Source organism: Tenrec ecaudatus, chromosome 6, assembly GCF_050624435.1.
Source record: "Tenrec ecaudatus isolate mTenEca1 chromosome 6, mTenEca1.hap1, whole genome shotgun sequence".
Classification (NCBI taxonomy): domain Eukaryota; kingdom Metazoa; phylum Chordata; class Mammalia; order Afrosoricida; family Tenrecidae; genus Tenrec; species Tenrec ecaudatus.
In genome coordinates this window covers 93,694,916-93,767,004 of record NC_134535.1, presented here as the reverse complement: position 1 = coordinate 93,767,004, position 72,089 = coordinate 93,694,916, and the positions used below count along the sequence as shown (strand labels likewise).

The 72,089-nt window shown below is 42.0% G+C and overlaps 1 non-coding gene across 1 annotated transcript; it reads right to left on the bottom strand.

Annotated features, from left to right (window-relative positions):
- Positions 1 to 41,036: 41,036 nt before the first annotated feature.
- Positions 41,037 to 41,140, bottom strand: LOC142452070 (U6 spliceosomal RNA). The gene has a single exon (XR_012785133.1). It is a non-coding gene; the product is annotated as a U6 spliceosomal RNA (small nuclear RNA).
- Between the last annotated feature and the right edge of the window lie 30,949 nt (positions 41,141 to 72,089).

Below are 72,089 nucleotides of genomic sequence, written 5' to 3'. Positions count from 1 at the left end.
TAGATAGATAGATAGATAGATAGATAGATAATAGATAATTTTTAAGGCCCTTCTATTTTGCTAAGCATATTATCCTTTTCTAAGACTTGGTCTCTCCTGATAACAAGTCCAAGTACATGAGCCACTTGCTTCTAAGGAGCATCCTGGCTCTGCTTCTTCCAAGAGAGACTTGTTTGTCCCTCTGGTAGTCCATGGTACTTTTCACATTCTTTACCACCACCATAATTCAAATGCGTGGACCCCTCCTTGGTTTTCTTTATTCAGTGTTCAGCTTTCATATGCAAATGAGGGCCTTGAAAATACCATGAGTTGGGTCAGGGACACTAATCCTTAACATGACATCTTTGCTCTTCCACTCTGCTGTTTGATTTCTTGAGTGCTGCTCCCATGAGCACTGATTGTGAATCCAAACAATATTAAATATATAACGCCTTCAGTCTTTTCTCCCTGATGAAGATGTTCCCTGTTGGTCCAGATGGGAAGAGTTTGGTTTCCTTACATTTAGTCGTGATACATACTGAAGGCTACAGTTCTCAGTCTTCATTAAGAGCTTCAGTAAGCAAGGTTTTGTCTCTTGTATGCCACAGATTCTTCGCCCACCATCCCCGAGGCTGAAATCTTCTTTTTTTAAAATCATTTTATTGGGGGCTCATACAACTCTTATCACATTCCATACATATATCATTGTCTTAAGCACATTTGTACATTTGTTGCCATCATCATTTTCAAAGCATTTTCTTTCCACTTGAGCGCTTGGTATCAGCTCCTCATTTTTCCCCTCACTCCCCATCTCTCCTTCATGAGCCCTTAATAATTTATAAACTATCATTATTATTTTCATGTCTTGATAAACCTTTCTCCTATCATGATGCTGAGTTCTTCATGTAGCTCAGATTCCCAGATTATGTGTTCAGCATACAGATTGACTAAGGATACAACCGTTAAGGACACATTTCCTGATTTTAACCCATGCAGTCTTCCTATGGTCTCTTTCAATGACTGCTTCTTGGTCCATGTACACATTCTGGATAAACACAATGAACCAGTGCTCGAGGCAAATGTTTTCTTTAGTTCTTCTAGCAGCTAGAATCCAGCTTAATATATGCTGAACATATTCTTCCTTTTTAATTTTCTAGCTCCAAATTTTTGCCCATTTCATCATATTCCTTGACTTCATGTTCTCAAGCTGCCCTTTGAAATCTTCTGTTCAGTTATTTGACTTCATCATTTCTTTCATTTGCTTTAAATCTTTTTATATCAATGACTTGAGATGGATAACATCTTCCTAAAGATATTTCATGGAAATGAAAGAGCTGTGCTACCTTTCCTACTGTTTTGCTGATGGTTGTATTTTACAGCAATAATTTGAATCATGTGTTTTGGTTACTTGTATTTTAAAGCACTGGATTTTTCAAGCTGTTAACAAGAAGCTATTATGGAATGGAGCAGGAATCCTGGTGGCACAGTGGGTTACCCGTTGGGCTGATGACCTCAAGATCAACAGTTTAAAACCACCATAGGAGAAAGCTGAGACTTGGGTCACTCTGAATGAATCGGATGGCAGTGAGTTCGATTGTGGAGTGGAGTGGGAATGACTAGTGAAATAATATTACAACTCAACGTCTCCTCCCCAGTGCCCCAATGGCAAACAGTTTCCTTCCCATAGTGAATATTCCAGCATCCTATATTCCTGCCCTACGTGCTGTCATGGCTTCTCTTGACTCGCAAAGCTGAGCAAGTTCGGGAGGCTCGCCTTACCATTCTAGGATTCTTGTGTACCACAGGCTGCCGGAGAGACCATCACCACCAATGGATATTCCCTTGCCTTTTACATTTAAATGTTGTCTTGGAACACGGAAGTTGCTGGACATTTCAAACCTACCCAAGAGTTCTGATCTCTCCCCAGGAGCTGAGACCTATTTGGTCCCATCCCTGCCTGTGACGGTGCTGTTCAACCTGCTGTGGGCATGGCTGAGCTCTGATAACTACAGACGCCCCCGCTGCACTCCCCTTCTCACCAAAGCGCTGCTGCAGCTTTCTCTGACTTCCAGTGTGCATCTGTCCATAGGAAAACGTATTCCTAATAGGGATTTGCTCTCGGTACAAATGTAGTCGGTAGCTTATTATGTTGCCCTTCTCATCTATCTGTGCATGTTCCAAGAGGAGAAGCAGGAAGATTTAGAACTAAGCTGTTGGCGTGCTTCCACTGGAGCCAGAAATTCACAGTGTTTGCATTTTTAAATGTTTCCCCAAAGAAATGGCTTTATAATGGAATTTTAAGCACCAAGTTCCTTGGAAGAAGAGATATTTAAAGTCAGTGAGGAGGCAAAACCTTTATAAAAATGATATCAAGCAACTCATTATTTAATTTTAAAATGCAAGCAGAGTCATCTAGCCGGTAGACACTGAGTGCCTATGATGTAAGAGTTATGTATGCATCAGTGGTTAAAAAAACAACAAAGATCTCTGTCCTTGTGCAAGTTACTTTCTAAATCCATGTGTGTATGTACATATATAATGTATATGTATATACACACATAAGATCTTAAAGGGCAACATATACACAAGTAGTAGAAATAGGCCTGCACCTGTAGATGTTTACATTCTACAGAATAGGTGACATGCACGCTCACATTCTTGTTGGGCACATGTTCAGGTGCCAAACACTTAATCAGGGACAGTGAAGTGACCCTAGCCATGAGCTGGAGAGAAGAGGCATTTGGAAGGACAGGTGTGGCGTCCTCAGGAAACGCCCGGCAGGCTGTGCAGGTATGCCAATGGTGTTCTGGGTGACTGAAACACCCACCTGCCCGGGAGTCCATTCCAACTTGCCGGGAGCCTGCAAGAGGCGGAGGAGCAGTGTCCTCCGTACGATGGGCAATGGCTACATTTTCAGTAGAGCATTAAACCTTTCCTCGGCGGTGCCTCTGGGCTAACTTGAACCTCTAAACTAGGAGTGGGAAGCGTCCCCCCAGAAACCACCAACACCAGCTAAGGTCACACACCTCACCAGCAAGGGCAGTCCTGGCCATCATGTTCGGGGTGAGTTCATATGTGACCAAATGCAGCGCAAAACCGAACTCACTGCCATCGCGCAAATGCTGACTCATGGCGACCTCCTGTTGGTTTCCGAGACGATAACTGTTTACGATCATAGAACCCCAGTCTTTTTATGCTCCGAGCTGCTAGTGGTTTCCAACAGCCGACCATGTGGATCTCAGCCCAGTGCGTATCTGCTACACCACCCCAGCAGGCTAATATTAAGTTGATAATGTTGTATGGCTCGCAAATGATGTTATAAAGCCCCAAATGGCCCCTGGCAGGAAAAGGTTCCCCCCACCCCTTGTTCTAAGCTTTCGGTCAGCAGCCAAACACTCTCAGGGATTCATCCCTGGATGAATAAAATAATTCGAATTTAATAGATACAGTCTCAGAAGAGTTGCCATGAAACAGCAGAAATGGTGTGGACAGGACTCGAGACACCAGGATTTGGGCCTTTCTTTTCCCTCGAGTGACACTGTTCCATCCCCTGATTCCCTAAGTGCCAGCCAGGAGAGTCTCTCTGGGCGAACAGACCTTGTAAGGCCTGCCATCCTCAGGGCTTTTCCTCCTGCTCCGCCTCTGCCCGAATGCGCTCCCTTGTGCCCTCTTTAAACAAGTAAGTTATGTCTCACGCTTTAGGGCGTAGCTGAAATTCTACTTTCCAGAGCACTTCTGTGGTGGCCCTACCTAAAACCAACCCTCGTATCCGATTGTCTTCCTTAGCATCGCTTGGTTTTTCTTCTCCTTACTGATGGAGAGCTGCCACTTTCAATTAGCGCATCTGCGGATCTCCTAGCTTCACCCTGTCTCCTCCTTTCGCACATAGGTTCCCCCCTGTAGCACATTCAGAATTGGATCCTCAGCCCAGGAGCTTACACATTCGAGTTTCTCCTCCCCCAAACATATATTTTTAAGAATGAAAACTTAAATCTTAAAATAGTCTGGATTTTTAGAAACATGCGTAGTGACACAGCAGCAAGACCAGGGTGTAGAAGGAGCGTCAACCAGGAGGAGGGAGATGGAAAGAAGGCAGAGGAGGAACGAGGGGAAGAGAAGGAAGCCTGATGGCAACTGAAGTCATTCAATTCAAATGAATGAGCATGGCACGTGTGCCCGCGCCGTGCCTTCGCGGAGACAGAGATGCGGACAGAAGCGACGCAGGAGCAGGAGATGTGGACAGAAGCAACGCAGGAGCAGGACATGCGGACAGAAGTGACGCTGGAGCAGGGTTGGTGGTACCTGCGCTCAGAAAGGAAAGCGGAAGGCAGTGGGTGCCGCCTGAGGCCGTGATGAGAACCTTGCCAGAGTGATTGCTGACGCTCAGAACTGGGCCCTGAGCAGGGAGGTGACTAACAAGCATCCAAGTATTCTCTGGAACTTTAAGAGGGTACCATTGGAGTTTCTTTCCCAGTATTAGGGCAGGGTCATGGGGTCGGCTGAGCAGGTGTGTGACACCCCATCTTTGGACACCAGGCAGGTTTGTGGTCAAGGGCAGGGTGGTGTATTGGTGGTGACTTCCCCTGGACCTCCACCAGATGCTCCTCTGGACAGACAGGGCTTTCTCCTCCCACACACAGTAGCAGTCTTGGAAACTCTACTGATAGCTCTACTCTGTCCTATAAGGTGGTTATGCATCTGAATCCACTCAATGGTAGTGAGCTTGGATTTTTTGGTGGAGCGGTGTAAAACACAAAATGCAGAGAGTATGAACGGCCAGAAGAAAAAGACATTTAAATCTCATTCAAGAATAAACTCCTTAGTCAGTATTTGTGCAGCTCCCTAAGTCATTAGTACGATGAAGCTCCTTCATAAAGCAGAGACTAATTTTTATGGTCGCTGTCACTGAAGTGCCAAAATTAATTTTGTTTAATCAGAAAATTAGGAAAACAGCAGCAACTTTGCTTTGAACAATTCATATTAACTTATTTTCTATTCTTATGCTAAGAGAATTTTAGGCACAATTTATAAATAACCATGAATAAGGCTTAAGTGAATATCTCCAAAAAGATTAACCTGTACCCCTGTGTAACTGCTGCCCAGTTCTAGAACAATGCAATACGATGCTTGCCGTGGCTTCAGGATGAGAAACAAAGCTGTGTGCTAAGTGCCATCCATTAGTGACGCTGCTCTGCCCGCTCCCTGCTTCCCCAGGCCTGGGGAGCCAGGTAATTACGGTGTGGATGAGTTAATGGTGAGAAGTGAAAAGCCATTTGCACGGAAAGATATCTTTACAATGTCAAAATCCCAAGGGATGCGTTCCATGTAGTTCTTATCTCAAAAGAGATGCCAGCCACGAGGGTGCATGAAGATGTTTTTGTGCTTCGTGGGGTCACATGTGGCTCTGGGTCTCTGAGTGAGATTTGCCCTGGCTAGTCTTTGCCTGGGAGGTACTAACCACCCCAACGGGGCTGCTTTACCCGGCGCCTCCAGCAAGACACATGTGCAGCCTTATCAGAAGTAAAATCAAAGGGAACAGAGCCTCCACGAAAAAAAAAAAAATCTGTTGCTCGGCCGCTTTCCTTCTGTGCGTTTCACCCTGGTGGGATGGACCGTGGTTTCCATGGCAATGGTGTCTGGCAACAGTGCTGGGCAGCTTTCCAGGAACTGGGGCTGGAAGCTGTGAGGCTCAAATATGTCTGTCAGAGGTAATGAAGAGTTCTTCGTGGAAACATGTCTGTCTGACTGCTCGGCTTGGCCGCCTGCACAGGTCCAGGGGTAATGAGTGCGACAGGGGACAGGCAATCAGGGTAGAGGGGGAGATGTCACCTAAGAGTCTCACACCACATTATCAGTGTCTGCTACATGTCTCATGATGGGGCCAAGACACCCTCTCATGATAAGGCTTATTGATCCAGGTAATCATTTAAAAGCCAATGTTGATTCCAATACCTAGTAGTCTTTGCTAAAGAATTGCAATGGTTCTCAGACTCAGCTTGACAAGTTGAAATCCCTTATATATGCATCCTTACTATCTCTCTCTAATAAGTTTTCTTTCCTGCTTTTCTATTTCTGTTCATGCTATCATCATTTTCCCAGCCACCCAAATGGCAAATCTTTAACATGCTCTTCCAATGGAGTCACAAATCCTATCAACTCTAAGCACACATCTATCCCTTTAGATCCATCAATTTCTTCCCTCATCCTTTTATTCAAAATATATTTATGAATGCTACCAGAGATTGAAGATGCACCAGAGAACAAATCAGGAAGAAGGGAAAAAGCTAAGGCTGTGGACTGGTTTAGAACATAGAACCAGATCATGATTGTATTGAGACAACTCAAGTCAGCTTTCTTTCCATTAGAAAATTCTCCAATAATGAAGAGTAAGTAATACTCTAGAAGGCTATCTCGCTATGATTAATTATAGCTATATGATCAATTAGCCACCACCAAAGGGCCTTGCAAGTCTAAATATTAGCATTAGCACTGCACTGTGTTTCTAGCTCTATTTGCTATTTCTGCTCTGCTGTCCTTCGTTTCTACAACCTGGTGGTGGTACTTGACCTCGGCCACTGCAAGATCCTTCCATCCCTATCACAGTGTCAGCTATCTGCGCCCGTCACCCCAAGGCTTCAGAAACAGCCCCACTGAGCTTTACAAGGATGGCGGGCTTCTGTTCACCAATTTACTTCTCGATTCCGTTATGAAGCAAGGGTATCATGGGATCACCAAAGGATGTCCACCGCAAGATGGGAAGGTTCTCGATATCCGGACAGTCATACTGACATTCTTTGGCAGACAGCCGTCATTGAAACTCTCTCTGGGTTCATCATGGCACAGATGAAAACGAGGAGCTGATGAAGTATTATTTAGCAAAGAAATCCGAGAACTGCATGGTACCAAGTCACTCCTACTGGAACTCTTCATCACGTGAAGTACCCAATTGTCCTTAGAATATATATTTACAGGCAGACCCCAAGAGACATTGCGAGTTCAGTACCAGACTACTACAGTAAACAAACACTGCAACAAAGCAACTACCACAGTAAAGAAAGACACACATTGTTTTTCTTTGCTAGTGCAAAGGAAACTTGTTTTTACTAAACTTTTGTTTATACTACACCGTAGTCCAGTAAGTGTGCAATCGCAGTATGTAAGAGTGTGAACTATTGCAAGGGTTATCAAAGACAGAGGAAGCACATGATGCTGGGAAAATAGTGTCCGTAGATTTGTTTGATATCAGGTGGTTATAGGCTTCAAATTTGTCTTTTAAAATGCAGTATCTGCACGGATAATTAAGTGATACCAAGCAAAGCAGGATAGCCTGTAGTAGAGTATGGATTTTCCTTCCCTATTAGTAAGACTATGCCCATACTCCTCTCCCTGGTCTTCGAGAATGCCTTATTTGGGTTACATCTAATCAAGGAACTTGTTCCATGGCAAAGAAACCATAGCAATACACCCACGTTCACAGACGGAATCCACTAATTTTACCATGTACCACATCGCCCAGAAGCAAGTGCTCGAATCGATGACGGAAGGGTCAATAAACAATTGAAAGTCAACTGAGAGACAAGACCCTGAGTAGCTAGGGTTCTATCCTAGAAGATAAAAAGTGTTTGAATCATTGCAATTACATGATGTAACTTACGGCCAGAATCAAAGGACATAATTGAAACTGGCCCTCCTTGAACAACACTAGTAACTCACGGAGATAATTTCTGCCTTCTCTTTCTACAACTATAGGCTGCACTGGTTTAGGGAACCTTAGTTTCCGTGATGGCTAGTTTTGTACATCAACTTTGCTAAGCGACAACACAGTTATTCAATTAAACACCAATCTCGGTGTCTCTATCAAGATGCCCTCTAGATCTGGTTAATTAATATGCATAGCCTTTTGTAAGACAGCTACTGACCAATTGACTAAACGAGATTCATATTTGTGCCCATTCCAAAGAAATGTGACACAACAGAATGCATAAATGATGAAATCATATCATTAATATCACACAAAATTAAAGTTTTGCTGAAGATAACTCAAAAACAGCTGCAGCAATACATTCCTAGGGAACTGCCCGAAATTCCAACTAGAACAGAACACAGAAGGAGAAATATGGCGATGTCAGGTGGATCTTCGCTGAAAGCAGAGAAATATATTGACCTGCGCTTTATTGATTATACAAAGACATCCAATTATATGACTTATACCAAAAAAAATTATTTGTGGTTTGGATAAAAGGTTACAGAAAATAATTAGAATTCCATTCAATAATCCACACACATTTTGCTTCATGTTTCAACTCCTTCATTGTCATAGCACTCTTCTTGCTAGATGAATATGCATAGCATTTAGAAAAATGGGAATTTCAAAATATTTTGTTGTATTAAAGTGGAACCTGTAGATACACAAAAAGTCATTTGAACAGAACAAGAGAGTACTGAGTGGTTTACCTGAGGAAAGGTGTGCAGAATGGTTGTATTCTTTTGCCATCCCATTCACTCTGTACTCTGAACAAATAATTCTTGATGTTAGACTACCCATGGCTTGTAATGTCTGCTCCCGTTCAACCTGCCCTACAGATTTCAGACTTGCTGTCCTATTCTACATATTGTCACATGCACGCACACACACATACATGTAAACACATAGCCTGCCAGTTTTATGGAAGGAGACGTAGTGGTGTGTTGGACTATGCACTGAGCGTCCAACCACACGGTCAGCAGTTCGCAGAGTACAGCAGTTTGAGAATACCTGCTCCTGTCAATATCTAAAACTCAGGAACCCAAAGGGCCATCCTCCTGTGTCCCGTACAATCAGTCTAAGTTAGACTCAACTCCGTGGCCAAGAGTTTGTTTTTCGAGTTTTGACATTATTAGAGAGTAAGTCAAAAAAGATTCCAGTTCATGCACAGATTTATTCCAAACAAAGCTTGTCTTGGCAATCAATGTATAGCTGCAGACAAGTTTTCTCAATAACTTAATTGTCTTAGTCTCATTAGATAAAGCTCAAGTCAATTCTGATTCCTAGTGATGTTATAGGGCAGTGTAGAATCCCCACCCCACGCCCCTGGATTTCCAAGACTGTTCCTGTTTGCGAGAGTAGCAAGCCTTATCTTTCTCTCAAGGCTCATGGTTTCCAAGAGCTGACCTTGAAGTTAGCCACCCAAACATGCAACCAACGTGCCACGAGGGCTCCATTTGAAAAAGGCTCTATCCAAACAAGAACTTCTCCGGAGCTTTGCAGGCCGCTCCAATGCCAGGAAGAGAGCTCAGCCCAGGAGGTTATCGTGGCTGTTGAGATTCTAAAGGGATCATCCGAATAGATTTTTCTTGAAGGACAGAAGGGAGCTTATAATGAAGGCATTTTAAGCAAAACTGAAAATGCATTGGTGAGGAAAAGGCTAGGAAATCTGTGCCAAGGAATTTTTCTAGGGATAACCAGAGCTATTCTGTGAGATTTTCATGGGAAGCCTTACTGCATCCCCTATATCATTGATCTTATCCCCTTCAAACTTCATTTTGCTTCCCAAACTCCAAAGACATTTAAGAGGAATATGATTTGAGTTCCTTGAGGATCTCAAACCTGCAGCTTGGATGTGGTGTAAATCGAAGAGCACAGAGTTCTTCAGGGTGAGCGGGGGGTAGGGGGGCTGTTAGAAAACAGAAGCACTGTCTTCCGAAGTCTAAAGCCTAGAAAGAGGATATGCTGAGTAAAGCAACTTTGCATTTTGATATTTTGTTTTAATAAAGGTTTCTTTGAAAAAAATTGAAATACCCTTTTACTTACCCTCATCCTATTTTCGTCAGTTATCTCTCTATATACATAGAAGAAGCCTGGGGGTGTTGTAGGTTATGCATTGGGCTTCCAACCACATTAACAGTTCGAAACCACAAGCTGCAGCACATGTAAAGATTTATAGTCATGTGAATGTACAGCAGCAGTTCAACTCTGTCCTTTAGTGTTGCTTTGAGTTGGATAGCAGTAAGTTTGAATTTTTGTTTATGTATGCATATATGTGTATGTGAATATAAATGTATAGGATATATCTATACATATAGGTCATTTCTCTGGTAGAAACCTGATGCAACTACACCAGGAAGAAAGTGTTCCAATCTAACTCATCTAACCATTTGTGATTTCTCATACTACTGAAACAAAAGGCTAAGAAACATTTTTTGTATATACACTAGCAGGCAAAATTAGGTTCTGCTATCCCAAAAGCCCTGAGCCCTGGTAGCACAGTGGATTACCAGTTGGGCTGCTAACCTCAAGGTCAGCAGTTAGAAACCACCAGCTGCTCAGCAGAAGAAAGAGGAGGCTTTCGACTTTCATAAAGCGTTTGAGTCTCAGAAGCCCGCAGGGGCAGTTCTACGCTGCCCTGTTGGATTGCTATGTGTCAGGATGGACTCAGAACAGTGAGTCCAAGTTGTTTGTTGTGTGTTTCTTTCTTTTCAATCCTAGAGGAAGAAAAGATCAAGCTTTCAACCAGTAGTTCCACAGTTCTTCTATGGATGTCTGTTTGCAACCATGTGCTGTAGTAAAATTTGTGGAAAACCACTTCAGCTTAATAAAGTCAAGGCCTCTGCGGCTCAGACCATTTCATAAATAAGGCTTGAGTTGAGCAGCAAGTAAGGCATATTTACCAGATGAGATTCAGGCTTAAACCCATGGGACCAACTGATCACAAGGATCAATCTAGAACCCCCTCCCAAGGGGACGAATAACAGAAAAGTGGCTGAGGGGTGACACAGCACAACGTAAGAGATGGAAATAATAATTAATAATTTATCAAGGTTTCCTGGGGGAGGGAGGGCCGGGGAGGACGGGGAAGAGATGGGGAGCTAATATCAGGGGCTCAACTGGGAATAGAATGCTTTGAAAACGATGATGGCGGCATATGTGCAAATGTGCTTCACACACTGAATGAATGTGTGGATTGTGATAAGAGATGCAAGAGCCCCTAATAAAAGTATTTTTTAAGAAAAAAGAACCATTGGTTTTCATAGAAAACTCACCCCCTTCCTTATCCACCTGTTGAACCTTTTTTTCTTTTTTAAGACTCAGCTCAAATATCCCTTCCTGTAGGCCATCCTTCTTTACTTACCTTCCCTGTGCCATGCACAGGCCCTGACCATAGCATCTATACCTCCTTTACCGTCTCCCCTCACCAGACTAGGAGTTCCTGCCTTAAGGAAGAGACTTTGCCCCGAACACTCCACACAGAGGCTCAACAGCTCACCCCTCGCCCTAAATCAGCAAACCCACTGCTGTCACTAAATTCCGGCTCGTAGCAACACTGTAGGGTTTCCAGGGCTGCGTAATCTTTACAGAAACAGATTGCCATGTTTTATCTCCTTTGGAAGAGCTGGTGGGTTCAAATTGTCAACCTGTCCGTGAATACCTGAACCCTTTAACACTTGCACCACCAGAGCCTACTAGAAGCTCTGCAAAGATGGCTATAAGGCACAGCCCTCTGTGGGGGTGTTGTTAACATCTCAGCACTAAGCACTGCCTACTCTGGGATGCTTTCCTCCGGACTGGCAAATGTGGTGACAATCTAGCTCTAGTCCTCAAGACATCTTTGTGAAATCTTCTGTTCTTTTCACAGGAGCCCAGGTGGCAAGGTTCAAATCTACCCATTACTCAGAGAGAGAGAGATGTGACCATCTGCTTCCATTAAAATGGCAGCTTTAGGGACTCTGTGGAGGAATTCTACTCCATCCTCCAGGGCCACTATGAATTAGAATCAATTCAACAGCAATGGGGTTTGCGTGATATTTTTTTAATAATAATAAGGTATTTTTTTCTTAAAATAACCCATAATCTCAACAGCCCAGAGGTAACCACTATTAACTTTTGGATCTATTTTCGACCCGTCTCCCCCACCCCATGAATGTGGGCTAGGAATTGTACTACAAGGGTCACAGTTCAAACCCGCTAGATGCTTCTTGGCAGAAAGATGAGGTTGTCTGCTCCTGTAAAGATCTGTAGGCTTGGGAACTCTAGAGTTGCTATGAGTCCAAATCAATTCAATCGATGGCAGTGGGTTTGGTTTGGGGATATTGAATATAATGGGAGAAGATATCTATTTTCTTCACTGTTTTATCCCCAGCACTTAGAATAAAGTCTAGCATATAGTTAATGCTTAATCATTTTTTAATTATTCCTGCACCCCAGTGGCATACTTAGGCTTTGGGCTGCTAACCACAGGGTCAGTAGTTTGGAATCGCCAGCCATTCTATGGGAGAAGGATGAGGTTTCCTCTTCCCGTAAAGAGTTAGTCTCAGAAAAGCCACAGGGGCAGTTCTACTCCGTCCGACAGGGTCACTGGGCAGCAGCATTGACTCAATGTCAGCGAGTATTCACTCAGACTACAGTGCTTAACCCCTGTGCCACTAGCACTCCTGTTCAGTTGGGTTTCACTGTGCCATCAAGGCGAGTCTGCGTGAGAGTGATCCCTAACTGGGGTTTCTAAAACTGTGCATCGCAGCCAGGGAGCTGGCAGCCTTTCGCCATCGGAGAGGCTGGTGGGTTTGAACTACAGCTTTGCAGTTAGCAGCCGAACACTTCGCCCACCGGGGCTCCTTTAAAGGTTGTCTATCATGTACATGCATTATGGGTTGGTGTTCTTTGGAAAAATAATAATGTGGGCCCACTGTTGAAAATGGACAAATACATTTCGTAAAAGTGTAAACTATCCAACAGTTCAACTTTAACAAATCAATCTACTTTCATTGTAATAAAACCATAAAATGGCATATGGTGTGGCCATCACAATCTAATGATGATGTGGGAAAATGCTTGGATTTTATTTTAAGAGAGAAAGGCAGGAAACAAAATTATATACAGTCTGAACTCAACCGTGTTACAAACAAAAACATCAAAGGAAGCCCAAGAGAACTAATCACAGTTCGCACTGGCGCACATTTCCTGCAAGTTTCATTCCCTGTCTCTTTAAGCTGTACTTTCTCTATTGACTCTTGATAGCTATCACCCCAAATCCAAAGAGCTATCACATTGGAGAAGCAACATGGACTGCAGGGTTCTATGGGGTGGAACTATAGAAAGCAGTCTACTAGCCCCCCAGGAATGGGTATGACCAACCTTGTAAAAAGAAAAGTACGTATTCATGTGTGATGAGTACATGAAGGGGAAGAAGTCACGCCATCTAAAACAGCAGTTCTCAACCTCTGGGTCGCGACCCTTTTGGGGGTTGAATGACCCTTTCACAGGGGTCACCTAAGACCATCAGAAAACACATATTTCCGATGGCCTTAGGAACCGAGACACCGCTCCTCTATCCCTCTCCAGGCAGGTCCGCCTACCTACGAGTACCCGGCGTAAAGACTGTTACCCATACTACACCATGCTGCACGACAACATTTCATTATTTGTCATGAGAAATAAATATTTCACAGTATATAATTACATATTGTTTTATGATTGATCATTATGCTTTGTGTTCAATTTGCAACAATGAAAATACATCCTGCATATCAGATATTTACATGATGATTCATAACAGTAACAAAATTACAGTTATGAAGTAGCAATGAAAATAATTTTTATGGTTGGAGGTCACCACAACATGAGGAACCGCATGAAAGGGTCGCGGCACGAGGACCACTGTTCTGGACTCTGCAATGCTTAGCCCAGATTTGCATACTACAGGCCCCCAATTGGCTTGACAGTTGGCATTCTATTAGGTCCTGCTGATGGGAGGCACAGAGGGATATTGGAAGGTGAAGCGTGAGAAGAAGGGACTCCCTTCCTGTTCCTAGCCCCTTTAGCAGTGCTCCTGCAATCACATGTGATTCTATCTCACCTCCAGTCTCTCCAGCCTTCTCTCCTTCTTCACAGAGACCTGTCACGGTTAAGTAAAGGACTCATGACAGCCGCTGCCCTAGCCAGGCCAACTTTCTCACTGGCCCTGGCCCATCCCTCTGTCTTCACCTGCCAGGACCCGCCCTAACCTTGGAACAGGTTTGACAGAACGCTGTAATGTGTCCTGATAAACAACTCAACCCTGAGCCTTTTCTCCATGACGTCACAACTGCTCAACTGCCTTTAGAACCCCTTTTATCATGAATGGTGTCTGTGAGTTCTGTGTCGCCTCTGCAGTGGATGTTAGAAGCCAGAGAGGTGAACTGGAGAACGCTAACTAAGGATTACAAGAGCCTCTACCGAGCTTTTGCAGGGAGACATCATTTGACCCATAATACATAGCCACACTGGCTCTCTCCTAATGCTGTGTGATTAGTTTCCAATAGTAAAACCATTTTGTTGCCTTAAATCTCTAAGTGTAGTTTCCATGTGCTGAACAGATCTTGCCTGAAATCTTATAGAGAAGAGTAGATTTGGAGGGGGAAATGAACATTATCCTTCCTTCGATGTTACTCTATTCATTGATGTATCCATTCAGTATCTATTAAGTGAATATTAGGTAGGAAGCTATACATAGGAACTAGGTATCGTTTATGACAGTTGCCACAGAATTCAGATTTTAGTGGGGGCGAGAAGGGTATGGCTGGCAATTAAACCAGTGATCACACGAAGTATAATATGTGGTGTGTGAGCACTTCCCTTAGTCCAGAGAATGGTGAGGGGGGTCAGGAAATGCTTCCAGTAGGTAATATCTGACACACAAACACAAAGTGTGAATATGGATTTATGATGTACAAAGTAGAGGTTGTGAATAAGACTGTACTAGGTAAAGAGAACACATGTAGGGGGGGGGAATGTCTTGGAAAATATGGCACATTCAATGCTTTAAAATAGATTCCATTTAAATTCAAGCGCTCGAGGTTGTGGAGGCTTAGTCAATGAAGTGAAAGGAAATAGGAGAACTGAGGCAGGAATCGTGGCAGGAGGCGAGCCTAATGGTGCCAATAAATTGTGCCATCTCCCTCTCTCTCTCTTGTTCCTTCCCTGCCGTACAGTGCTCAGTATTGCACACAAAGTGGCCTTCCTGCCTGTGGAAGGAGAATGGATTGTGATGAGAATCCCTTCCTCAACCGGAGGACCTCGTGGTAGTTTCAGAATCTCATGTCTACTTGAAGATAGTAAAAGAGTGGAGTCCAGCCTGTCAATCAGGTTACAGCCTGATGATGCCTCCTTGTGAGTGTGCCTTCTCCTGAGGATTCTGGGAACTTCCTCTCTCTGCTTCACCTTCCTGCTGAGGAGACACGCAAGAGCTGGAGAATCCAAGTGGAGATGTTTCCACCACCACTGGATCCACAAGACTTTCCACCCACTGGTCTGCGATCTTCCTGCACCATTGTATATGGTGCCTGACTCTGAGAGGATTTGATGGACTAGTATCGGGCGTATGCTCTAATATCAGATTTGTGGACTTGATCTGGACTGGGCTGAGATGTTTTCTCAGTGTACAATTGTTCTTTTATATAAAATTCTCTCTTACGCACATGTATGAGTATCTCTAGATTTGTTTCTCTAGTCATCCAGAACTAACACAGACCTCATTCCAAATGTTTCAATAACTTCTCCCTCATCTTCTCATCTTTGGTTATATAATTTCTTCTTAAACTTAGCTCTTCCTCCTAGTCTTCATCAGATTTTCCTTGTCTTCTCTGGACCCTTTTCTCTTTCAGTCTCTCTCCTTGCCAGTACAGAGGAATTTATTATTTCTCCGCTCTTGGAAACATGCATAATCACACTAATCACACTTACTCACCAACTACAAAAGTCGACCCAAAGTTGCAATTACATTATGTGTGTTGCATGCTGCCATGGTAAATGGAAAAAAATACTGATATCAAGAATTTCATTTTACTTGGACCAAAAATCAACACCCATGGAAGTAGCAGTTAAGAAATCAAGTGGCATTGGGAGGATATGCCACAAAAGACCTCTTTTAAGTTCTGAAAAGCAAAGACATTCGTGTTGATGAGTAAGGTGTGCCTGATCCAAACCAGATACACATGCAAACTCTGGACAATGAGAAAAGCAGACAGAAGAAGAATTGATACTTTTGAACTGTGGTGTTGGCAAAGAATATTGACTGGACTATAGATTCCCAGGAGTGCTGGTGGAGTAGTGAGTCACACATTGGACTGCTGACTACAAAGTCGCTGTTTTAAACCACAAGCTGCTCCAAAGGAGAAAGGTTAACATTTCTACTCCCCAAAAGATTTACAGTCCCAGAAACCCATGGGGAAGTTCTGTGGGGTCCTCTAGGGTCGCTGTGAGTCAGCATCAACTTGGCGGTAGGTAGTCTGATGGACTTCCAAAGGAGTGAATAAGTCTATCTCAGAACTAATAAAACTGGTGTACTACGTAGAAATGAGAATGGTCAAAATTTGTCTTGCTTCCTGTGGCCACATCACCAGGAAAGATCAACTCCTAAAACAGGACATCGTATTTGGCAACTTGGAAGATCAATTAAAATGAAGGGACTCCTCAGTGAGATGAATTGACACAGTGGCCCAGCAATGAATGCCAACGTCCCAAAGATCTTCAAGCTGGAACAGAATAAGATGTTTATTCTGGTTTATAGAGAGGCCAGCTCAATGGCAATTACAATATGTGTGACAGAGAATATTTTCTTGTTATAGAATGAGTACAGCAAATAACTTGGGTGAATGTTATAGTGAGGAGAATGAGAAAGAGTGTATTAGAAAAGTTTTGAGTTTGGGGGGTTTTCTTAAGGAATACTGTGTGTAATAGCTGCCTCTCCTTGCTGGGACCATGGTGAGGCTGCTGGTGAAAGGAGATGCTGTTAATGGCCTGGCAGGTACTTCAATCCCAGGAAGAGTGTGAACCCACCTAATTACTATTTAGTATAACTTATTCATCAACAAAACAAAACCTCAGTACCTTAAATGAGTTTTAAATCCATTTCTAATGCAGCTTTTGAAGTCAAAGGATCCTTTGACTTATGGGAAGGATGTGTTCCAGGTATAATTAATTTCATTAACAGAACACTGCCACCTCGGAACTGCCACATAGAAGCTACGTATTTATTCCCATTTGTTTGCACCTTGACATCATTGTTGGCACTGTGATCATACTATTAAAGTGTGCAACAATATCTGCCATTTTTAATCCAGAGCAGACACAGCAGCAGCATGCAACCACCCTCTCAATGTCACCAAAAACCATCATCAAATGAAAAATTATGTATGTAAAATATGTCTTTCTCTCTTTGCTTCTTTCTCTCTCTCTTTCTCTCCACCTCTCTCCCACCCCCAGACCCCTTCTTCATTTTATTCTTGGTCTCAATCAGTAAACTATTTGATCGAGTGTGATAGAATGGTGAATATATTTTCCAGTTTTCCTACAGTACAAATCTGTACCTTTGATAATTAGGTAATATCAGCTACTCAAACATCTGCAATAAGGAAACCATGTGGGGACCACCTCCAGCAACTTTGGAGGTAGGAATATCCAACTCCACAGTATTCCAAGATCGACTGCCACACGGCAGAGAAATTCACGCTTCCAACCTTTACTTTCTTTACCCTTGTCTCACACCAATTATTCCTCCCATAGCCCTCTCCTTTTCTGCTGGTTCGATAACCTCTTGACATGGTTACACAGAACCCACAGACAACTCTCATGATCATGGAGGCTTGTGAAGGAAGTTAACAGTCTACACGTCAGGATTTTAAAAAAACAAACAAACATGAAGGATAGAGTCTTTTGTCCACAGCAGCACTGCTTCTCAGCCATAGCTTCAGCTCCCTCTCTGGTCCTCAGCCTCTCAGCCTTGCTGTTGCTAGGCCTTTGCCTTGTGCTGCAGGCTAGGATGGCCATCGATCAGCCTCACACCCTCAGTGCTGCTCCTCAGCTCTGCCTCATGAGCTCAGGGATTTCAGCCTCTGTTACCTCCACCACTTCAGGAAGGGATCTCACCCCCACACCACTTGTGGCTCTTCTTTCTGGATGGTCATGCTTCTGAAATGTCTCTCTTAAACCCAAAGGAATGACAGAACTGACCAGTCCTCTTTACTGTGTTTCATACGCCCTGTTAGCACGATCCCTCCCAGTCATTTAGCGAGAGTTTAAAAGTCATTTCATTTCACCACACGAGGAATCCGGCAGAGAAATGGAATTAGCCTTTGTGATATATATTTGACCAAGGAATTGCGGAGGTCAAGGAAGAACTGGTGCATTTGAGACATAATGCTGAGAAGAAACACTGAACACAACATGAACTTCCCGAAGAACAAACAAATCTGTCTTGAAGAAAGTACAGCCACAGACATTTTTGGAGTTCACTGCGGCTTTCACTAAGCGAAACCAGTCCTTGGAGAAGGATGTCCAGCTTGGCAAAGTAGATCGATATAGTGGCTTCAGCAATGGGCTTGAACTTGACAACTGTTCTGAGTGTGGAACAGAGACAGGTAACTTGTTTTTGTTTTATGAAAGTAAATTTAAAAAGTATTGCTTCTAGTATTCTAGCTTATAAATGTTCGGATTTATTCCAAGTAACAAAGTGTTTAAGCATGTCTCTGGGATCAGAAACAATACTGGCCGTCGACTTGTTAGCGTGCTTTCACAAAGGAGGGCGTGTTGGAAGCCGATGCTAACATCCCACGTTTAACAACACTCTGTGAACATCTTTCCAAACTATTGAACCTTTGCAGCAAGTTTGCTGAAGTGTTGCCCACATAAAATAAATGTTTAGATGAATCGAGTATTATAAAGGTAGGAAAGACACCAAAAATGAAGAAACTAGGGTTAGGGAAAAAAAACATATTTCAAAAAGAAAAGAAAAAATGAAGAAACTGTGGTTGAACTCCAAAAACTTGAGGAAGAAGACCATGAAGTTACCACCGTGACAACAGCTACCAAAGTTGGAATCTCACATAATCTGACATTTTCCATTTTAGGAGAACATATGGACCTAAGCAATCTTCTAACCCCATGGGTTCCAAAAGCATGATGCAAAAGTCAGTTGCTTTCTATCAGCCTTTTAAGCAAGGTGAACTAATGATGACAACCGGATAGAAATCAGCGTAACTGGAGACAAGCCTTGGATTTCCCCACATTGTAGAAAGCAGGGGCTTCCCTAAGGACGCGCTGAGCTACTTGTATTCGAGGTGGAGAGGCTCCCTCTGAAAAGTATGAAACTGTCGGTTAGGATACCAAATGAGACATCTTGACAGACTATCTGGATCAATTTTCTTGAAGGAAGCAGGATGATCATAGGGGCTTATGACAAAGTTGTAAGAAAATGCAAAACTGTGTTGGTGAAAAAAGCCCAGGACATTTGAACTGAGGAATATTTTTTCATCATGGCAAGTACCTACTCATTCTCTAGCCTACGAGACTCCCATTGGATTAGCCCATCCTCTCCAGAGCCTTGATGCTGTGCATTCAGTCTTCTTTTCTTCCCAAAACTCAGAGAGCATTCAAAAGGAAGACAGTTTCGTTCCTTGAGGATGTCATTTTGATGCAGCGTCGTCGGGCAGAGGACAGCATTCTTTGGGGAAGCATCCGAGAGATAGAAGCCCTTCCATCAAGAATGCATAAACTTAAATGGAGGAGGTATATATTAGTATATTAATATTCTTATTTAGTAAAATCTCTATTATTTTGTAGCAATAGTTTTTAACTTATTCTTGCATGTGGATCATTATAAATCAGAGTCAATTTGAGAGCATCAAACACCAACAATTAGATAAAAGGCTATCAGAAAGCAATGCCTAGGGGAACATGCTCAACCCAATAAGCTTGCCTTGGTCATCAGAAAAAAGGAATCAAATAAATCTAAGCGTGTCCCAACCTGGGCCTCTTGGCGGTGTCTGTCAACATTGGTTTCATGTTTGATTTCTCTGAAGGAAGAGTGGTTAAGACAATGCTAACCTCTCTATGACTAAACTTGTATTAATACCACGGCACAAGTTCAGATTCAAGACTCATCAGCAACCTATAACACAAAGTCAGATATTGTGTACCATTCACAACAGAATTACCCCAACAACTAGAAGGATCTGGAGGTAGACGGCCATACCCAGCAACAGATTGTTGCGTCTGGAAGTCACGGATTCAGTGGGTTCATTTTGTGTCATGGCAGTTGAGATGGGGAAGGAATATCAAATTCAAAACCAAACCCATTGCCATCAAATTTATTATGGTTCATAGTGACATTATGTAAAATTTCCAAAACTGTACATCTTTACAGGGGCAAACAGCCTCGTTGTTTTCCCTGGGAACACCTGGTAGTTTTGAAGCCCCGACCTTTCCATTGGCAGCTCAATACTTACCCCACAGCACCACCAGGATTCCTGGAGGTATACTAAGAAGGTATCAAGATGGTTGAAAATGAAAGACCTACAGTTATATGGGTATTTTGTAACCAGCTAAAATCTATCTTGATGAAACTGTTCTCTGGTGGACCCAGTAATATCCTCTACAGCAGTGACTTGTCAAATTCTGTTATTATTGATACTTAGGGTTCAATTTGGCCCAGGGGGAAGTCCACCACCCCCACTGTAAGCAGACAAACCCCACTGTTTTACATGGTATGGTTTTATAAATGATTTTTCTCAGAAAGATAAAGGCTTTATTTACTTTTAAAAGTCACTGCTGTATGACAAAGCCCATTCCTCAAAACAATAGCCCTTAAATATTGGAAGACAGCTGTCTCATCTCTTCCTAGTCTCTTCTCCTGAGACGAAACTCTTCAGACATCTGTTCCTCCAAGACTACAGCTTCCGACGCTTCCTCAGACCAGTTGTTTTCTTATGTTGCCCTTCAACTAATCCACATCCTCTTCAATATGTGTGGGGCTCAATCAAAATGTACAAGTGCTGGTTCACACATGTTCAGAAAGAAAAGATTTCATTATCTACAATTCAGTTTATCTTGATCTTACATATTTTTCCTGATCGTGGTGAGAAAAAAAAATTAACTTTGTAAAGAAATTTATTTCTTCCCAGTTAAAATATGGAGTGTTTTGCAACAACATGCATTTCTCTAACACTTATAAGCTGTTTGCTGCTAATGTTCTATAAAATGTTTTGACACAACAGCCATTTCTAGAACAACGACTACTCGTGCACCATTGCTTAATGGGAGGAGGATGCCAGGGTGACAGGAACACTGCACTGGGTCAGACACGATGTTTTTCTAGAGTAGCTTTAACAGGATTATAACCACTAGCTGGGGATGGGGGGGAGACCTCAATTTTACTGTGACACCACCAAGGACCCTTTCATATTCATTTTAAGAAAATTGAAGATGAACACTGATGGTTGAGGTCTTGTATCAACTGTGCTGGACAAGTATTTTCAGGGATTAGGCAGTTAAAACCCAGCAATCTCCCCTGATGAGCTCTCCGTGAGGGTGTGCCTGTTTCCCATATACTGTAAGGAGGTGCGGAGGGGAACGCTTGCTTGCTTTATGCTGGGTCTGCGCCTGGATTAAGCAACCTCTGGCTCTTTTGACTGGAGCCAATGGCCTACTGTATTGCCTGCCAAATGTGGGGGGTTACCAGGGGGCTAGAAGACTAAATTCAGAGTGTCGGCTCTCAAGGAAGACTATCTCCCTGTGTATCACCTGTTTCTAGGAGGTTCCCAATGCAAGGTCCCTGTTCCCAAAGCACACGCTTGTTTCTTAATGGTAGGAAGTGTATCTCTGGTTTCTGCACACTTGAGAGTCCTCAAAATACAACCTAATCTTTTAGATTGTATCTTGACTCATTAACATCATTGCCATTAATCTTTCTTCATTAACATCATAGAGGTTACCATGTACCACCCAATAATAACATAAGTTCACAAAATAGAGAATAATTACATGGCAATGAGAATACGTACTGGGAATCTTGTGTAGCCAGGCGGACATTTATTTGGGGGGTATGTAATTCAATCCACAATATCTGCCTCTGCCTTTCCATTCCTTCACAACCTGATAACCAGCTCTTGTTATATTTTTTTAGCTCAATTACTAAACTTTTAGAAGATCGCATCGAGGGCAGTTACAAGTGTCAAAACATACGAAAAATATCCCACCCTCCCTTTTGTGAAGTGTCTTATAAATGTTGAGCATGTCTGTGATACTTTTGACATTTTAAAACATTCTGGAATGCCCTATGAGTTTACTGCAGCATCCCCAGTACAAGAGTTTGGGAAGTATGGTTTAAAGTAGTTGTTCAAATGTCACTCCCCAGGGAGACTTGTCTATCCTCTTCTTGAAAGTAGCCACCAGCCCTATCACCATTTTGCCATCACCATGGCATAGTCAGCTACTCGTTGGGTTACCAGTCACAAGGTCAGCAGTTTGAACCCACCAGCCACTCTCTGGGAGAAAGTGAGGCTTTCTGTTCCTTTAGAGCAGTGGTTCCCAACCTTCCTAATGCCGCAGCCCTTTATTATAGTTCCTCATGTGTGGTGATCCCCCCCAAATCATAAAATTATTTTCGTTGCTACTTAATAGCTCTAATTTTGCTACTGTTATGAATTGGGCAACAACTGTGAAAGAGTTATTCGACTCCCAAAGGGGTCGCGACCCACTGGTTAGGAACTGCTGCTCTAGAGATTCACAGCCATGGAAACATTAGGGAGCAGTTCTATTCTGCCCTGTAGGTGACTATGACTTGAGAACAGTGGGTTTGGTTTGGGTTTGGTATCCACGCACCCTGCTTCATTTTTCTTCATAATGCTTAGACACCCTTACATTACACAATATATTGGTTCGTGGTATGTTGTCAGTTCCAAGAGAGAAAATACTTTGTCTTTCATCTTCATGATTAGTCCACAATACAGTGCCTGGTACAAAGTAGACACTCAAGAAATACTTGCTAAATTCACAAGTAAAAGGAAGGACTTAGGTCTCCATATCCCAACACATAAAATAGAGGTAACAGATTTTCTGTTTGCTTTTTAGGTTTGTTTTCTGCATTTTTTAATTTATATTGGGGAGGGGAAATGTTAGATACCTGAGTGCAAAGTCTCCAAAAGTTTACCCAGCAACATAAAATGTGTATCTCTAAATGGCCCCTCTAGAGGGTAGCTTAATTGAAGGACCGGGCGGTGATCAAGAGTACAATTGTAAGAATGCTGACCGACAGCTGCCCTGGCTGTACCCAGCCATCCTCTGGCAGTAGAGGGGCTTCCTTTACGTGCAAAGGAAAGAACACTTGGAGGTTATTGTTAAAGTGGAAGCATTATGCTGAAGGATAAATGTCACATGGCCTTACTCGTATGGAGTATCTAGAATAGGCAAATGAGCCCTCGTGGTAGAGTGATTAATGTTGGGCTGCGATCTGCATGGTCAGCAGTTCAAACCCACCAGAACCTCCACAAGTGAAAGACTTGGCATTCTACTCCCGTAAACAATTTCAGTCTCAGAAATCCACAGGGGTCACTATGAGTCCCATTGACTCTATGGCAGACTTTGATTTCCATTATAAGGACCAGAGTTTATGGGTGCTTATCAGTGACAAGAGGAAGGGTCCAAAGAGAACTCATTATTTAGGATCAATTCTGTTTGCGATGAGAAATGTGGCGACCCACAACATTGATAATGGGTGCAGCATGTGATTAGCAGAGTTCATGTCACTAAACATGTAAAAATGTTGTATTGGCAAATGGCGTGCTAGACACATTATTTACAATAAAAAATGAAGAAGGCACAGAAAAATGAATGCGTCTATGAGGGACTCTGTATAATCTTCCTGGGTACTCCCTCTTGTCACTTCCTAAATATAGAAGGGTCCTTCCGAAGCAGAGCCGGACTGGCAGAGAGCTTTGGCCTAGCACTTAGACCCCAATTTCCTCTCAAGCTAGGGAACTCTAAGGGGCTGGTCAGGTGAGCATTGAACAGCCACTCCAAGGGAGGAAGATGACACCACCTTCCCCCGTAAAGATTTATAGCCTTAGAAACTCTAGTTAGGGTTGCTATTGGGTCAGAATCTACTCAGTAGCAGTAGTTTGGGGGTTTGGTCTTTTGAAGCTAAAATGTGTTTCTTGAAGTTGCAAAAGATGATTACTATCTTGCCTAGTCTTGATCTTACATGGTGATTTCATTCTAAAATAGATTCTAGGTAGCTCCCCACATAAGACATATTTGAGTTGCAACAAACAACACAAAAAGTCTGTCACATTTTTAGAGAATGTTATCATTCTCAGATATTCTGATCCAACCACCCCCCACCAAAAAAAAAAAAACAAATAAAGATCAGATTTCTAGAACTATGGTCATTGTAAAAGCCAGTTGTGTTGGTCTAGGTAGACTAGAGAAACAAATTCATAGGCACTCATATGTGGATAAGAGAATTTTATATGAAGGGTAAGAGTACATTAAGAAAGCATCTCAACCCAGTTCAGTCCAAGTCCATAAGTCCAATATTCACCATATGTCTGATACCAGTCCTCTTCAAACCCACAAAATACATGCAATAATGCCGAATGCAGCATCTCAGCACTGGCAGGGTCTCCATGTGGCGTCTCCAGGTCCACATTCTGGTTGCATCAGGGTACGTCCATGTGGCTTCTCCAGCTCAGGGCACTAGTGTAGTTCCATGTGTCTTGTTAGCTGAAATGTCTCTCAGGGAATGAGCAGAGAGAAGTGTCTCCTGCCTCCAAGGAGGAAGTACCAGATTTCCCAGAATTCTCAGGAGAAGGCCATGTCCACACAGAGGCCTTGTTGGTTATACCTTGATTGACAGGCCAGACTCCACTCCTTCAGTCATAATCCTCTCAAATTTACCCCAGATTATGTAACTACCACAGCAATAATGAAGAAAACTAAAGAGAAAATCACGTACTTAACTATGGTCAGACCAGCTTACAGCAAAGTCATCAGAATGGAACCCCATTATAGTAACTTAAAGACTCCTTGCATTGTCCTTCTTCTTATTGTTAGCCTTGATCTAATTCTCCCAATATTCAATTAAGGAGAGGGGAGTGCCTAGGTTGCAAATATGGCTTTTCATTGATCCAGCACCCCTGACACGGACAGGGAACACCGGCAGAGCAGAATTTGTTATTAGTGACAGAATGAAACCCCAAATAGGATCTTATCCTCAGAATAAAGTCTAGCAAATGAACTCTGATTCAAGTGTTCAATTTGCTGAAGAGGAAGTGAAGGGTTCTTGGGGGTGGCATTAGGACATGACAATGAAGTTTCAGGGAGGCAAGTCTGGCATCTAGGGAAGCTACAGCGGACAAACACAATGCGAAAGGAAAAGCAGCTCAGATATGAGGCAGAACTAAAGTTCTCCGTTCCCAGAGAAGCCCTCCTGAAGTGCCCCATGGAGAAGTCCTCGTGCCTCACCAGTTCTATCAATGCTGCCATCCATCTGCTCAGAAAAAACAACAACTCATGACCATGGAGTCAATGCCAACTCATAGCGACCCCATAGGATAGGGTAGAACTGCCCCTGTGAGTTTCCTAGATGGTAACTCTCTACTGGAATAGAAAGGCCCGTCTTTCTCCAGAAGAGTGGCCTTTGTGGGTGCAGAGTGACCCGCAGCTGTCACCTCTACTAACCCAGGTCGTTATCCACTGTGAATGTTAAGGAAACCCTAAAGAACAGAGGAAGATAATTACTTAGTTTCCTGGAAATTGTTCAGTAAGAAAATCTCTCCTTAATGCAAGACAAAAGAGAGAATAATCTGAGTGCAAGAAAGAGTTCTTGAAATTTAGAAACATGTATGACTCAACCATGAATAGACTAATGATAATATGAAACAGTCAAATGTAAGGTTGGACATACAGATAGTCCCTCTGCCATCAAGTTAATTCTGACTCATTGAAACTCTATAGGCCCCAGTAAAATGTCTTCTTTGGGTTTCTGAGGCTGTAAATCTTTACAGGATCAGAAAGCCACATCTTTTTCTCATGAAGTAGTTGATGGGTTGGAACTGCTGACCTTGCAGTCAGCCGCCCAACTGAGGAAATCCGCAGAAAGTAGAAAACATAATGTAAAAGAGGAGGAAAAAGAGATAAGGGTGGTAAAATTTCCAAGTCTGAAATTCATTTGCTAATTTTTAAAAGCAGAAACCATTATGTGGAAAATTAATATCTCTGTTAATTATGTTGTTTATATATACATATAAATTTTTATATCTTGTTAAATATATAAATAAAATAATTAAAGGAGATATTAATTATTTAAATTTAAGTCTTAGTTGAAAATGTCAACATGTTAAGGACCACCTAAATGTCCATTTGCTACTTAAATTTTAGTCTAGGATAAACTAAATGTGTGAGCAAGTAAAATTCATTCATCCAACATAAATAAGAAATAAATCAAAACCAGTTTAACTTCAAAAGAAGAAAAGCCACAGTCAATAATATAGGGGACATATCTTTAAAGCTCAATGAGGAGTGTAGTAGATTTCTTGAATCTAGAAATCTATATGAAGCCAAATTATGAGCACATGTGAAGATTAAAATGAAATTTTTTGTTTTGTGTTGAAATTTTATTTTTCGTGAAAATTTGCACAGCTTAATTCACACTCATTCCATAGCTCTAGACGAAATCATTGGTGATGCTGGTGAAACTTCACGTGTCAGTGTTCTCCACACTTCTGTTCTAGTTGCTTCATTTTCATTCATTTAATCTCCTTGCCCTCCCTGCCTCCCTCCCAACTTTTCATCTATGTTTTAAAATATCTGTGACCATTTGATTTTATGTAGACCATTCTTTTTTAAGTGATGTGATACTTGAGGGGTGACAATCTTTGCTTTGGGGCCAACCTACTACTTATACTAATATAAAGTTTGTTGCATAGTTTTAAGGTGACGTCAGGGGGTAGTTTGGCATCAGGGTTTGAAGATCAACTTGGGAACATAATCTTGAGGGTTTCCCCAAATTCAGTGGGTGGAGTGACTCCAGATGCTCTAAGAATTTGAAGTTCCCTTCCATGTGTACTTGTCTTTTTCTACTGTATCCTCACTCATAAGTTCAGTCGTAGTAGCCAGACCCCATCTGGTTCTTCTGGTCTCCAGGTGATGAGACAGTTTTGTAGCCCAGTTCCTTCTCAGATTCTTGAGATTCCTTCATTTTCTCTTGTTTCAGGTAAACAAGGACCAAAAAATGGCATCAAGGAAAAAAAATGTTTTGATGAAGAAATTTGGAACGTTTAGAATTTCTGTTCCATGTTTAAAAACAAATAAATAAATTCTAGAAAAACTGAGGGGAGGGAAAGCATCTATTAAAAGGAAAAAGACATAAAATAAACAGAATAAGAGTAAGTCCATCCGACACAGAAGTAGTAAAGGAAGTGAGCGGGAATACAAAGGAGGTTACTTATGCTGCCAAGCTTTGAAGATTTTATTTCAAACAGCAAAATCTTAATTTGCTAGCATATACTTCCTTCCACCTGTATCTAATTGTTCTACTTAATTCAGAAGTAAATACTAATTATATAATTATAATATTAAAAATATTCATTTTAGAATCAGCTTATAGAGAGAATAGAAAAGATTTAATTGTGCCACAGAATTGCAGAACAGAATACAATTGTTATTAAATAATTTATATGAAAAATGAGAAAATAGATGGCAGGGATAAAGTAATCTGTGTAAGGTAAATGAATCCTCTTTGATAAAAAAGTCAAAATTGGTAAGTCAAGAAATAGAGGTGTAAGAATAATGTTGCCATGTATAATGGGAACTTCAAGAAACCCTAAAAGTCTCCTGCCCACAATGATCACCTCTGAGAAATGATATCAAGGACAAGGAGTTAAGTGATCAGGAGATTTAATTCTTCATAAGGAAAACCAAAAAGCAATCAATTCATTTAAACTACAGTGCCGAAGAAAACTATTGAAAGTAGCATGGCCTCCCAAAAGAATAAACAAATCTCAGTTGGGAGAAAGCCAGCCAGAATGCTCCTGAGAGACAAAGATAGGGACATAACATTACTTCAGACATGTTATCAGGAGAGGTCAGTCCCTGGAGAAGAACACCATAGTTGGTAAAGTACAGGGGCAGTGAGGAAGAGGGAGGCCGTCAACAAGATGAATTTGCACAGTGGCTGCAACAATAGGTTCAAACATAAGAATAATTTTGAGGATGGTGCATGTGTTAGGCCAGGTTGACTAGGGAAACAAATATGTGTAAGAGTGAGCTTTAAGTCAAAGAGCAATTTTATATTAAGAGAACATCCCAGTCCAATCCAGATGAAGTCCATAAGTCTGATATTAGCCCATAAGTCCGATACGAGTTCATAAATCACTCTTCAAACTCACAGAGTCACATGCAATGATGCAAAATGTAGCAAGACCCAGGCTGGTGAGTGCAAAGTCTTGTGGATCCAATGGCGGTGGACACATCTCCAGGTCTCTACCTGCCATCAACTTTCCTGTTAAATTAGTTACCATTTGGATTATGAGCTCTAATTACTTAATAGAAAAATGCAGAGAATGAAATACCACACACCAAAAGTGTGATCTCAAATCTGAGTTTATTTATAGTGCCTGTTTAAGTTGAAATATAAAACAGATGTCTTGAAACTTGGTTTCTATGAATCTTAATCTCCCAGTATAAAAGCTAGGAGCCCGCGTTGTGGGGCAACTATACCTGTACTCCCCACCACTCTGAAAGTTGACTGTCAGAGGCAGACCAACAGGCCTTTTTCTTTACCCCTCTGACTGTGGAAACGCGCATAGCAACACACTGACAGATGGTGGCATGGCTAAGCATAAGGCGCTTTGGCCACGAATTCAAATCTAAGTCTCCTGCATGGAAAACAAGAATTCTATCACTGAGCTACGACTATCTCCTAATTGCTATATACTACTCGTGGTTAAAAGGTTCAAACATTAATCAAATTAGTGACTCTCAGCCCCAGGGTGGGCAAATGGTTAAGTGCCCAACTGGAAATGAAAAGATTGGTAATCTGAGTGCAAACAGAGGAATTCGGCAATCTACAAAACACATCAGCCATTGAAAACCCTGTGTCAGACACAATGGAGTCGCCCCAAATCCAAATCAACTCAATCACAACTGGTCTGTCCAAAATCAATTTGAATTTCCATTAGAGGACAAATGAAACAGTGAAAATGAGGAGCCACCCTGGAGAGAGCATCATTGGGAACCAAGGGGAAGCAATAGAGCCCCCTGACTCCAAAGGAGAGAAAGCATAAGAAGGAAGTTACCTGTTTCACAATCTTGTGTTGGGTCAACCTGAACTGTAAGCCTTGGTGATGCTAACATCATATCAGAGAGCTGAATGTCACATCTCAGACCATCAAAACTATGATTGAGTAACACAGTTACATAGATAGCTAATACTCAGCTTTATCGAATCAGCCTCAGAAAAGTAACCGGCCTTTTTTAGGCACAAAAAGTTCCTCAGCGAGTGCATACAGGTATGTGTTGTAAATATCAAGGCTGACCAACAAATATTTAGGACTAAATCTCTTCTAAGGATGACAACCATCAAAAAGCGCAGCATGAAGCACTGAAATAATATTCACACAACATTAGGCAATTGCTGTAAATGCCTTGAGGAATAATAATATTTACTGACCTGCTAGTGTGTTGCTGTTAAGTATAATTGTGCAGGGTCATTTGAGTAGGGTTCTTTTCAGTTTATGGCCTCTGGTGTATTTTTTTATTTTTTATTCTCCGTTGAAACTCATTTCCGCTATATAACTAATAGTACCTCAGTGGGTGCAAACAGCTAGGTCCATCTGAGGGTGGCACTGAGCACAAGAAGAAAATGGGGGCACAAATCAAAGGTATTAGTATAGATGCCACGAAATTACTTGAAATGAGAATGCCTATTAGTAAATGAACTGGAACTTTGATCTCTTTATTTAACCCAATGAATCTGAAACAGTAAGCTCTGGGAAAGTTTGGTCTTGCGGGCTCTAAAGAAACATCCATGCTTTGATATGATGGTTCAGGGAAGGAACAGAAAGGTGTCTTGCTAACAATTGCAACAAAAAAAAGAGATTTTCTCCAAGCCATCGATGAAATCACAACCCAGAAGGCCTGGTCTGGCTGCTTAACAAATCTCTTGCCTTCCATTCAACTCCTCAGAACTCACATTCCGTTTTAACGGCCTGAGCCCACCATTTCACATTGTCTTTGGGGTTCTGTTCTCTTTGTATGTTTGGGAAACTCTCATTTGATGTGCTCTGGGACTCACCTCTACCCTAATCATCTGGTGAGATTCTTGAATAACTCTCCAAAAGAACAGAAGATCTGACAGGAGGACCCGACCAAGACGCAAATGTTAAGGAGAGAATAACTTGTGTTCCTTTATCGCTTTCACGTCCTTTGATTCCCACTCTGTAAGCATATGGAGCATTTTCCATTAGCAAAGTTTCTATACTGCAATGATAGCATCATTTAAATAATTGGCTACCACCGGATTGATAATTTCCCCAAGTTTCTCTAACTCTTTAATCATAGTTCCCTTTTTAGGTTACGAATTTCTTGTGTCATATTTATTGGGTAATTCAGCTCTCACCACTCGCCAGCATCTCGTGGGAACATGAGAGCCATGCTAATTACAGATTTAAAGCATTGGTTAAACTATTCTGAAACATGACTCTATAACATCAAGTACAAGGTGCACAAACATGCCTGCTTGTTTCGTGGTAATATGGATTTTAGTCCGCACTTGTCACCCACTTCAGGTTCTCATTATTGCCCTGCTCTTCCTAATTCCTTGATGTATCATCTTCCTGCATTTGTCTAAATCAGTTCCACGACAAATAAATCAAAGCTTCTCTTGCCCTTGCCCTTCCAAGCTGTTCAAATCATCCATCTGACTATAGCACAAAGGAAAGCATCACTAGCTTTGAAAGAGAAAATATCTAGTTACTTTCCCGCAAATCACTTCTGTATCAATGCATCTGTATATGCTTGTGGGGTATATGAGTATGTGGACACACGTACACGTGTACAGACACGTGGAGCCCCACTGAAGTACATGCCTGGGGTGAATTCCAAAACAAAAACCCCAAAGCCCCCAAAGGTTACTCACATTGTTTTATTAGAAACGAGAACATCAGTTTCAATTGTCTCCTTTGAAGAACGTATAGCCAACATTTCAAAAGGCATATAAAATCCTATTTCTATATCCTTGTGAGCTATAAGAGCAGGAGATTAAGAGGTTCTTTAACTGGAATATCCTTTGATATAAATATATCATAGCATTCGGGGCTTAGTACATTTTCCCCCTCTTTATGGTTCAACAGAGGAAGACATAAACCAGGAGAGACTTTCTTGGTAGCCCTCCAGAATGCAGCTCTCCCTTCCCCCTCGCAGTTCCTTTCCCATACCACCCCGCACTCTGTGCTATTTTCACTTTCTTTTTTTTGCCTTTGAGGTCCCTTATCTCTATGGCTTTAGTTACTGAAAATCAAGAGTTGTGAAAAGCAAAGGTGAAGGCTGCAACAGGATGCACCAAAGGGTGCTGTGAATTTCCACCAGGGTCCCCAGTTGCCCTGCAGGAAGCATCAGGCAAGCAATGGAGGGGCCTAGCGCCTTTCAACTGTCTCTTTCAGGGCCTGTATGGGCTCTCTCCCTCTGCAGAAGTACTTCTGCTACTCTTAGAAGATCTGCTGACGTGTCCAAAACAAAACAAGGGCATTTGTTTTCTCTCACTGTTTGCTGAGCATCATGCAAAACTCAACCTCCCTGCAAAGGGAAAGCAAGTGGAAAAGGAGTATTTCCCTGGCGTGTACGGGCCCCAAGCACACTTCTCTGAACTGTTTACTCCTTCACTTGCGCCTGCCGCATATTCGAGGTGAGGCTCTGCATGCTTTCTGGTGGGATTTTGAATGCCTTCCTCTGGAGACAGAAAAATGAACAGAATGTGGCTTATATTCAATTTATTTCCCTTCATAATGTTATTTTAAAAAGCATTTCTCTCCCCATCCTTCTCAGTTTTAAATCTTTAATACAGTTTGTAATTTCCTCAGCTATTAACTTCTCTTCCTGAAAGTTGTAATTGGTAAAAGTAACATACACTTCTTTAGAAGGTTTCATGGACCTGTCTTTACACACACATGCACAAACCATCTACACAAACACGAGCACAATGGATCATTCAGGTTTGGGGGCTGGACTCTTATGGTGTCATCAACATTCTTAGGTTCAGTGATCCTGTATACGAATTCTGGTGGCACTCTGTGTGCAGCAATGGGCTCCTGACCACACGGTGGGCTACCCAAACCCACTACTGCTCCGTCGGAGAAAGACAAGCCTGTCTTACCGTCACTGATGGGAAATCAACTCCGCAGCAGGTTTGGTTTGGGAGAGTAGTGCTATCTCCTCACTCTTGTCTTAAGAAATGTTATTATTTCATTGCATATTACACAGAACTTTTATAAATCTGGAGAGCCATTTCCTCCTCTGACTTTGGAAGCTAAGAAACAAGCTGGATCAGAGGAACTAAGGAAGTCTAAGAATCAGAGATATAACTGGACTGCAAATGTAACTGTCTCTGTGAAGTACAGCCTCCTTTTCCATGACCTCAGAAGTAATGGTGCCCAGCTACCATTAATGACCTTGTTTAGCAAGGAATCAGTCAATGAATCCTAATCAAAAGGGGGAAATCTTGAAACAAATTCTTACAGAATCCAGACTTATTTGAGGACCTATGGAGACAGGAGGAACCCTCAGATCTGGTGAGAAGCATGCGTTATTAACAATTCACCTGTGTACAGGGAGCTGACAACAACGAGAATGAAAAGCAAATGTTCTGAAGTTGATTGTGGTGATGATTGCACAAATCTCAACATGATTGGTTTAATCCTATGATGGGTGAAAAAGAACACTATGAGCTACCATTTCTTAACTATTAAGAAAGAACACAGACAATAACAAGTGTTTGCAAAAATGTGGAGAAATTAGAACCCTTTCCCACTGACGTAGTGCATGTTAAGTTTGTGTAAAACCGTTTCTTGGAAACAGTTTGAAAGTCCAGAGAAAGTCAGTTATATTTTTTCTTTTAATTATTTTATTGGGGGCTCTTAAATCTCTTATCACAATCCATACATTCATCCAGTGTGTCAAGTACATTTGCACATATGCCACCACCATCATTTTCAAAGCATTCTCTTCCCACTTGAGCCCGATATCAGCTCCCCATTTCTTCCCCATCCTCCCCCACCCACCATCCCTCATGAACCCTTGATAAGTTATAGATTATTTTTTCCATATCTTACATCATCCTCTGTCACCCCTCATCCACTTTTACATTATTCATCCCCCTGGAAAGGGGCCCTAGGGGGATCCTTGTGATCAATACCAATACCCCCATTCTCCCCCCAACCCTCCCCTAAACCTCCTGGTTTCTCTACTCTCCTTGTTGGCCCCAAGGGGGGGTTATCTATTCTGGATTCCCTGTGATGCAGGCTCTTATCTGCAGCCGTGTGCATGCTCTGGTCTAATCTGACTTGTAAGGTAGAATTGAGGTCATGATAGTGGGGTGAAGGAAGCACCAAAGAGCTAGAGGAAAGTTGTATGTTTCATCAGTGCTGTACTGAACTCTGCTTTCAACTAAGGTTTTCTATGTTTTATTTTATTATTGTTATTGGATTTTCAGGGGTTTTCTTTTGGGGGGGATGGGGTGTTGTATGTTTTTCTTTGTATGAAATCCAGATTAGGTTAACCTATGGAGACAGTAATTGGATTAATAGTTTCTTGGGGTTGTGAGAAAATGAAAAGCTAGTAACAAGTTACAAAAAAAAGGGAAATGTTCTAATATTGATTGTAGTGATGATTGCACAACTCTTTTCAGTATGTTTAAATTATTATATGATCATGAATTATATGTAAATAAAACAAAATTTATAAATACCCGTGTGAGATCAAATCATCAACAGTAGATGTAAAGCATAAATAACAAGTTTAGGAGGCAATATATCTAAGTCAACGATAACAAAGCCATATGGTGAGAGATAGCTAGAATGTGATACAACATGAAGATTGTAATCCATGCTATTAAATTATGCATGTAGAAATTGATTAATGGGTATACACTCTGCTGTGTATATTTTTTACAACAGCTAGATTGTTTAAATTGAGAGAAATAAATAGAAGAGAGAGCTGGAGCTGCAAATCTTAGTTCAAGAGACCAACAGACTGACATAAGTCACTGGATTTCAAAAGCTCTCTTTCAAAATAAGGGCACGTCTCAGACCAGACAACCCCTGACGATACAGATGGCCTAGATAGAACCTGCTTTCTCTGGCCTCTGACTGTGTGCACAGCAACAAGGGTCCAGGGTTCCTCTCTGCAATGTAGGCCATGGACCACGGTGAGGCTGTTCACCTGTGGCCAGTATAAACCATGAGTTGATGAGAGTTTCAGAGCTTGCATGCATTCTACTATTTCTCTGCTTCTTAGTACAGGTAGCCACTGAATTACAATGTATTTTAGTAACCATCTTTTTTTTACACCTTACTGATAGCAATGTGTACTGCATGTGGTCTTGCAGTGTGTAATTTGCTGGTATTATTTTCGGATGTTCTCTCACAGATGTGAAATGTTAGGATTCAAAATGTTAGGTTACAAACACTGCCATATAATAGGCTCGGGATTGATACACAGTGAAGTCGGTCTCCAGAAGTCAGAACAGAGAGAGGGTTGCACAACGTTCACCTCAAAGAAGACAATAAATGAGCAACACTGTGCCGTCATGAGTCCTCCTGACTTTACAGTCATAGCACTGACACTTACTGATGGTAGACCAGGCCTGTACACAAAACCCAAAATGACTTCTATTGAACCAATTCCAACTCTTAAGGACCCTATTCAGGCTTCTCCAGACGGTAAATTTTTAAAAGAGCAGGCAGCCTCATCTTCCTGCCTTGGAGAAGCTGGTGAGTTTGAACTGACTACCTTTAGGTTAGGAGTCAAATGTCTAACCCACAGCATCATGATCTCTCCTTATAGCATGAGCTTATTCTGTGTTGTATATTATACGACGCTTAAGTTGTTGACTTGAAGCCAAGTGATTCACATTTTTCTAACTGTAAGAGTAAGACCCTCATGGCGTACATGCTCAATAATATATCTAGCATGAAGCACTACCTGAAAGTTCTAGTGAAAAAAAGGTGAGGAAGATGCGCATCATGAACACCCATGGTAACAGATGCAGGCCAGTGAAATAACACAGAAGGAAGGAGTATCTCACTGGGCTGTTTTGACAATCATTAAGGATGACAGGAGGATTTTGAAGGCAATTAAAGGAGTGGTTGGCTAGCATAAACTTGACCGTTTTAATGAGGAAGAAATAAGGGCCAATCCACAAAACAGAGAAGCCATTGGTTAATTGGCTAGAAGGTCAATTCCAGAAGAGGATTCCTAGGAATCTAATAACAAGTCAATGATCAAAACAAAACAAACGTAGTGCCATCTAGTCCATCTGGCTCACAGTAACCCCTGTGGGCGTCTGAGGCTGTCACTGTTTCCTGGAGTAGAAAGCCCCGTCTTTCCCGCAGAGCTGCTGATGGGTTTCACAACGCCGACCATGCCAATCACAGCCCAATGTTGACAGAATGCAGGCATTTGACTTCAGTCAGTACCAACCTATGATGGAGTCATCATAGCGCGCCCTCTGCATAAGTCCGGAACTACCTGCTGCTTCTTGATAAAATCTATTTTATATCTACGCCGTTGGTGGTTCTGGTGGGGTATTTCTTGCCCAGTCCTTGCACAATCAACACTTTCTAGTTAGTGTCTCTCTACCTGGCTTTCCAGCAGGCTTTCTGCACAGTCTAGAGGAATGGTTTACAAACCATAGTGTGCAAACTCTTCGGACTAATATCTTAATATTTTCATGTTTGTGACACATAAAGTCCTTGTTTCGGATTGAAGTCACTTCTGACAGTCCTCACAGGCCACATCATCACTCTTGTAAGAATTGGAGCACTCGGGAGCACATAATTGACGAGGTGCATTGCGTGGATTTTGTTCCACCTCTGTTAGCTACAGCTACTGTGGCTACATAGACATCTGTCCTTCTTCTCCCTTTACCAGTTGGCATGTTCTTTTGACTTAGGGCAAGTACACAAGCATTAAGAGCAGGGTCGAATGACAGAATATATTAGTAATGATCCTGTTATTTCAAATCACTGACGTCAACATTTAAAATACTCGCCAATTATTGCCCTGCTGGATCTAAAACTGAATACTCACCAAGGAACATTTTGAATAATCAGACAGAGAAGAGAGCCACTATGTCATCAGGGATCATCCTTTGTATTAATCTGTATAAGTAAAAATCATAACTGGTAGCATCATCAAGCAGGAAAAAAAATACAAAATTGAAATAATAGAGTATGTGTTAGTAGAAGTTTAAATAAGGATGTCATCTGGTCACCAGTTTATGCACTAAGGGGAAATAAGGAAAGGAGATCTCCTATTCTTTATACGTTTCAGTGACATCTTACAGCAGCACAAGTTCTACTCAATTTAGTCAGTGATCTCAGAGGATTCCGAAATATAATCTTGGAAAGAGTGGTGTTCCAGAAGGAAACCCCGACAAGCAATGAAAAGAAAATAAATGGATTACAACAAGCATACTAAAGAGGGGAAAGAATGCTAGATAAATTCCCTCAAGAAACTGATGATAAAAGAACAGATTTTCATCTTTTTATGTCTCTTTTGTTGTTGTTGTTTGTTTCCAAATATCATGTTCCGTTTTTAGAAAAAATAGAAGGGATAAAATCAAAGAGAATTGTTTGCCAATTTACTCCAGAGAGCTTAGAATTTTGAGAGAACAACAAACCATAGTATGGCGGGGCTTAAGTTGATTTATTAAGAGGTTCAAAATATAGCAATCTAAAACGAGGGGTGGAAACAAAGAGCAGGATACATGAGTAATTCTTTGTAAGTAGCAGGAATTTCTAATGGGAAAACAATTTAATTAACATAAAAGCACTGAACATTTAGTGGTTCTTATCTGGCATAGGACCCATGAAACTTAATTATCACTAGTCATAGCATTAAGGTTAAAATTTTAAAACTTTGGAAGCTGTGTAATTTGGAAAAAAACTTAGAGGAAAAAGTATAGTGTACAATCAAAAATAGAATTACTAGCAGGATTTTACTTGACTATATACTTTGGAGAAGAACGTGGTTAAACTTCAGTATTTGAACACCAAGTGAGGTTTGGAGAAGTAGAGAGCTGGGCCGCATTTTAACCTCGTGCGGCAGCAGAATCACGGCTTTGATGCTCGCCCAATGATGCGGACGCGTCTAGGGAAGGCTGGAAAATGAGGGTGGGGCACAGTTCATTTTGAGAGTTGGTGTTTGGGACAATCAGGCTCAAAAAATTGTCTACTAACTTATTTATTATTTATGCTTAATTCTACTTAATTACTTATTCTTTCCCTTTACCCTCTTTGAGAGCCAAGCTGAGGACTCTCAGAATGTCCCTTATAATTGTGGTTTAGTAATACGAACTGGTGGCAAGACACAGGAACCCTAGGGGCACAGGGGCCAAATCGCTCAGCTGCTTCCATAAACATCATAGGTTGGGAACCGCTGGAAACCCTATGGGCCTTCTACTCTGTCCTATAGGCTTATTATGGGTCGGGATCTACTCGGGATGGCACTAGTTTGGGTCTTTTCCCTTTGGTGGCAAGAACAAATGAAAAGGATGTCAGATGTGTATAGAAAATAGGTATGTGTTTCCAAAACTTTTCATTAAAGGAAAATAGTGTTGGCATCACCAGATTATCATATCAAAAACCAAACCCACTGCCATTGAGTCCATTCTGACTCATAATGGCCCTAGATAGTGTTTCGGATACTGTAAATCTACACACTAGCAGACAGGCTGATGGATTTGAACGGCTGACCTTGCGATTATCAGCCTGCTGCCTTACCCACAGGACCACCAGGGCCCCTGCTCTATCATATAGATCACTGGAAAACCAACAGAAACCAGTTGCCAGCCAGTCACTTCCCACTCATGACGACCTCATGGACATCAGAATAGGACTGTGTTCTCTAGAATTTTTCGTGGTTGATTTTTCTTCAAATGCAGATTACCAAGAGGGCACTTGGACACTTCAACTCCCCAAACTTTTGATTATCAGTCAAGCAAGTTAAACATTGCACCCTATGGGGTTCTATAGCGCTTCGTGTGTCAGGTAAGGATTTGGATCATCCTTCTAAAAAGATCAGGTAGTCGCTGACAGTGCTGTGTGATGTGCCTGTACCTCACAGATGATTTACTGGGTACGAAAATAATCAAATACTTGAAGGCATAAAGCGTGAAGATAGATGCACATTGGAATTCTTCCATGTCTTGCATATGGCCAAGAGACCGGGGCTGCCATCCCTGTAGGCAGCTTGACGTGTGCTGCTTGTGCCAGATAGCATGGCCACAATAGAGCTTAGCAAATACACCAGCGCTCCAGAAACAGAACCAGAGGACAGCGTCCATCTGGATGCCCTTGCCACACATACCCAGAAAACCAGACAAAACCATGACAGCAGCCACTGAAGCCCTTTCGAAGCCTGTCTGCCTCGTGATCACATTGTGGACAACATTGCAAACAATTGACCACTAGGGATAATTCTGGCTTCATTCTCAGCATCCCCCATGCCAACACCTTTTCAGAAACAAGGCATGCGCAGACTTTTCTCAGCCTCTCTTCCAGCTTGCCTCCCCAATCCCTGCCACTTACATAAGGTTCAGAAAGTGAGCTTTTATGGAAATCAGAACCACTCGTCTGACGACAGCAGAACTGAGGTGCAAAATTCTTAAGCCACGGGGCTTCGTTTATTGTTGTTGTTTACAACTAAAAAGCAATTCTTTTTAAACTAAAAAGAAATTCTGTAGTTAAGTTGCCTTTGCTATTTGCCGTCATTGTTTGTACATAATCCCCATGCCTAGATTCGGAACAATTAGTTTTTTTTCTTTTAGCTAATTAATATGCATTTTCCTGATGATGCTTTCCTCTTGTGTTGATTATACAAAATGCATGCCTTGTGCTTTTTAAATAAATGTATACTCAGTGAAGTCATCTGTCTTTCCAAAAAATTCTTTAAGCCTAAGAGCTGCTTTATTCTTAAAATCGGAACTAAAGGTCAATGTGAACATAGGTACCCAGAGTTTTTCTCCAAAGTACACACCGAAAGGGAGTAAGAATGCTGAAAGTCTGACATGTCATAATGAATGCACATCAGGAATGGTTGTCACGTTTCCAAGGCCTACCCAACAAAAACAAGAATTTTTTTTCAAAGCTATGTATTTAAATATTTCTACAAAACAACCTTATCACCTTCAAAGTACCCTCCATTACACTTAATACATTTGTCAAATCTGATTCCATTCTTGGAAACACTTTTAAACTCATCTATTTGGATGGCTGATGGCACCTCCCTCATTTTTATTTCTTCCCCTCTTCTATGTAATCAAACTGCTGTCCTTTCATGACCCTCTTCATTCACAGATATAAAGAGAAGAAGTCACACAGAGCGGGTCAGGTGCGTAAGGTGTGTGGGGCAAAAAAAGGTACACTGTTTTTTGCCAAAAACTGGCTCACTGAGAGGGCTGCATGAACGGACGCATTGCCTTAGTAGCAAAACCAGTCCCCCGTCTGCCACAAATCAGGCCTTTTTTGTTGTTGTCGCACACTGTGATGCAGTCTTTTCAGAACCTCTAAATAGAAAGCTTGATTAACAGTCTGACCAGGTGGAGCGAACTCCAAATGCACTATCCCCCTCACATAAAAAAGCAAATGAGCATAGATTTGGGGGGCTACCCCCTCTTATATATACTAGTGGTCTGAAGGAATTCAAATTAGATGTGGTGACTGTGGTAGTTATTAAATCTGTTGTCAATCTGAGACTTAAGGGTGAAGGGGTGGAGTTTAGCCTGTCAATCAGGTTGCAGCTTGATGACCTCATTTGGAGGCACTAAGGAGATAAATAACTCATTGGAGGTGGGACACACACACACTCCCTGTGAGACATTCCTGTGGAGAAGACGTATGGCGTGACACTAGAGTCCTGGAGCTGAAGGAGCCACGTGGAGACTCCTGCCAGCGCTGAGAGGCTTCCACTGCCACTGGATCCATAAGACTTTCTATCCACTGGCCTGTGATGTTCCTGCATTCGGTGTCATTGCATGTGGTGCATGCTTATGAAAAGGAATTTATAGATTAGTAATTGGCATATGGGCTAATATTGGACTTATGGACTTGATCTGAACTGGGCTGGAATGTTTTCTCAATATTCTCTCAAGATTCTCAATATTTAATTGCTCTTGTACATAAAGCTCTTTCTTATATACATGAGTGTCTATGAATGTTTGTCTAGTCTACCCAGACAAGCACAGTGACTGTGGCTAAGAAGGCAATGGATACTACACCAAAGCAAGCACACTGCTGTTAAATCTAGTCCAATATACAAGGGGTATCCCCCCCTCAAAAAAAAGCAGAAATAAGTTCCAGAGGGCAGATCTTTCCTGGTATGCATTTGGCCTGCTAGGCGAGCATCCAGCAATTCGCTCTGAGTTACTGCACCCAGTGGTAACAACTGGGGTTGCTCTCTCTGGTCACAGTGAACTTTTTCATAAAAGCAGTTTTAGTAGAACCTCATTTTTTGTGATGGCTGATGTAAGAGAACAGCGTGGGCTATGAAATTTTGTTTACTGCTCAGGAAAAATGCGGCAGAAGCTGTTGTGACAGTGAACACAGCTTACGAGGACAGTACTATGGGAGAAACTCAAGTGTATGGGTGGTTTTCTCATTTCAAAAAGGTGAACTGTTGATTGATTGCAAACCTCGTATGGACATCCGTCAACTTACTGAACAGATGGTGGACTTGTGCTTGAAAACTAACGATGGACCATTGAAGAGATGGGGAACTTATCTGGACTATCTTGGAGCTCGGCTCAACAAATTTTAATGGAACACTTGGAAATGAAAAGAGTCACTGCGACATCTATACTTCAGGTTCCAGCTGACCAGGAAAGCAGTGTCGAGTGGAAACAGACGGTACTTTGAAAGAACAGCTCCAAAGCGACCCAGGCTGTTTTCCCCAAGGTCATTGCTGGTGACAACACATGGTGCTATTCTCTCTCTCTCTCTCTCTCTCTCTCTCTCTCTCTCTCTCTCTCTCTCTCTTTCATTCAAGGCTGATCAATTTGAAAAATATGGAACGCTTCACAGATTTGTGTGTCGCCTTTGCACAGGGGCCATGCTCCTCTCTGTATCGTTCCACTTTTAGTGTATGTGCTGCCAAAGCCAGTACCACATGGTGCTGCTCTTACAGCCCCGAACGCCAACATCAATCACGCCACTGGAAGACCCCATCATCACCTCACCCAGCAAAAGCTCACCAATTGAAATCAAAGATCAAGAAGATGCTCTTTTTTTTTTAATGTAAGGGGGATAGTGCACTTGGAGTTCATTCAACCAGACCAGACTGTAACTCAAGCTTTCTATTTAGAGACTCTGAAAAGATTGCATAACAGTGTGTGGCAAAAAAAAGGCCTGATTTGTGGCAGACGGGGGACTGGTTTTACCACCATGACAATGCACCTAGTCACACAGCCATCTCTGTACATGCCACTTTTGGGCAAAAAAAGAGAGAGAGAGAGAGAACATACCTTTCTTGCCCCATGCACTTGACTCACCTGACCTTGCTCTGTGTGACTTCTTTTGTTTCCTCGAATTGAATTCAGAGGGACATGAAAGGGCAGCAATTTGATGATGTAGAAGAGGTGAAGAAGAAGGAAAAAAGAAAAAAAAATCAAGGGAGGTACTGTCTGCCATCCAAACAAGAGTTTGATAAATGTTTCCAAGAATGGAATCTCAAATGTATTAAGAATATTGGAGAGTACTTTGAAGGTGATAATGTTGTTTTGTAAAAACAAATTAAACACATACCTTTGAAAACAATTCTGGTTTGAGGGGAGTACCCCCTTGTATCATTACCCTGTGAGACAGAGAACTACCCATTGGGTTCCCAAGGCCGTGACTGTTTCTGGAAGCTGATGGCACATCCTTCTCCTCCGGAATATCTTGAGGGTCCAAAGGCACTGAACCACCACTCCAATGGAAACCATGCACACGCAGGCCCAAGCCCACACCCACCAACTCTACTGTGACTCATAATGACCTATACAGTGTTTCTGTGACTGCAGTAAAGCATAGGGTTTAGCCCTGCAGGGGACAGCACCAGAGACACAGTGTGGGAATTGCGCCCAATAGGATCCCGCCACACCGAGGGAAACACTAAAGGGGTGCAACAGAACAGCAAGGGAATAGAGTGGTAAGGTCCCCAGGGAATGCAGAAGGTGGACTTTGGGGCCAGGGCTTGGTACCCCAACAGACTGGACAGGAAAACACTCCTAAAGGCCAAGAAACAGTCCTTGAACTAACTACAAGCTTTTCTTTCTTGTTATATTTTATTTTGCATTTTTTCATTGGTTCGTTGTTGTTTTCTTGTATATTGTTGCTTGGCTTTTCTCTGTCTTGTTTTTATGCATGTTATAATCTCCACAGGTCTGCATAAATAAGATAGGATGGATGAACAATCTGGAGGAGAAAACAACAGGACCGACAGGGGACAAGGGGAGGTGAGGGAAAGGTTGTGGTAGTAACAAATCCAGGGACAAGGGAACAACAAGTGATCCAAATTGGTGGTGAGAAGGGTGTAGGAGGCCTAGTAGGGCTTGATCAAGGGTAATGTAACCAAGAGGAATTACTGAAACCCAAATGAAGACTGAGCATGATAGTGGAACAAGAGGAAAGTAAAAGAAAATAGAGCAAAGAACTAGTAGGCAAAGGGCATTTATAGAGGTCTAAATACAGGCATGTACATATGTAAATATATATGAATAGATCTATGTACATATATTTATAGGTGTAGTATTAAGGTATCAGATGGACATTGGGCCTCTACTCAAGTACTCCCTCAATGCAAGAATACTTTCTTCTATTAAATTGGCATTCTATGATGCTCACCTTCCCCACACTACCGCTGAAGACAAAGCAGGTGAATAAGCAAATGTGGTGAAGAAAGCTGATGGTTCCCAGCTATCAAAAGATATAGCATCTGGGGTCCTAAAGGCTTGAAGGTAAACAAGTGGCCATCTAGCTCAGAAGCAACAACGCCCACATGGAAGAAACACACCAGCCTGTGCGATCACGAGGTGTTGAAGGGATCAGGTATCAGGCATCAAAGAACAAAAAATCATAACATAGTGAATGAGGGGGAAGTGCAGAGTGGAGACCCAAAGCCCATTTGTAGGCCACTGGAGATCCTCTTACAGAAGAGTCGCGGGGAGGAGAGGAGCCAGTCAGTGTGAGATGTAGCAATGAAAAAACATACAACTTTCCTCTAGTTCCTAAATGCTTCCTCCTCCCCGCACTATCATGATCCCAATTCTACCTTACAAATATGGCTAGACCAGAGGATGTACACTGGTACAGATTGGAACTGGAAACACAGGGAATCCAGGGCGGATGATCCCTTCAGGATCAGTGGTGTGAGTGGCGATACTGGGAACGTAGAGGGAGGGTGGGTTGGAAAGGAGGAACCGATTACAAGGATCTGCATATAACCTCCTCCCTGGGGGACGCACAACAGAAAAGTGAGTGAAGGGAGACATCGGACAGGGCAAGATATGACAAAATGATAATTTATAAATTATCAAGGGTTCATGGGGGAGGGGGGAGGGGGGTGGGAGGGGGAAAAATGAGGAGCTGATGCCAGGGGCTTAAATGAAGAGCGGATGTTTTGAGAATGATGAGGGCAATGAATGTACAAATGTGGTTTACATAATTGATGTGTGTATGGATTGTGATAAGAGTTGTATGAGCCCCTAATAAAATGATATAAAAAAAGTACAGTTTTCGAATGGCTGACCTTATAGTTAGCGGCAGTCTGATCGATGGCTAACCCACAGCTTCACTCACTGCCGCAGAGCCGACCCCGTAGGACAGAGCAGCACTGGCCCTGCGAGCTCCCGAGACCATACTGTTCATGCGAGTAGAAAGCCCCAGCTTTCTCCGGCGGAGTGGTGGTGGTTTCAAACTTCAGATTTTGGGCTCCTTTAATATAGTTTTTACTCAAAAACTCGGCTACCAAGCAGATTGCAACAAATTTCTGATACATGCCACTCCATCAGTATATCTTAAGTGAAGTATAGTGAGCATGCACCAAAGGATAAACATACCCTGTATGTTTTCTTCTATACGAAATTCTAGAAAAAAATAGAAACATAACAGAAAGCATATAAATGTAACCCTAGCTTAGGTCAAAGGTCAGGTGGAAGGATTCTGACTGTAAATAGAGACGAGAGAAAATTTTGAAATGGTGAAAATGTTTGATATCAAGAGTGTGATGATAGTGACACAGCTGTATACATTTGTCAACACTCATAAAATGATTCCTTTGAAATTGGCCGATTTTACTGCACTAAAGGAGCACGGATGGTGCCATGGTTACACATTGGGCTGTGATCCACTTGGTCAGCAGTGTGAAACCACCAGCAGCTCTGAAGGAGAAAGACCGGGCTTTCTACTCCCGGAAACAGTTACCGTCTTGGAAAACCACAGGGTCCATGGCAGTGGGTTTGTTTCTTGGTGGTGGTGGTGGTGGTATTTTTAAATATACCTCAATATATAAATTGAAGTCTATGAAAATTCCTACAATTCAAAGATAAATGCAAATGAAGAGGAATTCTAGGTATTGATTTCCTCTGTGATAAATATTCTAATGGTACAAAAAAATCAAAATTACATTGGATTCATGAACTTAAGAAACTAGAGAAACCACGATGAAAAGAAAGGATTCTAAGTACAGACAAGTTAAAAAGCCACAATCATACCAAAATTAAAATCCACAAAGAGGAAAGTGAACTAATTGCTTAGTGATTTATTTTCTTGGCTGTTGTCTGATTCGACTAGGTGATCCAAACGCTTGGTCAGAGCAAGAACCTCATCTTTTATGTTCAGTCCCGTCTCTCCTCCGGATCTAGAACACTTCCAGCAGAATTAAGCATGTGAGAGAAACTGGTTGAAAGGTGCCCTAGTGGCACAGTGGTTAATTGCTTGGCTCAAACCAAAAAGCTGGCATTGCCAACCCGCCAGGCAGTTTGCAGTGTCTACTTTTAGGAAGATTGTGCTTGCTTGGTGCCCTCAAGTCGGTTCTGACTGAAGCACATGGAAGGAAATACTGCCCGTCCTGCTGCATCCACACGGGCATTATTGTTTGAGCGCATTGTTGTGGTCACGGTGTCCAGCCATCTCCCTGAAGATCTCCCTCTTCTCCGCCAATTCTCTGTTTCACCACGCATGATGTCCTTCTCCAGGGGCGGGTCCCTTGTCGTGATAAAACGTCCAAAGTATGTAAGCCATAGTCTCACCATCCATGCTTCTCATGAACTTTCTAGATATCCATTTTCCTGAGGCAGATATGTTAGCTCTTCTGGGACTCCACTTATTTGATAGTCTGCTAATTCCATACTTACAGATTTATAGCCTTGGAAACTCGGTCAGGCCATTCTGTTCTGTCCTATAAGTCACTACAAGTCAGAACTGACTCGATGACAATGGACTTGGGTCTTGTTTTTTATGTTGGTCGAATGATTTAGAATCCATAAAAGAAAGTTATTCCACAAAATGAAATAAAATGATGATGAAATCTTCCCCCACCAAAATAAGTCAGTAGTTCTTGTTAAAGGGAGAAAGAAAACAAAAGCTACTGGAAAACTTCCCAGGCACCTTTCAAACGTGTGGGACTCCAACCTTGTAGGAAACAAAGATTTCTCCCTAGTTGTCTCCCCCAAATATATGCCAAACTTAGCTGCTTGCTACATGTGGCAAATAACTAAACACTTAGAGGTCAACAGAAGTAGGTCAGGGGTTATTCTCCCTAAGGGTTATCAGGCACCCAGAGCAAGCAGACACCACTGTTTACCCTGTATGGTCCACCACTCCCTTCTGATAAGGAAAGTAGTAAATTGCTTCCTTGTAGGAGAGCCCAGGGAGGTCATGCCCACTCAAGGGTGACCAAGGTTAGGCTGCCATCATGAATCTAGGGTCCACCCTTCTTGTCACATGTATACCCTTAGTCCCTCCTCTAGCTCATCCCCTTCCTGTTGTGCTTGTTCACATGGTACATCCCCCTCTTATTGCTTGTATTGCCTATTGTACAGCCCCTTCCTGTTATGTGTGTCGTTACCTGTAATCACGCCCCTTAAAGAGATATAAACCTTGGTTAGCAATAAACGTCTCTCTCTCCGGCTCTCTCCACATGGACCACCAAGCGGGGCTGAGGTGAGCATGCTACCATGAAATGTGTCTGACTCCACTATTTCAATCTCTCTTCTATCTCTCATGTTCTCCATGACTTTACTAATCTTTACTTATTATCACTGTACAGTTGTGATGATTTCTTAGGGGCTCTCTCCCCTGACAAGACCTATTTAATGTAGCCTTTTTGAAGTTTGCTAAGGAGCCCTGGTGGTGCTGTAGGGTAAGTGTTGGACTGCTGCCCATTAGGACGGTGGTTCAAATCCACCACCCATTGCAAGGAGTTGAAGTTGAAGTTATCTGCACTTGGAAAGATTTACAGTCCCAGAAACCCTATATCCAACCACTGTGACTTGGAATAGACTTAGTGGCAGTGGGTTTGGGTAGTGGGTTAAGGAGCCCATGTGGTACAATAGTTAAGCATTTGACTCACTGAAAGGTTGGTCATTGGCCCGCACTCAGCAGCTCTTCCAGAAAAACAACTCCGGTAAGACTCATAGCCTAAGAAACCCCAGTGAGTACTTCTACTCTGATCAGACCAAGTCCTTATGCATCTACTGGAGGGAACCTGAAAATGACAACAGTGTACAACTACAAGGTCTGCTTATTTTCCTCTGCCAAGTACAGAAGTATAAGAAGTCTCAACTCCTAAGATGCACGGCACAGACCATCCTAGAGAAAGCCCTACTGTACTTCTGTGGGAAGGAAAATCCAGAAGTCTGATGAGTTAGGGAGCTGGGTTAGGGGGTGACTGGGCAGTCAGTTGCTAAATATTTCCCTCTTTCCTTCCTACCAATACAATGCTTTCTTCTGCGGCATAGGTTCATTCGCAAACTTACTTGGGCCTGCTTCCTCCTTTTCAAATGAGTCGACATGCTCCGGCAATTAAAAACTTTTATATTATAGTCCATAATCCAGGATAAAGTATAAATGTATGCTTTTTCAGCCCCACCCCCACCCAGCCCCCCCACCGCCTGGAGAGTGGTACTGTTCTACATGACGTCTTCTTTCAGTCCCTAGATTGTGGTCTTCCTTTCTCTGGGGAGGAGCCCTGGAAATGATGCTGATGAAAGTTTTTCCATCAGAAAAAACACTTATGATATATCATCATGCTACAAAGAACATAGAAAATATCATGAGCAAATTGACTATGTTGTCAATCATCGTTATTTTGAGGAGGTAGGATACGCATCATTTAATTTTTTTTTTACCCTTTAACTTTCTGGGATTTTCTTTTTATTATTAAAAACTTATTTAAGAAAGAGAATGATTTTACTGATTCCTTTTTTTTTTAAGTGAGTACCAGGTATGTATAAAAACTATGTTTCACAGTCGAGGAAGGGAAAGGGCCACAAATGTATGCTTAAACTTGCATGAATTGCAGAGATGTAGTAAGTACCACAAGTAACATTCCATGGGAGTCTTGAGCAGGACAAGGTGAATATGGATGTCAGCCCTTTTAAAGCAGTATGGAGAACAATATGAGACATGTAAGAGAATGAGGGAGATATGTGTTCATTTTAAATCATCAAAATAGTTTGGAGACGGGGAAGAAAAGTACAGAACATGGAATTGACCGGTGGTTTCAACTGGGACTCATGTTGCTCCTCAGATGGCATTTCTCCCTGGCACCTAGACTGGCACCTCGGGTAGAGTCTAGGGGTGCTGCTCAGCATTCCCAAATGTGATTGGCCCTGACATGAAGAATTATCCAGCCCCAAATGGTAACACTGCTGAGAGAAGCACCTTGAATTAGACAGACAAAAACTCAGAGTAAATATGTATTCATAGACTGAAAACTTCCTTTGGGAGAATGAATATATAATATGCTGGGTATGTTAAATTAATGACTTTGTCATGCTATCCCTCATAGTAACCCTGCCAACACTTGCACTATCCCCATTGACCACAACCCCAAAGGGATTCAAATTGGATACTAAGCTTGAAAGCTTGCTACACTCAATGTCATGGATATTGGCTGCAAATAAAATAGCCAAAATGCAAAATGAGCAGTTGAGCAGGAAGACCTATCTGATTTGCCTCAGATAGGATTTTTACCCTGGAATTACAGAGTAGGAGGAGAAAGGGCCCATCAATGTGTAGAAGACAGTTGTCAGACAGTCACGGTTCCCTGGGAGTAACCTTTTGTTTGGGAGATGACAAAGTTCATGAGACCCGCTGAGTCTGTCATTAAACATTTGCCTGCAGATCTGAGTGTTCGCATCAATGACGAGGTTTCCTAAACGTCACATTTCCTCGGGCTGTCACAAGGAATTATAGCTTCTGTGACTCAAACGATCATAGCAGCTATTTGTGATATTGTAACCTAATGTACAGCCCCAGAGGAGAAACAACAGAAACAATAAAACATCTGCCAGGGACCTGCTTGAAGAAAGGGATTCTGCGTGTTATGAAAACTCCAAATTAAAGAGCAACGGCTGGTGTGTCAAACCCTAATGGCCTGCGTTTGTTAACTTCCCTGTCACTGATGTCTTGATTGCCTCCATGTCCCAGAGGGAAAGGGACTAATTCACCTCCCTTTGCTTCTTTAGCTGGAATCTAGAATATGTAAAAAGCCTAATTTGGGGTTTTCTCCCTTAATGAGCCAGAGTGGGGAAGGGAGGGGTACTAAAATCAAAGACAAAGGATTTCCTTAAGGAGAGGTGTACCCTCCCAGGTAGTGTTGCACTGGGGCACGGTTGTTGTTTTGCGGCAGGAAGGAAGGAGAGTGGAAGGTAAGAAGGCTGTTTTCCCTTCTAATGAGGAAGTCTATGTCAAACCTCCCTCAGGGTTTCCCCTCCTCTTCCACCTATCAGAGTCTATGTTGCCAACAAGCTCTCAGGACGAAGAAGCAAGAGCTTTGTAAGGATGGAATCTAGTAAACAAAATGCACCATGCCATTTCATGCTAATTCAAAGACTGCTTCCAACTGCTGGGTGATGAGGGAGCCAAGAACTGAACCGGAACCCAAACACAAACACACCCCATCGCCAGGAAATGCCTAATGCAGCCTCCCATTACACAGAGCTTTCCAAATGTTGTAAGCATTGATGAACACACCGTTTTGGAAAGAGTTCAAACATACGCAGCATTAAGTCGACAAATACAGCTTCCTTACAGAAATAAACCCATCTGCCTTTGAATGTGAGTGGGGACTGGAGCCCTGGGGTTAAGGCACACAGAGCGCTGTTTCATTATAACCGGCTCACCCCTAGCGCTGTGGGGAGTTGCTGAAGCCTCATTAGGGCACCATCCCACCCCCACTGCATTGATCTCCTTTTCAGAGAAGCAAGCACAGCCACGGTCAAGACCGGCTCTTCGAGACTGGGAAACACATTGGCAGTCTCTTTAGGGGGCTCTGCACCAGCACAATCACCAGTGGTATTGACATAGTGTGCTCACTTTAAAAACTCATTTTGGGAGAGAAGGAAATGGGGTGTGCCTTCCCCAATCACCTCTAAAAAGGAGGTGTATGAAGATTGATAGCTCCCTTTGGGATCATTTGGGGGAAAGCAAAACAAAATTCATAGAGGCAAGAGAACATAATCAGTAGCCACCTGGTACCATTTGTAAAATGAATTGTTGATTGTGTGGTGTGCTGGTGTGTGGATTCTAACTCCTGGCAACAGAGGATGGAGCAGAACGGTCCTATGGGGTTTCTGAGGTTTGGGTCTTTTGTAAGTGGATTGCCACACCTTTCTGCTGCTGAATGACTAGTGGGCTCTAAATGGAGATCTCTCAGTTAACGGCCAACCACTGCACTTCAACGAATGCTGTCTCTAAAAGTGCCAATTGGCCACATAAGATGTGGCACGGCAAAAATACTTCCTCACGGAGGGCCAAATGCTTATCAACGCTGCACCTATGGCCGCGTCAGTTGCTTACCTGTATTCTATTATCTGTAAGTCTGCTGTGGGAGCTGAGACTGAGACACTATAAACTTGGCTTTCTGTTCACCCATTGTTGCCAAGCCAATTATGATTCAGAGGGACCGTGTAGGACAGAGTGGAGCTGCCCCATAAGGTTCCCAAGGTTGTAATCTCTCTGGAAGCAGACTGTCACACTCTTCTCCCTCCGGGCTGCCAAACCAAAATCTACTGTCAAGTCGATTCTCACTCACAGTGACCAGAGGACAGAACGGAACTACCCCTGTGGCTTTCCAAGACTCTATTTAGAGAGTGGGAAACCTCATCTTTCTCCCAAGGAGTAACTGGTGGTTTTGAACCAGTAGCCTTGCAGTTAACAGGCCAATTCATAACTCACTGCATCGCCAGGGCTCCTGAAGGGCTCTTATCTTTCAGTTAGCAGCCAAGCAAGCCACCAGAGCTTCCTGTTGGGTCCTGGCAACATGAAGTATAAGAGTAAGCTTGGAAAAGAGAAGGAATTTTTTTTCCAAAAAGGATTCCCGACCTATTTTGTCCCGTTCCTCTTGGCATCACTCTAGTGGTTGGAAGCTTCGGCATCGGCATTTGGCAAGAACTCTCTGCTTCTTGACATCCCAGGTCTGTCTCGTTACTTTTGCACACAGGGACCACCTGCAACCACGAGGTTCATCTGGGACCTGAACATCAACTAGATGGTGCTGCCCTGCCACACTCCGTTTCTAGTAACTTATCTACTTCCCTGGAGTCCCCAGCTCCAAGGATAGTAGCTGCGTCCTAATGTCATTGTTTTAGGGCTCCCTTCATGCCATTTCAGCCTGCTAACACCTGTGTCAAGTCTTCTTCGTTTAAAATACCTTATACCATACAATTTCCTTTTCCTGGCTGGATCTTGACGTAGACCGTGAGGTGTGGTGGAAAGTGATGCTTTGGGTGAGGGGAGAGGAGGACGGTGATGGATGTCTGAATTTCTACAGACATCTTCTAGATCTCCAGAAAGATCCTCTAGAGAGAGTTCCCACTTGTTGGCAGATCATTGGAAGTGAAATGTCCAGTAGGGGGTCCGGACTGCATGTAACTATTGAGCCCTTGGACATGATTAGTGTGCCGGAGAGAGTGCATGGAAGGGAAAATTACCTTTTGCTTTCCAATTCACGTATTTAAAAAATTCTAAGTATTTTTGAAATGACTTGTATGAGTGCTGCTATTTTTTAAAACAACTTTACAAACTCTAAGTATTTTTATGGTGTGTACTATTAAGCTGATGCTTAATCCTACATCGAGATCAATTGTTTCTAAAGAGAAATTAGTGTGCACATTAAGACACGCTGTAAGTGCAAAATGCATACTCTATTTCGAAGATAACAATGGATAAAAATAATACCTACATGTATAAAGAAGTAAACAATAGTGTAAAATTTCTCAAATGTTTAATGACTGCGTGTTAAAATGACACTATTTGGATATATTGGGTCAAATTGAATGTATTTTTAAATAAATGTCACCATTTTTATTTTTTAATGTGGCTAATAGAACAGCCAAAGCTACTGTCTTGGCCACATTGTATTGTATTGGATAGTTCTGCTCTAGCCTCCTTTTACTCGTCGTGCCCTCGATGTCCAGTTCTTACCCAAACCCATCATCTTAATTACTCTCAACTTGGTTGCATGTACCAAAATTCAACTCCGGACAGCTTCGTAAACACGCATCTCTGGAGTCGTGTAGACAGTAACAACAAGCAGAGTTGAAACTCTGCTGAACTAAAGTAAGCATAGTCATATTGTAAGAGCAAAAGAGAACAACAGCAGCATAAATTTGGCATCAAAGCTCCCAATCTCTGTCTACTTCCTCACTTCTAACATGTTACTGTTTGGCCAGATGGCAAGCAAAATAACAGAGAAGCATGCATAAATAGCGCAAATCCAGATTAAAGAATATTCCTTTGAAGTCAATCTAACAGTTGTATATAATTGATGTCTGCATCATTCAATATGCTTTTAAATTTTCAAAACAAAGCCATCCAAATGAGTACAACTCATTTGTTACGAGTCAGGGTTCACCAGGAAAATGAAGTGAGGATTCTGGATTCTGGATTTGGGGGAAGAATATAGTAAGATAGCATCAGCAATTATACCATACCCTTAAATTGTATGTTTCTGCATATTTCCACACGACAGGTTTCCTATTAATGTTGCTTCCTTTCTAATTATAAGAAAATTAGTTTTCATACAGAAGTTTCCTGTGTTATAGTCAATTGTCTCCATTTCAATACTTTCACTTCTATAACAACATACAGACCAATCAAGTAATATGAAACAAAGCACTGGGTTAGGTGACATGGGATGCGGAGATAAAAATGTCTCCTAGTCCATAAACTTGTAAACATGGGAGAGGAAATGCAGATCCTTTGGCTTTCGAAGGACATAGGGGGTCACCTGGTAGAATCCATTAGTCGGTCGTCCCTGTCAATGTTCTCCATGAGCTTTCAGCATCGACTTAAAGCTGTGTAAACAGGGACCGGGAATTCACTACCGTGGGTAACTGTCGACTTTTGCACTTTTGAGTTTTAGCAATGGCTTTGGCAGGGTCAAAACTTGTGTTCTTGTCATTTTTGCTCACTGCCCTTTGCAATTCACTAGCCACTCTGGGAGAAGGGTGAGGCTGTCTGTCCCCATGAAGGTGGACAGTCCCAGAAGCCCGACACATGGCCACCGTGAATTGAAATGGACTCAATGGCAGCGGGTTGGGTTTGGGTTTGAGGTCCTCTGGGTCCATTTCATGGCTTGCAAATAATATCCTCCAAGTATTTTCAGTCCTCCATCAGAGTCTCCTTTCTATTGCGAGCACTGCACTGCTTTGTGGAGAAGAGAAGAAAAAAAAGAAAAACCTTCCACAATGAAGTACACAGGGAGTAAAGCACATTCGGTCCTGTCCTGGAAATACATTTTGTATTTTCCTAAAGTTCTGTGAGCACCAGCAGTTGGAAAAGCCCACTGAACTGTGCGATGGAGAGCACTTTACAAGCCGACTGGACCACAGAAACCGGCTTTCTCCCAGTTGTACCTACTGACAGCATGCAGAATGGCTGTGTTCACTTGCGGATTTACTTACTCATTAATTGCAACGCACCTATTTTACATCAAGCATTTTTACATGTGCTGGAAACATGATGATAGATAAAATAAATACATGTTTGACATCCCAGAGCTTCTACTCTAGTATGAAAAGATTTCATTAAATCAGGAATAACGGCCATCAAAGATAACAAAACGTTGTTGAGGACTGAAGTTCTGTGGGAACACATTTGGGTGCGGCTCTTCTAGGAGAAGGGTCTGAAATCCTTGCAATGGTTCATTTACATCATGGTTTCCAGACTCTTGGCGATTCTTGATGACTATGTGGTGCACATGATCTGGTTTGTTAATGCCCCCCACCCCAAAACGGGAACCCCAATCAAATATAATGCTCCAGGAATGATGTAGCCAGGAAAGCCACTGCAGTATAACGTCTTCCTTGGTTCTGAGCACTGCATGTCTGCTAGCAGCCTGCTATAGCAATATGAACCACTAAAATTAACAACAAAGAATAGTTTAATACAACCAAGTAAGAGATGTTCCAAGAAAGTCCTCCGTACTAACTAGCAATTCATAGCAGCCCAAAGTGATCTTCAAAGCAAAACATCTCATCTCCAATTTGAGAAACTAAACAAAGCTTCAAGAAATATTTTAACTGAATCTTTTTTTAAAAGTAGAATTTAAATCTGAAATGCCTTCAAAATGTTCACAGACATTACAACTAGATGAAATCTGGGAAATGCAAACTTAATCAGGCAGTTCCATAGCTTTGTAAAGGCGTTATAAAACAAGCTCAGGGATGAGAAATAAACGTATCATAGTCTCTAGCCGTAGATTCAGGATAATCACAGAAACTGGGTTCCCTGAAGAAGAATGAGGTATCAGGAGTGGAGGAAGGATTATTAACCTTTAATATGCAGATGACATAACCTTGCTTGTGGAAAGTGAGAAAGATCTGCACTACTTGCTGATGAAGAACAAGGACGCAGCCTTCCCTATAGATTACAACTCAATCTAAAGAAGATGAAAATCTGCACAACTGAACCAATAACATCATAAGAAATGGAGAAAAGATTGATATATCCAAGGATTTCATCTAGCTTGGATCCACAATCAATGCTCCTAGAAGCAGCAGTCACAAGATCATGTGATGTATTGCATTAGGTAAATCTACTGCACAAGACCTCTTCAAAGTATTGAAAAGCAAGGATGTTACTTTTAGGAATACGGTGCGCCTTGCCCAAGTAAAGGTATTTTCAATTACCTCAAATGCATATGGACATTGAATAAAGAAAACTGAAGAATTTATGTGTGTGAATTACGATAGCGCAGAAAAATACTGAAAGTACCATGGATTACCAAAAGAGCAAACAACTGTCTTGAAAGAAATACAGCCACAATGTCCCATGGGATGGTGAGACTTAGTCTCCTGTACTTTGGACATCATTTCAGGAGAGAGAAGCCCCTGGAATAGGACATCATGCCTGGTGAAGCGGAGGGCCAGGGAAAAAGAGCGAGGCCTTCCACAAATGGAGTGAGAGAGTGGCTGCAACAGTGGGCTCAAACTTAAGAATGGGCTTGGCAATTTGCCTCTGAGAAGGCACAGGCCACAGAGGTTCGCCGTGAGTGAAAATGCACTCTGTGGCAACTCACAACAACAGTTGCCATGCTGGTTTGCATTCGTCCATGTATTCCCTGTTATCAAGGATAATAGAGATAATTGAGTGCACTGCCTTGAATTCAATAATATCTAGCCCTAATAGCTTGCTCTCGGTGCTATTTCATGACCTCACACCACCTAATGTGCCTGGTAATGTTGAAGGACATACACGCCCTGACATCATAATTGGCCACAACTTATTGGTTACACATGACAGGCTCTACTCTGTTTGCTTTTAATTTGGGTGTCAGAAATTGTTCTATTCATCATCATCAATGGAGAATTTACAAGGACACACTGAAAGCTAGATGCCAAACACTGATGAAACTGAAAAAAAATTAACAATCATCTGGAGAGGTTTGTTCTACCCTAAGTCTCCAAGTGTGGACCCTTCTAGAGAGCTGACTGAATTTACACTTTTAATTCAGTATGTGATCTCAACATTTGTTTATGTTTATCTAGTTGGATATGCTAATAATCTAAATTAGCTGGAAATGGCCAGCAGCAAGCAGAAGCATTTTATTTTCATTTATCTGTTTTACAGTCAAATATGAGCCTTTCACAGAAGAGGAGAGGTGGTGAAGTTAACGGAGGTTGATGTGAGAGAGGAAGAAAAAAAATGGAAGAATGATGGAAGCAATCGAGAAAGAGAGGCAACATACAAAGATGCGCAGAAAAGCATTTGTCACAAATCTGACACATGCAGAGTAGGTACTAAAAAACCTTCATTAATTTTTCTATGTGCTTGCTCATTTAATTGATGAGTGTCTCTGTTGAACCCTTCTATGTGTGAATCAGTCATGTTATGTATGAATGGATACAAAAGAAAATGAGAGCTATTAACTTTCTCTTACATGCTAATAATCTTATGTGGTAAGCTAAATAATGGCCTCTACAGATATTCAAGTTCTAATTCCTATGACCTGGAAATGTTATTTTATATATGGAAAGGAGGTCTTTGCGGATATGATTAAGTTAAGGATCTACATTGGGTGAGCCTTACCTTCTGTCACAAATGTCGTAGAGAGAGAGGGGAAGTAACTTCATTACAGGAGAATATATGTGACTGTGGAGGCAGAGATTGGGGTGAAGTAGAAACAAACGAAAGAATGCATGGCCACCAGAAGCTAGAAGAGGCCAGGAATTCACTTTCTCCCAGAGCCTCCTTGAGTGCTACCCTGACAAACCTTGATTTTGATCATTGATTGTCGGTGATGGGTGACTCTAGGTCAATTACAACTCATATCGACCCTACGTGACAGAGTAAAACTGCCCCCAGATGACCACATCTTCCTCAGCTTTTGATGAAGAGGCAAGTACTTAATCATTATGCCACTGGGGCCCCTTTTGATCTCCATCAAATAACACTGAATTTAAATGCCTGGCCTCCATAATTATAAGAGAATAAATGTGTGTTGTTTCAAGCTACTACGTTTGTGGTAATTTGTTATAGCAGCCATCTGAAATTAATTCCCTGTACATTTTTTTAAGCACCCAGTAGTTCATGTACAATCAATACCAAGCTGCCAAGAATACAGTAGCAGAAGTTCCTCTCCAGTCTCAAGCCTGAGATCTCACAGTTTCCTTGTGCACCCAGGACCCAAATAACACGTTTACTAGTGCAGTCAGCCCATCTTCGGTGGAAAGTGATCGAGGTGAATTGCACACGTAAATACTGACGGAGATTGCCCAGAATGTACTTTCAAAGGCCCTTTGCAATGCAGAGAAGACAAAATATGGGTTGCTCTAAAGTTACACATAATGAAACTATAGGAAGGGACAGAGAAATTAGTAAGAAAGGTCTCATGAATGCATGAACCATGAAAGCATCTGATATATATAATTATGCTCCGGATATATGCTGGTCAATAATTCTAAAAAAATTCCAATTTCATTATGAAACCCTCACGAAGGGTGGTGAATCAGAAGCAATTTCTTATCTCCTACAGGGCACTGGCATGCTTACGTCAATGATTGAGTGGTAACACAGTTAAAATGCACTGCTGAAAGCCAGAGTGCTGTACGGTTCACCACTGGGGTGTTCAAGAAGCACAAAGATGCCTGCATTGGAAACAAATCATTTTACAGGAAAGACGGGCCATTTCCTGCCATAAATCCCCATCAGAACAAATTCTCACTGGTGCCAATTGTGGGGATGAATGGTGCTCGCTAGGCTGGCTGTGAGCACTGGATTTGGATGGGCCACCAAAAGTGCAGATGCTTATCTGAAACTTATCTGTACAGGCCAAATCTCATGGGCCTGCAAAATTATGCTGGCATTTTTTCAAGATTAGTCTCTCAGGAGATTGCTGGCACTATAGCCGGGGTCTTGGCTGCCTTTCCAATGATGATGATTCCCGCCCCCCTCACATTTTGTTGGATACAAGCATGTATATGATAAAACAAAGTAAAACCACATTAAGCATTGAATGCAAAATGTGATGAATGATATGTAAACACCCACCTACTTCCAATTAGATTTTTTTAAGTATATAAAAAATATTTTTTAAACAATACATGCTTACTGAAATCTTGATATATGGTACCTATTTGGAAAAAGCTTATGATCAAATTGGAGAAACAAAGGAAATTTTTTCAATATTAAGAGGGATATCTTAATTATAAATGGTAAAAACAGAAAGAAAGAAGCAATACAGGTTGTTTGGGAAGCATTCATAGCAACTATGCAACTGAAAAGACACTGCAGACTGAGATTTGTTTATTTTTAATTGGGCTTTCAATGGCTGATTTTTTTGGAAGTAGATGATCAAACCTTTCTTCCCTGGGCCATCTGGGTTAAGTTGAATTGACAACCTTTCGGTTAACAGTGAGCATATTAGCCATTATCAACCACCAAGGGACTCCCAAAACAGACCCACTTTTACTAATAAGAATAACTAGTAATTAATAAGTATCTACCATGCACGAAACACTGTTTGAAAATACACATTAGAGAGACTTGCGGGAAGGTGGTGACTGAGTAGCACATACCAGAGGAACTCCGCAGAAATCAGTGCCGGACAGTTACTAAGAAAGAAATTCCGCACTGCCGGGTCGCAGGAGGAGCTTCATAAAGATAAGTAGGCACAGATCTACTAGGTTTTGAGTAGCTAGGGGCTTTTGGCTTACCACAGTGGAGACTGGCTAGAGTTTGACCTTAGCACAGCCAATGTCTCAGCCAGAGCTGTGATCATTTGGAGCTGGCACAGGGGCTTTATATCAACACAGTCACAGCTTGCTACCACCTAGGGACAAGGATTCAAGCCCTCTAGCCCCATGGAAAGACATCAGGGCTCAACTATATTGCTACTTTTGTTTATCTTCTCTCTCTCCCACCATAGTCTCAGCCACCTCCAGGCAGAGTTAAACCTCTCCAACCCCACAGGCAGGAATCAGGGCACAGCTACATTGTTACTTTTGTTTCCCTCTCTTATCTCTGTCCTCAGAAGCTTATTTTTTTATTTATTTGTTTATTTTATTTTTCTCACACACACCGCTGCCAACCTCCAGACACTCCCCTTAGCCTAGGCATTTATGCCTGCCCTCCATCCAGCTGGGAGAGCTCCACCCTCTGCAACATAACACGAGGTTGGGGAAAACCTGCCCACCATCCACCAAGGGACATCCCGCCCACCTTCTTCCCGTGGAAATTCAACCCGTCTACCATCTACAGTGGTTAAATGTGGCTGGGGAATTCCCACCCATATCTTCAGGGGAAATCATGCCTGTGGAGCTAGGGAGCTCCCACCTGTCCCCTTTGGTCCCACATAACTGAGGGAACTTCCTCCTGCCTGCCATAGTTCGTCACACAGCCTAAGGCAGTTTGCCCAACACTCGCCAGCATTCCATGCTGCTGCGGGAACCTCTGCCCAACTGCCTCAGTGATCTACCTGACCAGGCCAATTCTGCCCACCATGAACGTTGCTCTACACCAAAGCAGGCAACCCACCAGCCTTCTGTGGCACTCGCATTTCAGCAAGCACCCCTGCATGTCCTCTACAACACCCCAAGCTGCTGTGGTCCACACCGTCCCAGCTTCTTAGGAGATCACCTAGTTCAGCACCATCTTTGTGGGTCCACAACAACCCAACCAGTGTACCCTGAAAAGATCATCCAACTTTCCCTCCAAATACAGAATACAGATTAACTATGGAAGGAGTGAAGCCACAGGAAGATAAAGTAGTAGGCCAATTCCAAAGTGAAATAAACTGCAGGCAGTTCAAAGAGACACTCCTATGAGTATCCCAGAGAAAATCCGTGGTCTTATACTCCCTGGAAAATGTCACCTGGCTTTTCTAAAACAGCACATTGTAATCAGCCCAACGACCTCAACGAAAAAGCAGGAGAAATAAAAGGCAATGGCAGAAGATGTCCTGAACCTAGTAATGTGCATAGAAAAAGTAGGCATTGATTTACCACAGAAAGAAATTTTCAGAATGCTGCTTGTAGTCATACAGGATATGAGAGAAACAATATAGAAAAAGGATGAAATGATAGAGGAGATAAAAACCATACACCAAAAAAAAAAGAAAAAAAAAACCATACACCAAAGGGAAATACAAGAGCTTAGGGATGAAATAACAAAAACCAGTAGAACATCTCGAAGCAACTGGAGGAATCAGAGAACCGCATCAGTGACTTGGAGGACAGCCAAGCAGACTTTAACAAACGTGAACAAAAATCTAATAAGATCATCAGAGAAGCTGAAGAAAACCTAAGAGCTATGTCTGATGCTACTAAGAGGAACATTAGAATTATTTGGATTACCAGAGGAAGACACAATAAGAAGTCATCCACAACAATTGTGAAAGAATTCTTGGAGAAAAGCTTCCCCGGCTTAATAAAGGAAACCCAGGGAACCGTTCAAGAGGCTGAAAGAACACCAGGTAGACTGAAGCGCAAGAATAAGTCACCAAAGTACATAATAGTTAAACTATCAAACTTTGAGGAAAAGGAGAGAATTATGAGAGCAGGTAGGGAAAACAAGCAATCACATATAAAGGCTCCCAAATAAGAATATGCTCAGACCTGTCAGCAGACACTATGAAGAAGAGGAGAGAGTGGAGTAACATATTCCAAAATTAGAAGGAAAATAACACAAACCCAGGAATACTTTATCCAGTCAAATTATGTATCAAGATAGATGGAGAGGGAAGAGTCTTCCCAGACAAGGAACACTAAAAGAGTATGTTAGAATAGACTCAGCCCTACAAAAGATCCTTGCCAAGCCAGTACGGGCAGAAGAACAGCCCTCACCAACCATAAATACGAGACCACCGCATAGAACCACCCCACCCAGAAGGCAACAAAGAGAAAACAGCCACCAAGATACCATTGGTTAAAGGGTAGAAAGAAGTCAAGAATGAATCACACACACGTAAACAACACATTGATAAGAAAAAGAGGTAGAAAAACACCCAACATAAAAGGTATAAGATGACATCACAGAGTTGACAGATGGAGATAATAACCCTGAATATCAATAGACTGAACTCAAGCATTAAAAGACTGAGCCTAGCAGACTGGCTTAGAAAACCTAACCCATCCATCTGAAGCTTACAGGAGACACATCATAAGACTACGGACAAAAATAGGCTGAGAATCAAAGGCTGGAGAAAAACATGCCAAGCAAACAGCAATTCAAAGAAGCAGGGGTTGCAATCCTAATCTCGGATACAATTAACCTCAAAGGGCAAACCATAAAAAGAGATACGGAAGGAAACATATAATGCTCAAGGGAACAGTAGAGAACATATACCGTAAACATCTATTCCCTAAATAAGCATTGTAAACATATATTCCCCAATCATTGTAAACATATAACCCCCAAGCATTGTAAACTAAGCATTGTAAACATATATTCCCCAAACGAGAGACCCACTGAATAAATCAACCTAATGCTCCAAAAGATGAAAAAAGAAATCACAGTATCAACAATTATAGTAGGTGATGTCAATGCACCGCTCTCAGAGAAAGATAGATCACAGGGAAAAGAACTCAACACTACAATTAGACAATTTGATCACCTAATCTGATGTTAATTTAAATATTAAGAGTATAGGGGTGGAGCCTAGGTAGTCAATCTGGAGACAGCCAATGAGACTTATGTGTGGGCATGGCCTTCTCGGAGAATACTGGTACTTCGGAGAATACTTCGGAGAATACTTTGCTCCTTGGCGGTGGAAGACACAGAGAAACCCCTGCCAGCATTGAAATGCTTACAACGCTACTGGATCCAAAGACTTTCTACCCACTGGCTTGTGATTGCCCGGCATTTGGCTTCATTGCATGAGTCTGAAGAGGACTCTATAGATTGGTATCAGACAAATGGGCTAATATCAGACTTATGGCCTTGGACTGGACTGTGTTGGGATGTTTTCTCTATGTGCAATTGCTCTTGTATATAAACCTCTTCCTTATACACATATGTGTGTCCATGGATTTGTTTCTCTAGTCTACCCAGACTAACACAGATATTTATGGAGCACTTCATCCAAATACAAAAAAACACTCACACTCCTTTCAAGCCCACATGGCACATATTGGAAAATAGACCACATGCTTGGGGGTAAGACGAATCTGCATAAATTTAAGCACATTGATATTATACAGACCTCTCTCTCTGACCACTGAGCCATAAGGCTGGAAATTAATAAAAGGAAGATGAAGAAAATAAGAGCAAACAATTGGAGGATGAATAACTCTCTATTGCAAAAAGGAGTGTATACTGGCCCATCAGAGATGAAATTGGGAAATTTCTAGAAACCTACAGAATGAGAACACAATGTACCAAAACTTATGGGACACAGCATAAAGCAGGGAACCAGTAGAGAGGTCTGAGGGGCTGGTCCCAATCCCAACTACCTGGAGAGCTGCCTCTTCCCTGAGAAGGATTTACTTCAGAGGACAGCACTGAAGCTACAGCTCAGGGAGGACATATCTGATTAGGGCACATGGGAGCAAATAAATGGGGAGGAAGAGAGAGTGGAGCACATCCTGGCCCACCAAGTCTTGAGGACAATATCCCTTCTCAGAGCAGCCAATGCACAGAGAGGATCATATGGTCAGCCCCACTATGAGACATGACATCCCTCATTGACCCATAGCCCTATGGGGGTCAACACTGGAGACACAGTGTGGAAATTGCATCCGGTTTGACCCCACCACACCAAGGCAAAACATTAAGGCGTGCAACTGAACAGCAAGGGGAGCAGAGCAAGGAAGTCCCAAGGGAATACCAAAAATAGACTTTGGAACCAGAGCGTGGCACCCCATCAGACTCGACCGGAAAACACTCCAAAGGTCAACAAATAGACCTTGAACTATTTACAGGCTTTTCTCTTTTTTTGTCATTGGTTTGCTTTTGTTGTTTTCTTTGTTGCTTTGTTTTGCTCTGTCTTGTTTGTGTGCATATTATTATCTCTGTAGGTCTTTCTAAATAAGATAGGCTGGATAAGAAATCTGGAGAAAAAAACAATGGGATGATGGTTCCGGGGGACATGGGAGAGAGGGAGGTGGGAGAAAGGAACAAGGGAACAACTAGTGGCCAAAATCAGTGGTGAGGGGGGTGTAAGAGGCTTGGTAGGGCTTGATCAAGGGCTATGTAACCAAGAGGAATTACTGAAATCCAAATGAAGGCTGAGCATGATAGTGGGACAAGAGGAAAGTCAAAGGAAATAGAGCAAAGAACTAGGAGGCAAAGGGCAGTTATAGAGGTCTAAATACACGCATGTACATATGTAAATATATATATGATGGGAAAATAGATCTATGTGCATATATTTATAGGTTTAGTATTAAGGTAGCAGATGGACATTGGGCCTCCATTCAAGTACTCCCTCAGTGCAAGAACATTTTGATCTATTAAACTGGCATTCCATGATGCTCACCTTCCTGACACGATCACTGAAGACAAAGCGTGTGCCTAAGCAAATGTGGTGAAGAAAGCTGATGGTGCCCATCTATCAAAAGATATAGCATCTGGGGTCTTAAAGGCTCAAAGATACACAAGCGGCCATCTAGCTGAAAAGTAACAAAGTCCACATGGAAATAGCACACCAGCCTTATTACGCATCAAAGAACAAAAAATCATATCATTATGAATGAGGAGTGAGGGATGGGGACCCAAAGTCCAACTGTAGACAACTGGACATCCCCGTAGCAGTCACTTGAGGCTGAAGAAAAGAATTTAAAAAAAGGCTAGTGAACAATAATGTTAAGTACCATGTTTATTAAGGCTAGGGTTACATAAGTGATCATTGTTATTGCTATTGATAAGTTGTACATCTATGAAAAGTTGAATTATCAGAAAAATCTGTGATAAATTATTGACAGCAGTGACAAAAACAAAGAAAAAATAGACCATCGAGACTGCTACAAACAGCTAAAAGCCTCATGAGATTTAATTTCTTTTTTTGGTGTTTTAGGGGCATGGTTTTATGGGACATCCCAGTTAATTCCCCCAATTAGATGCTTAGGGCTTCAGTTCTGCCTCCCAGTTCAATGGCTGCATGGTCCCAGGAGCCCTAAATGTGTGCAAGTAAACATTCAAGACATGACAACCGGTCCCAATTCACCTAAATCAACAGAGGAAGGAAGACAGTCAGGAATAAGCGATATAGAATATGTAACAAATTGCCTCCATTGCTATGAGAACAGAACAGATGGTGCCTGGCTACCATTGTTGAGTATTAGAGATTTCATAGAAGAATCTTTAGCATAGGAGAATAATACAGAACTCCAAATTCCCGTGGACTCTAGACATGCTGAAGCTAGGAAGTTAGAAGGGCCCCTAAACGATTGCCCTCAGATGACCTATGAAACTTAAACCAAAATTACTCCCTGAAGACTTGGTAAAACCAAGCAATAGCTTAACTAGTTATATATATATATGCTCTTTCAAGAACTTTCTACCTGGGACCAAATTGACAACAGCAACATGAAAGAGTAAATCAAAGCCTTAAGGTCCAATGACTTTATAAGAATGGAGAGGAACAACGCAGAGAAGACAGGTGAGAATTATAACACAGCTCAAAAAGTATGACCAGTGTCACTGAATGGCGCATGTAGAAACTGTTAGGTTATGCTTTGCTGTATATATTCCCAACAATGAAAATTAATAATTTTTAATTAAAAGCTGTCAGCTTGTAGCAATTTTTTAAAGCTCATTTTATTGGGGACTTTTATAGCTCTTATAATAACCCATACATCAATTGTATCAAGCATATTTGTACATATGTTGCCATCATTATTTTCTAAATACTTTCTATTTGAGTCCTTGGTATCAGCTCCTCTTTTTTCTCTCCCTCTCCCCTCCCATCATTGTGACCTCTTTATAAATTATAAATCATTATTATTTTCATATCTTACACTGACCACTGTCTCCCTTCACCCATGGTTTCTGTTGTTCATCCCCCTCAGGGGGTAGGGTGGGAGGTGGTTATGTTTGCCCTTCCTTCCCTCTTCTCCCCCATTTAGCCCTACCTTCTTGGTATGGCTACTCCCATTTCTGTTCCTTAGGGGTTTATCTGACCTGGATTCCATGTGTTGTGAGCTCTTATCTGTACCAGTGTACATGCTCCAGTCTACCCAGAACTGAAAGGTAGGACTGGCGTCATAGGCTTGGGTGAGGAAACCTCAGGGAACCAGTAGAATATTGTGTGTTTCATTGGTACTGTACTATGCCCTGGTTGACTCATCCCTTGTGACCCTTCTGTGAGAGATGTCCCATTGTCCACTGAAGGATTTTGGGTCTCTGCTTCCAACCTCCTTTGTACTCAACAATATGTTTCTTTCTTTTTGTTTGTTTGTTTTTATTGGGTATTTGGATGCCTGTTTCCTGATCCCATCTGCACATCATGACCACACAGGCTTCTTCCATGTGGGCTTATTGCTTCTCTGCTAGATAGCCAATTGTTTAACTTTAAGACCTCAGATGCTGTATCTTTTAATAGCTGGGCACCATCCGCTTTCTTCGCCACATTTGCTTGTGCACACATTTTGTCTTCAGCGATCATGCTGACAGGGTGAGCATCACAGAATGCCAGTTTGTTAGAAAAAAGTGTTCTTGCATTGAGGAAAAGCTTAAGTACAGGCCAAAAGTCCATTCATTACCTCAATGTATTGCCATACAAATATATGTGCATATGCCAATACCTCTATTTTCATGAATTAATATATTTACATAAGTGCACACCTATGTTTATACCTCATCCATAGCTTTGCTTCCTAGATCTTCCTTCTGTTTTCTTTTACCTTGCTTCTGTCCCACCATCATGCTTTCTCTTCTTCTGCCTCTTAATAATTCCTCTCAGCTAGATTGCAGTTGCTCCAACACCTCCAAGATCTCTACATCCTCCTCATTTTTTATTTTAATCCCCTAGTTGTTCCCTGTGTATTGTGTTGTTTACTCACTGCTCCCTTCCCCTGCCTCCTCCTCTCCCTAAATCCCTCCAGAATCATTGGTCCCACTGCTTTCTCCTAAGGAGTACTTCCCATGCCTATCTTCTATAGGTGGGCAAACCAACAATAGCAAAGACCAAAAAAAGAAAACAAAAGGTTGAATAAAAAGAGAAAAGAAAAAAATGAAAAAGCATACATAATGCCAGGTCTGTCCTCTGACTGGCCCTGGGAAATTCTGGGAACTGCCTGTCCTAGCCTGAAGTCTACTTTGGGTGCTCCTCAGGGTTTTTGTGGCTTGGCTTGGCTCCCATTGCTGATCTGTTATGTTCCCTTCTTGGTTTGCTCTGAGTGGGGACTTCAGAGTCGACTCACTCCCAGCCAAGTGTCCCCAGTACTATTCTCTGCCATGGGATGCTCCAGCGAGAGGACATCATGTCTCCAGCTGTTGTTGACCCTACAGTCCTTTCTGTGCCTTAGCAGGTCCATGCAGGGGCATCCTCAGGGCTTAATGTGCTGATTTAGGGTCTAGAGCCTTACTCTCTTTTTACGTCTTGGTTTGCCTCCATGTGGGTGTAGTTTGCCGGTCCCTCTCCCCAACCTGTAGTTTTAGTGTTGTCCTCTCCAGCACAACTTGTAGGGAGAGGGTCGGTTTGGCTCTGATTGGGGCCCTGTAGCCCACTCTCTTCATGAGTTGCTCCATGTGGTTATGTTGCCCTCAAGGTTTGGCCCATTGTGGTGGGGTCTGCACTCACACTCCTATTTCTGTGGAAACAAATAATATCCTCCCCTGGGTGGGTTAATGCCCTGCTCCCCCCAGTGCCATTGTCTCCCTTCCCCCACCCCTTTTCTCCATCCCCCCACCCTTTCTCCTTCTTTGTGTTGGAATAATATGTACAACCTTGGGTTTGGCCTGTCCCCCACCCAACTTCCTGTACCTCAACCTGTGTAGAGTGAGACAAGTGGCTTTTCTTCTATGCCTACTGTGCTGATTATACTTACCTCAGTGGACACGTGTTGTACTTGTACTTTTGTGATTGGCTGACTTCACTTAGCATAGTATCTTCCAACTCTTCCCATGAGATAATGGGCTCCATGTGATCTTCAATGCTTTTTAGTGATGCATAGTACTCCATTGTGTGTTTGCGTCAGAGTTTTCTAATCCACTTGTCTATGGATGGGAATTTAGGTTGTTTCCAACTCTTTGTGTTTGTGAATTGCACAGCAATAAACATTGGAGCACAGACAACTGATCATGATCTATTTCTTACCTCTTCTGGGTACATGCCCAGTAGAGGGATTGCTGGGTCATAAGGTAGCTCAATTTCCATTTGCTTAAAATATTCCCAAATTGCATTCCATAGAGGCTGTATGTATCTACAGGACCACCAGCAGTGGAGGAGATATCTCATCTTGCTACATCCCCTCCAACATTTGTTGCTTTCTGATTTTCTGATTTGGGATATCCTCAAGGGTGTTAGGCGGTATCTCATGGTTCTTTTAATTTGCAATTCTCTGATAGCGAATGATTAGGAGCATTTTCTCAGATGTTTATTGGCCATTCAGGTCTCCTCCCTTGTGAAACTCTTGTTCAGGTCTTTTGCCCACTTCCAAAGGGGGTGAACTGTTTTGCTCATTTTGCAAGCTAGGAGGGTATTGTAGATTTTAGTTATAAGCCCTTTGTAGTGTCATTGCCAAAAACCCTCTCCCAGCCTGTGGGTTCTCTTGAAACTCTCTTGTGAACTTTTTCAAAGCACAGGGGTACGTTATCCTTAGTATATTCCCACTTGTTGATTTCAGGTTCCCCTGTGTGTACCCTTCCCTATTGCAGTTAGCCTATGTATTCACTGTGCCAATGTTCTTAAGTTTGTCCTGATTCCTTCACTGATGGTCCTGATAGTTTGGGGTTTTACGTCTATGTTTGTGATCCTAGAAATTTGTTCTTGTGCATGGGGTAAGGGTCTTGTTTCATTTTTTTACAGGTGGATATCCATTGTTTCCAGCGCCACTTGTTAAAGAGGCATCCACCTCCCACTTGATGCTTTTGGGGCCCTTGTCAAAGATCAGTTGTCTATATGCTGATGGTTTTATTTCTGGGTTTTCTGTTCTTTTCCATTGGTCTGAGTATCTGTCATTATTCCAGTACCATGCTGTTTTACCACAGTGGCTGTGTACTCGGTGTTAAAGTCAGGTAATGTGAGCCCTCTGACTTTGTTCTTCTTCTTGAGGATTTCTCTTCTAATTCTGGGCTTCCTGCCTCTCCATAGAAAATTGGTGGTCAGTTTTTCCAATTCTTTGAAGAAGGTTGTTGGTATTTGAATCGAGATAGCATTAAACATATACAGTGCCTTGGGTAAGACTGGCATCTTTACTATATTGAGTCTTCCAAACCAAAAGCATGGGATAGTCTTCAATTTTGGAGGTTGTTTTTGGTTTCCTGTAGTAGGGTCCTGTAGTTATCCTTGTATAAGTCTTTTGGTTTTTTTGGTTAGATATTTCCCTAGATAATCAATTTGTTCTTGGCTATTGTGAAGGGTACTGTCTTCTTGATCTCTTCTTCTATGGTCTTGTCCAATGTAACAGCAAACCAATAGACTTCTGTTCAGTGATCTTGTAGCCTGCCACTCTTCCATATTCCTCTATTACTGCCAGTACTCCTTTGTGGAGTTTTTAGGATTTTTAATGTACAGAAATCATGTCATCTGAAAATAGCAATAGTGTCACCTCCTCCTCTCCCAGTCTGATACCTTTAATGTCCTTCTGCTGCCTTATGTTGTCAGTTAGGACTTCCAGTACAGTGTTGAAAAGAAGTGGGAACAAAGGGCTTCCTTGTCTGGTCCCCTTTTTCAGTGAGATTGTTTTTGTCTTTTCTGCATTGACTATGATGTTGGCTGTTGGTTTTTCTTGGGTCACTTATATTAACCTGAGGAATTTTCCTTCCATTCCTATATTTGAGTGTCTTAATTAGGAATGGGTGTTAGATGGTGTCAAATTCTTTTTCTGCATTAATATTATCATGTGATTTTACCCATTTTTTATCAATTTGATGAATAATGTTCATGGGTTTTTGAGTGTTGAACCATCTCTGCATCCCTGGAATAAATCCCACCTGATCATGATGAATGATATGCTTTATGTACTTTTGTACTCTTTTGGCCAATATTTTGTTGAGGATTTTTGCATCTATGTTCATTAGAGATGTTGGTCTGTAGGTCTCTATTTCTGTGGTATCCTTACCATGTTTGGGCATCAAAGTTATACTGGCTTTGTAGGATGAGTTTGGAAATTTTCTGTCTTTTTCTGTGATCTGGAATAACTTATAGAGGATTGGTGTCACCTCTTCCCAGAATGTTTGGTAAAATACTCCAGTGAAGCTGTCTGGTCCAGGAGATAGTTTTTTGTTGTTGATAGTTTCTTGATAAACATATCTATTTCTTCTTTTGCAATGGGTCTATTGAGGTTCTTGACATCTATCTAGGATAATCTAGAGAGGGGTTGATTTTCCAGGTATTTGTCAATGTCTTCCATATTTTTTAATTCATTAGAATATGACTTTCTTAGTACTTTGTGATTATCCTGTTGATCCTTTCAAAGGACTTAGACAGTAACCTGGGTACATTAGTGCTTGTTGTGAGTCTTGGATCATAGATGAAGAAAGGGGAAGCAAGTGCCATCCTGCTGGACCTGACAAGGGGTTAGCAGAGCCCATGGGCAGATGCAGTGAACTTAGAGCATTTCAGTGAGTTCTTGGACTGCTTCATGGGTAAAAATCACAGGGGCAAGTCTGAACCAGACCTAGTACACTGAATCTATTTTTAGCACCCAGCCTCCCAAAATTGGCCTCCTTCCTCTTAGTTTTCTGGTCTAACAGCAGGAGCGCTGATGGGTGATTCTACCTGGATGCCATCCTGACTCTAATTCAATGATATTTAGTGGGTTAGTCTGGGTAGACTAGAGAAACAAATCCAGGAAGACTCATATGTGTATAAGAAAGAACTTTATACACAAGAGCAGTTGAACATTGAGAAAACATCCCAGCCCAGTCCAGATCAAGTCCATAAGTCTGATGTTAGCCCCTATGTCCGATACCAATCTATACAGTCTTCTTCAGACTCATGAAACACATGCAATGATGCCGAATGCAGAAAGATTACGGACCAGTGGGTGGGAAATCTTGTGGAGCCAGTGGCATTCTAAGCATCTCAGCACTGGCAGGGGTCTCCATGGGGCTCTTCCAGCTCAGGAATGAGTGTGGTTCCATGTATCTTGTCAGTAGAGTCTCTCAGGAAGTGAGCGTGTGTCCTGTCTCCAGTGAGCTATTTATCACCTTAGCATCTCCAAATGAGGACATCAAACTAATACCTGACTGACAGTTTAGACTCCACCCCTTCACTCTGAATCCTCAAATTGACATAATTATGTAACTACCACATTTAGTATATTCACAAAGTTGTGTAACTATCACCACAATCAATTTTAGAAACTGTGATTAGATTTTATATCAACTTGATGGTACCTGAGTGGATGTAGGCGTAGAGTCCTATCAATCAGATCTGAACCTGGTGATCAGCTTGTAATAATTTTTATGGCAGCCTTAGAAAACTAGCATACCCTATGTAGCCAATAAACATCTGAATCAGGATCCAAATCCAAAGTCAATGCCTCAAAAGATAGCTCCATTAGTCGACATTCATTGGGTGTTGTTATCCTTTCTGTTTTAATTAATGTTTGTTTGAAGTTTGAGGTTAATTAACCATGGTGGATAGTTTTTTCTGATAAACAAGTGTGAGTCCATTAGAGACTGAAAGGAAGTAATAAAGAATAATTTAATTTTCTCCAAATACCCCTTAAAGAATCAGAACCTATGGAGAAGAATCTGGTTTTTTTTCTTAAATATATGCTTTCTTTAGCAAAAAGCTCAACCTTTTTCTTCCCAAGGATATAAGGAAAAGAACCCAGCTTTTGTGATGTCCTTGTTGTATTTGCTCACCTGTTTTAGGTATTGTTTCCTCAGTTACTTTGAGGACATTCATAAAGCATTTCCAATGGGGGGCAGGAATTGAGGAATAATTTTGCAATATTTAGTTCCTTTGAATTTGTGTTAATTTCTTATTGCTGCTGTAAAAAATTACCATAAACTTAGTAATTTAAGACCTTACAACTTTATTACCTAGCTTCTGAATACCCAAAAGTTGAGGTTGGACCTATTGGTTTCTGCCAAGTGTGTCACAAGGTGGAAATTGGGTGCCAGTATTCCTTTCTGGTGACTCAAAGGATGACTGGCTTTTCAGGTAATTAAGACTGTTGGCAATTTCATCCTGCTAGTGGTTTTGGACTGGGTTGCAATCTTCAGGGTCAGCAGTTCAAAACCACTATCCATTCCTTGGGAGAAAGATGAGGCCTTCTAATCCTGTAGAGATTTACGGTCTCAGAAACTCACAGGGGCAGTTCTACCTGTCTTATAGGGTCACTATGACTCGACATCAACTCTATGGCAGTTGTAGACCTGAAGTCCCTTATAAATGGTGTCTGGCTATTGAAGGGTTTCTCAGCTTTTAGACACTATTCACAAGAAGCCCTAATGGCAGACACTGTGTATTAGGCGTCAGGCTGCTAACCACAAGGTTGCCTATTTCAAAGCTATCAGCCAAGGGAGAAAATAAGACTGTCTGCTCCTCTTAAGAGTCTCAGAAACCATAGTCTCAGAAATCCAGAGGGTCGACTAGGAATCAGAATCCACTGAATGGTAGCGAGTCTGGCTTACAGACTTTCAATATTCCTCCATTTATGACTCCTTTCTCCATCTTCAAAGATTAAGTTCTTTTCAGTTTCTAATATCACATTGCCTTTGTCACATCACTCTTTAGATACTGCTTTGAGCAATTTCTCTATCTCCCTCTTCTGCTCTATGCTGTTCTACATAAAGACGTACAGTTTCAGAGACCCACAGAAGCAGTTCTGCTCAGTCTTGTAGGGTACTATTGGCAGCAAATTTTTGGTGTGAGTGATTACATTGGGTTCACCTTGAAAATCTAAGTCAGTCCCTTATTTTTAAGATTTGCTAACTTAAATCATGTTTGGTATGGTGGAGGGCCATGGGGGGGGGATAAAAAAAAGAAGACCCCCAACAGGATATTGTAGATGTCACAGTGGACTTCAGCATAAGGATTGTGAAGGTGATGCAGGACCAGGTAGTGTTTGTTTTACACCAGGTCGTCACATGGTCGAGCTTACCCAATGGCACCTAACAACAACAATAACTTCTACAACCTTAAGTCAAAGAAGCCCTGTTGGCTCAGTGGTTATGCAGCTTAATTGCTAACTGAAGGAGCTCAAGCCCAGTAGCCACTCCAGGAGAGAAAGCCATGGCAATATGCCTCTGTAAACATTTATTGTCTTGGAAACCATATGGAGCAGTTCTACTATGTCATGGCTGGTCACTGTAAGTCAGAATCCAGTCAACAGCAATGAGATTGGAACCTCAGGTCAAAGAGTAATGGTGACTCAATGGCTGATGGGTTGGTTGCTAAATGAAAGGCTGTTGAGTTCAACTCTCCCAGCACCTCTGTAGGAAAACAACAGTCTGCTCCTATAGGGATTACTGCCTAGAAGAGCCTACTGGGACTCTGTCCCTTGGCCTGGGACAAGGCAGTGGGAGGGTTCTACAGCTCAGTCAATCATGGCCAAGATCAAGAAAAACAGAAGGAAGTCCTACTGAGACAGCAGGATGACTCCAAGATGGTGCTGTCCCATGCATATCACCAAAGTGACAGACAGAGGGACAAAAGGCTCTCCTAAGTCCCAGTGGTCCACAAATCCATTGATATCTATAAAGGTTAAAATCAAGATAAACCCTTCAGACACACGGTGTTCAGATGAGTCAGAGTTGACTTGATAGGAATTCATGTTTACTTTTTGTTTTAA